This window comes from Balaenoptera physalus, assembly GCF_965194825.1.
Source record: "Balaenoptera physalus genome assembly, chromosome: X".
NCBI lineage: Eukaryota > Metazoa > Chordata > Mammalia > Artiodactyla > Balaenopteridae > Balaenoptera > Balaenoptera physalus.
In genome coordinates this window covers 99,084,192-99,156,280 of record NC_138903.1, presented here as the reverse complement: position 1 = coordinate 99,156,280, position 72,089 = coordinate 99,084,192, and the positions used below count along the sequence as shown (strand labels likewise).

The window sequence follows — 72,089 nt, the reverse complement described above, 5'->3', positions numbered from 1 at the left end:
CCCACCCCCATCTTTGTGGCAAATAATTAAGCTCGTAAGCACTGGGCAGTGTTAGCTAAAGCTGACTGAGATATTCAAAAACAACCCAAAACATTCTTCTTTCTGGTCTGCTGCCCTGGATTAGGAATGGCTTATGATTTGTTTTGTTCTGCTTTCTTGCTGCCTGTGATCTCTAATTTACCCTTGTGCTTTAACAATGAACCTGTTTCTCTTTAAATGGTAGAAGACAGTTCTAACTATGGCAGGTGGAGATGGAGGCAAATGTCCGAGCCCTACAGAGACTGAATCAAGATAAACAACCTAATGATTTAACTCTTTCCTCAGCTGCTGGCTGCCTCGCATTACCCAAGAGTACATGTGCTTAGTTCATTTGTCTTTCACTTGTCTTTGCAAGTGGACACTTGGTAACTTTGGTGTCGCTCTCCCCAACACAGCTGTGTGGGTGTGCACACGCTTAACAGTGCTGGAAAATTATCATGGAGATTGAGGGTAAAGAAAAAATCACACATCACAGCTGTCTGGTAAGGGGTACTAGATGAAGAGAATTGTGTCGCTTCCCTGAACACCAATGGTTTGCAGAACCCACACCACGGGGGATCTTATTAGAAATCCAGATTCCCGGGGGGCACCCCAGTGCTACACAATCAGAATCTCTGGGAGTGAGGCCAGAAGTCTGTGGGACTCAGTAACTCTGATGCCCACTCACTAATGTTTCAGCACCACTGCTTTACTGAATCCCTTCTGAAACTCTGCGTAAAAAGGCAAGAAGGCAGAGTAAAGGGAAAAGTGGCTTTGGTTTTAACAGAGGTTCTCAGCCTTGGATGCACATTAGAATCATCTGGAGAGCTCTAAAAATACTGATGGCTGGGCGCTGGCTGCAGAGGTTTGAACTCAGATGGTCTGATTTAGGGCCCAGGCAACATAATGTTTTAAAAGTTATCCAGATGATTCTAATGTGCAACCAGGGCTGAGAACCACCATTTACAGAAATATATGGTAGACTGTCATCTGGAGGACTTTCCCTTTTCAGTTATCTCCTGGTCAATGCCCTGGTTTGGAGCCAGGATGGCTCTGTGTAATGGGGATGTATTACCAGTTTGTAGGCAAGGAAGCTAACGCACATCGAGTGCTGTTATGCATCAAGCACTACAATAAGCATTAGGCCCACACAGCCCTGAGCAGGTAAATTTCCTGGGAGCAACCACCAGCAGACATCCAAGGGGAGGAATTAAGATAAAGAGATGATTAGTTCACAGGACCAGACAGAGAGGTGCTGATCATAATCATTCAAGGAATAAATGAACAAAAGAAGTAGGAGGCTCCAGGCATATATTTGGATTAGGTTAGGCTTAGATGCAGAGGGCTAGACTAAATGACCTCATATTTCTTCCAAACTTCTTCTACAATGCTCTGAAAAAGGATAAGGGCAGATATGATTTGGAAGTTGTTCCTGCACGTTCAAAATGATGGAGAAAACTGAGGTCTGATGTCCAAAACCATTCTCAACTAAAACTTTGAGATGACCCTTAGAGAGGAACGAAGTCAAGCATTATCATACCCATTTTATAGACTAGAACAGTGGTCCTCGATCAGTGGTCCCTAAAACTTATTAGAAATGTAATTCTAGTCCTAGTAAATGAGAAACTCTAGGGGTGGGGCCCTGCAATCTGTGTTTTAACAAGCTCTCCAGGTGCTTGCTCTGGTGCATGCTCAAGTTTGAGAAGCACAGCTCTAGTGAGTTCGTTCAACTGATCTCAAAGAAAGAGTCGACTTTTCCTTTTTTTCACATCAATAAGTATTCACCAAGGAGCCTGCCTATCTAGCCCTCGATCACCCCCTTCTCAGAACTGTGCTGGAAAATGCTGAGGTACAGGGCTGCGATGAGAGCTGGCATTGTGGCTGGGAGGATACACTGGAGATTGGGCCTCTAAACCCTGACGTGTGCTTGCAGTGTGACCCCACGGAAATCAACTAACATCTCTGACTCAAAATCTGGCACACAGCAGGTGCTCAATAAATATTTATCTGGGTACTTGTAAACCAAGGGTGATAGTGCTGTAGGAGGCAGGGTACTGTGAAGTCAGACGTATCTGAGTTTGTGTCCTGGCTCTGCCTTTAAACTAGCCTCTTGACCTGGAGCAAAGCACTTCCCACTTTAGCCTCGGATTTCTCAGCTATAAAATGGAGGCGAGGGATTCTGATTACAAGCTCTCCAAGGGCTCTGTTGACATCTAAAATATTTTGTTTAAAGATCTGCACTTCGATATTGAGTTTAGTGACCCAGACAGTTTCTGTAAAGATACAGCCATACAAACACAAACTCTCCTGTAGCGTCAGAATACAGAATTCTGTAGCCTCTATATACTGATCAATTTCCAGGACCCAGTAAATGACTACTTCTACTAACACTACCACTGCTACTATAGGAGGTGGTTTACTCAATATGGGGCAAGCAACCACCCAATTAAACATTACCCCAACCCACTTATCGCTTTCCATTGTCTGAGTAGTACACAGCGGTCTCTCTTTGTGGCAGGAAGCTGCTTGGAGTAGCTGGGAGACATGCGCAGATGACTGGGGAAGCCACTGAGCTCATTAGGCTTGCAGGGCTGGGTGAACCCCTCAATGGCCCTTAAACATTAGAAGGTGAAAAATATAACAAAGGGTCAAGGAAAACATCATCAGGAAGGAAGGAAAATAGTGAAAAGAGCTAGGGCAGTGGGAAGAGGCTGGCTGGCCGGGGATGCGAATCCCTGCTCCACAGTAGCTGTGTGAACTTAGGCCATTTAATATCTCTGAGCCACGGACTCATGTGTGAAAGGGAGACCATAACACCGGTTTCATAAGGTTGTTCTCCTCACTAAATACGACAATGCAATATAAAATAAAAAGTTTTTAAAAAATAGGACAATGAACCATGTAAAGCACCCGGTTTCGAACCCAACACAATCTTAAGTGCTCAGTCAATGAGAGGGGATATTATTGTCCTGATTTACCTTTGCATGTGAAATTCAAGGGAGTTGTGAGATCCTGGCAGCCTGCAACTTAATCAAACAAAATAACAGGTTTGACAAGTACCTGCTACATACAGAGCTCTGTACCAGGTACTGTGAGGCATAGCCAAGAAATGGCAGGCGGAATCATACAAAATTGCAACATTTGACCATTTAACCAATAAACACACCAAAGTTATATGATTCAACCTAATATACGAGCCTGTGCCTCATTTCATGGAAGGTCTGATACTGTGGAGAAATGACTGATTTGCACAGGAAAACAATAGCAATCCCCCAATGTTTAAGCAAGTGCTAAATTGAATATAATGTAAAATGAGCTTTTTCTGGCTGAGTGTGACCGACTGAGATCCCCATACTTTCTGAGTTGCTTTTTCAAAATACTACCTTCGTTTCTTTCAAAATACCACCCACCTGGCCCAGCTCCCTTCCTTCCAGCCAGCTCATGGATAGGAGGCCAGTGGCACACTCAACCCTCACTGGAGGAGCCTGGCATGCTGAGGGCTGGGTTGAGGAGCTCCCCTGCTCCAGTCAGGAGCTCAGCACAGCCAAAGGGAGGCCGACGTGCGGAACAGAATGCTCCTTGAGATTCCACGAGCCTCCAACCGACGGCAACGGGCTGTTTCATAGAGCTGATCTCTGCTGAGAAGAGGCAGCAGCAGCAGATGACTCTTTCCAAGTCCTCGCAGTCAGCATGCCGCCTGCAACCCTTTCATTATAACAATGTATGCATATCCCACAGAGCCCTACCACTTCCACCTTCCTTGAGTGGCTGCTGGGTTTTACACCCACCAGATTAGATACATTCTGACTTGTTCAGACACCGGTAGTTTAGGTGGTCCCGGAAGCCAAGGGGATTAAGGGCCGCTGAATCAAAGGAGAAATTGGAGGCACTTTCCCAGGTGGAGGTTTCCCAAAGGCAGCCGCACCTCAGCTGATGTTAGAACCAGACTCATCGTTTTCCCCCCACTGCCTCCTTAGACGGAGCCTGTCTTTTATCCTCGTCAAATTGGGGACGGTGGCACATCCCTGCTGTAGAGGACTGAGGCCACTCTGTTTCCAGCCTGGACACTCTTCATGCTCTCCCCTGAGGGAAGTGGCTGGCTGGCTGGCCCTCTCCCAGGTAGGAAGTTTGGCTGCCAGGCTTCTCTGGTTCCACATTTATTTCACAAACATTTATGTAACACTCACCATGTGGCAGGCGCTGTTCTAGGCGCTATGCACATAGTAACTCATCTATTATTCTCATAACAACCCTGTGCAATCTGTAGAGTTATTAAACCCATTTTACAGATGAGGAACCTGAGGCACAGAAAGATGATGTAACCCACCCAAGGTCACAGAGCTGGTAAGTGGGAGAGCTGAGATTCGACCAGGCAGTCTGGCTCCACAGCCTACTCCCTGAACTACTAGAATATCATGCCTCTGGAAGTAAGACTTTTCTAAGGGGTGAATTGGGGCAGAGGGAAGGTCAGAGGTCTTACTTAGAGGTACAGCCACTTGCAGTAAGGCTTGAATTGGGGGGCACTAAAGACATCTGCCCTAAAATGTCTCCCCTTGCCCTGCTGAGTCACAGTTCATACTCTGATCCCTCTTCTGAGGCATCCAAAGCCCTTCCTGAGTTGTAAATAAAACTTGGCAGGGGTAATATAGTCACCATTGGTCATGAACACCCAGGCCCAAAGCACGTTATCATAGTCTAAGCAGTGTCCTGAGACTTTGGCTCCCTAAACAGGCAAGTTGTGAAGATGAGGAAGGGAGTTTAGGGAATGTCTATGGCTGCCAGAGCCGCCCAGGAGAGACAGGCCTGAGAATGACCATGAGGAGGATCCCTAAGTAGCCAGGGATTTCATGTGAAAATACTGGCTACCCGGGGGCAGCAAGGCCCCACAAGAACAAACAGGACACACCCTAAGCACTCAGCGTCTATCATTATTAACATTAAGGTGAATCTCCCCTTTATCAAACATCTGATTTGTGCCAGACACTGTTATGGGTGTTTTACATGTATTAACTCATTTAATCTTCATAGTGACTTTATTATGTAGTTATTATTATGAAGAAAACTGAGACTCCGAGAAGTTAAGTAACTGCTTAAAGGTCACATAGCCCCTAAGTGGCAAATGGGGGACTTTCTGTTTGTCCCCAAAGCTATCTTCTCTGTATCTAAAATACAATGGGGTCCATGCAAAAGGAGGTGACTTTTGCATGTCCCCATCAATCTTTTATCTCTCATTTGGAAGTAGGTATAAAGGATTCTGAGTTACTTGGCGGGCCAAGGACCTAGCAGGTTGGGGATCACGGAGGAGGTGGGCCACTGCCACTCACATCATCACCAAGGCACCCATCTCCTCACTTATGTCCAACCCGGGCCCTCCTCACCAGGATAAACTCATACATGAGCATGTGTTTGGTGGGTTTCACCTTGGATGGAGTAGAGGGCCTACTTTCTTTGTAGGGTGCCATTTGCCAGACACTTCACGAACAGGAGACAGGCAGGGAATGAATAGTAGGACATAGAGTGGCTATTTGTTGAAACTCCTCTCCCCTTAGGTCTCCCTACCACCCAGATGGTTAGGCCATGTTGAGTGGACTCCTCCATTCTGGTTCTTTAATGTGGAGCTGCCCGAGCACTAGTCAACAAGTAAACCTGCCAGGCTACACTGAGACTGAGACCTCTCTCATTTCTGTGGATCCAGACTGTCCCTTGGTCAGAGTGACTTGGTTGGAGAGCAAGGCTACGTGCTATGGAACCATCCAAAGGCTTTCATTTGGGAGAAGGATCACCTAGAGTGCCTCTGTGTCCTAAGGGGCAGAGGAGGGGGAACAAGGCCAAGTAAATGCTGAGAACATAGGGGATGCTGTGGGCCAAGGTCACAAATCTTACACTGCCTCATCCCCTTGTACTTGGAATGACCTTCAGGATCCACACAGACTCTTAGGCATGGAAGGAGGGAGAAGTTCTGCTGTGTACCCTCTAACTCTAATCCATGTAGGAACTCCCTTTCTAGCCCCAAGAAAGCAGATTGGAGGAGAGTTTACTTTGCCCACTTCTAGCCCCCAGGAACAAACTTTAAATAAATCTCTCTCAGGAGGGAAGCAAAACATAGCTTCATGACTCAGCGAGACACCAAGTCCCTTAGAGGACAACATCTAGCGTGAATTAAGAACATTCATACTCACCTAAACACCAAGCATGCAGGTGGAACTGCGTAGGTTTCCAAAGCAAGTTTATCAATTTCTGTCTCAAATCAGCTCCTCTTCCTGATCCTTCCCTTCAGTCATCCAGACTTGATGTCAGAGTTGTCACTGAATATGGGGGGTGAGAGAGAGAGGACCATTCAGGAAATTGTGTTGCTTCTCCTTCCTAATGAGGCTTACACCCATTCTTTTCTTTCTATCCCCTCTACCACCACCCCAGTCTCTGACTTTATCCGTACCCTGCCCCCTCTGCTATGCACTACCTTCTGGACTATCTTTCCGTCTCCAGGGCTGGCCTCGTGAGCATGCTACCTGTGCGCTTTCATTTTGCAGTGGGCCTGCAAATTAAGTAGCCAGTCCTGTCTGTCTCTCCCCATCCAGACGCATCTTACACAGGATATTTATTGCCAGAGATTTTTTGCTAATATCAATAATAATGCCTTAATATCTCTAATGGCTCTCCAGTGTCTCTAGAATCAGACTCAAACTCCTCAGCCTGGCCTCCTGTTATCTGGCCTCTGTCTAAGCTTCCATACATCCCATACAAATTCCACCCATTCCAGAATTGGGGATGGTTTTACCATTAACTCACTGTAGCAGAATGGTTAACAGCTCACATTTTGGAGTCAGACAGACCTGGCTTAGGGTCCTGATTCTATACTTACTGGCTCTGTGACTTTGGGCAAATGTCTTAACCTCTCTGAACCTCAGTATCCTCATCTGTAAAGAGGGAATACCAACAGTGCCTGTCTCATAAGGTCGGTGTAAGAACTAAATGAGATAATAGAAACAAATCTCTAAGCACAGTGCCTGGCCTAAAGCTCTCAATACTAGCTACTAATATTGTTTGTTGTAATTATTACAGAGCTGAGTGGTTCTAAAAGTCACCATGCCTTTGTTCCAGTCTACTCAGCCATATTGCTGACTGGATTTCAGGTATCTCACAGTGACCTGCCGTGTTCTTCTTCCTCCCTCTTATGTACACTTCAACTACCCTCCTCTGGTTGTAGATCATCATAATTTGCATGCTGTTCAGTCACTAAACTCTGATGCTGCATTTTCTCATCTGTAATATACGAATCTCATAACACTTTGCAGGTTATCACAAAGAATGAAATAAAATAATGTATGTAAATCATAAACCTGGCATATATTAAGTGCTCAATAAATAGTTGCTATTACAAATATATTCAAACTTTACTATTAAATCTGGTGAGATCTTGCCCAATTATCCCCTCTACCACCCACCCCAGGCAGCCTTTGCATTCTAACAACAACCTTGTCAGAGAGGGTCTCTGGGGAAACCCTCCATTTTTTGCACTTCAACCAGAATAATCTTTTGTTTTTAAAGGGACTGACTTTCTCCTTTTTAATTCCAAGTGTATATCTGAATCAAATCTTCATGTCCTACCTTCAGTATTATTACAGTGATCCTTCTGGGCTTCCTTTGCTTTTTTTTTTTTTTAAATAGACTTTTTATTTTTTAAAGAAGTTTTAGGTTCACATCAAAATTGAGTGGAAGGTACGAAGATTTCCCATATGCCCCTGACTCATGTACAGCCTCCCCTATAACCAACATCCCCCGACTGATGACCCTACATTGACACATTATAACCACCCAAGTCCATAGTTTACATTAGGGTTCACTCTCGGTGTTGTACATTCTATAGATTTGGACAAATGTATAATAACGTGTATCTACCATTATATTATCATACAAAAAATCTTGTGTTCCGTTGAAACACTCCCCACTAACCTCTGGCAATCACTGATCTTTTTACTATCTCCACAGTTCTGTCTTTTCCAGAATGCCATATAGCTGGAATTATACCGGAGGTAGCCTTTTCAGATTGGCTTCTTTCACTTAGTAATATGCATTTACAGAATGATCTTTTCAGAATATAAATTGTATCACTTTCGTTTCTTCCTCTGCTTAAACTGTTTCCCATTGTTTTCCCCTGCCTGTAGGACAAAACCCTAAATCCTTAAATGATCGAGAAGGCCCTTCATTCAGCAGTTCTTAACTAGGAGGTGTTTGGAAGTTTAGGGAATTTGGGGTTGTCATAAATACCAAGGGGACAGTTTGGCATTTAGTAGGCAGAGACCAGGGAGGCTAAACTTCCAGCAACCTTGCATATGCAAACTAGCACCTCCCACCCCCATGTAGAATTGTGCTGCCCCAAAGCCAATGGCACCTCCATTGAGAAATACCCCCATCAAACTCTCCAGCTTCATCTCCCACCTCTCCCTTGCAGTCTGGACTGCAGCCACCTTGACCTCATTTCTAGTCCTCCACAGCACCTTGAGCCTGGTATTCTTTCTATTGGAATACAATTTTTTTCTGTCTCATTCATGCCGACTGACCCGTCAAATGTCAGTTTAAGCGCTATTTCTTCAAGGAGGCCTTCATTAACTCCCTGCTAGAGTGTACATTTCCTTAGAACTGTGTTTCTAGCCTTCAGAATATTTATCTCAGTTTATAATTATATACTCATTTATGTAATTATGTAATTAATGTCTATCTCACCCATGAGATCAGAAGCTCCAAGAAAGCAGGCCTCACATCTGTTTTTGCTCACCATTATATACCAGCACCTTGCCCAGTGCTTGCTTGACTGGTAGTAGGCACCCATACACTCTCTCTGAAATGAATGCCCACATAATTAGTCCCTAGTCTTACTCATGTCCTAAGGGAGACAGAGCAGCTATCAACATCCTCTGTTTGTAGGGGTCTTAGAACAACTGACTCCCACTGAAGTCTTTGAGGTAGAGGAATTATTCTGCTTGCATTCAAGCTGATTAGAATGGAGTCACAATGGTTCTATTTCCAATTTCTTCCTGCTTCCAAAATGCTACACATAGACACTCTGATTGACCGCTGGCTCCCAAACCTAATTATATTAAAACAAATGAAGGAGTGTTTAAAGCATGTTGTCTACTCACTTTTTGATGTTTTCAAGACATGCCGTGTACCTGTCCAATTTTGGGACAATTTGAAAAACACCCTGACAAGAGTCTAAGAGTCTTGAAACATGGTACTACAAGTAGTGGAGCCACATACACCTCAACTCTCCAGTGAGCTCTGTGTTGAAAATCAAAGCAACAGGCAGCTTCAAATCTAAGTGGTTTGGGTTGGTTTGTTTGTCTTTTTAACTCCATGGTCTAGGCAATCGGAAAGAAAGAGCAGGAGGTATATTTGGGTGTACAGTGGGAAAGGAGCTGCTGAGAAGAGCAGAAACACACTTTATAGGCACTGGGCCTAAGGAACAGTGGTGCCAATCAGTGGAGAAAATGGTGACACAAGGCACACTGACAGTCTTGCCGGATGCAGGGAAAGCTGTATCTGCGTTATGGGATGTCTACTACTCAAGGACATTTCCTGGACATCTAGGAAGTAGCATTCAGGTGAGGTCAGGTATAGAAAACAGTTGGCCCTATTTGCTTTCCCCATCCTCACGCCCAAGCCTGAGTTCTGGGCAGCCGCCTTGCCTCTCCTCCTCAGTAGTTACAATTTGGGTCAAAAGCAAAGAAGCTGAAGGCTCTGCCCTGAATTGTTCAGTCTGGCAGCTTAGCGCTGCTCCCTGACTGTTAGCCGCTGTGTGCAAAACCCCAGGAAGCGGCTCAGAGACTTCTGGTGGACTTGTGCTTTGTAAAAGCAAAGAGCTTCCCCCTTCTCCCCACAGCTCACTGTGACTCATCTGATTATATGGATTTAACATAGATGGGAAGACCAGAGACTTCCTAATTTTTAAGTCCCCTCCTCTCCAGAGCATAAATTCACAGCCCCAAGCAAAGATCTATGAATCAAACATTTTATGTGAAGCTGCAACAAACTTAAATAATCCAAAGCTTCAATAACCTTGCCAATAGCTTTTAGGTTTAACATTTTCCTGCCACTTGCCCACTATAGAGACTTTTTTTAAGTTAGAATGCCATCAATTTTTTAAAATACAATAGAAAGAGTTGTCATCAATTGTTATTTTCCAAGGTTTCACCCCCAAGGGAAAAAAAGTCAGAATAGAGAAGGCATTCTTGCTTAAAAAGCTAATTGTTGCTCTATGTAATTAATTATACAGAGTTATATAAATGCCTGCTTGTCCCTTCCCTTGCACCCATTCTCCTCTGCCAAAAAAAAAAAAAATACATTTTCCCAGAAAACACCGTTAACAGTTTGAGTCTTTTGAAAGATGTTATTTTATAAAAATAATGGAACAGACTCTTCAGAATGATTTTTAAATGCAGCCGAAGGGGGCTGACCCTCAGTACTCCTGGCCTCATGCCGGCAAGGTTTTAACTAGGCTCATAGTTCGGAAGAGTGATGCCACAATAGGATCATTGCCCCTCCAAATTTTCATCCCCAAGGCCTTTTGTTAATATTTCCTCCCCCCATGAACCCCATGTTTTCCTATATTTTGCCTGCCAAACTGATTTTATCAAGAAAAAATTTATTTTTCCCACTCTCCAGTAATCAAAGCCAAATATAGCTGGCCCTGGAATGAGGTTATATAGAATATAAACTGTTCCTTTTTTTTTTTAACATCTTTATTGGAGTATAATTGCTTTACAATGGTGTGTTAGTTTCTGCTTTATAACAAAGTGAATCAGTTATACATATACATATGTCCCCATATCTCTTCCCTCTTGCGTCTCCCTCCCTCCCACCCTCCCTATCCCACCCCTCTAGGTGGTCACAAAGCACCGAGCTGATCTCCCTGTGCTATGCGGCTGCTTCCCACTAGCTATCTATTTTACGTTTGGTAGTGTATATATGTCCATGCCACTCTCTCACTTTGTCACAGCTTACCATTCCCCCTCCCCATATCCTCAAGTCCATTCTCTAGTAGGTCTCTGTCTTTATTCCCATCTTGCCCCTAGGTTCTTTATGACTTTTTTTTTTCTTAGATTTCATATACATGTGTTAGCATACGGTATTTGTTTTTCTCTTTCTGACTTACTTCACTCTGTATGACAGACTCTAGGTCCATCCACCTCACTACAAATAACTCAATTTCGTTTCTTTTTATGGCTGAGTAATATTCCATTGTATATATGTGCCACATCTTCTTTATCCATTCATCTGTCCATGGACACTTAGGTTGCTTCCATGTCCTGCCTATTGTAAATAGAGCTGCAATGAACATTTTGGTACATGACTCTTTTTGAATTATGGTTTTCTCAGGGTATATGCCCAGCAGTGGGATTGCTGTGTCGTATGGTAGTTCAATTTTTAGTTTTTTAAGGAACCTCCATACTGTTCTCCATAGTGGCTGTATCAATTTACATTCCCACCAACAGTGCAAGAGTGTTCCCTTTTCTCCACACCCTCTCCAGCATTTATTGTTTCTGGATTTTTTGATGATGGCCATTCTGACCGGTGTGAGATGGTATCTCATTGTAGTTCTGATTTGCATTTCTCTAGTGATTAATGATGTTGAGCATTCTTTCATGTGTTTGTTGGCAATCTGTATATCTTCTTTGGAGAAGTGTCTATTTAGGTCTTCTGCCCATTTTTGGATTGGGTTGTTTGTTTTTTGATATTGATATAAACTCTTCCTTAGAGTAAGAAGACTCCAGTGAGAGGCATTACTTTTTAAAGACCATTTATCCATTCATTCAACAAATAATTATTGAAGAATCAAAATATTCCAAGCACTGTCCAGTCACTGGTGATGTAGCAGTGAACAAAACTGTCCAAGTACCTTCCATGTTAGAGATGACATTTTGATGAGGTGAGACAGACAATAACTAATCGACACATACTAAATATGTCAGGTGATGATAAATGCTATGGAGAAAACTAAATCAGAGTAAGGTAGTTATGGCATGCTAGGGATTGGGATGCTGTTTTATATAGAATGATCAGAAATGGTCTCTCTAGTGGCAATATTTAAGCAGAGAGCTGAAGGAAGTGAGGAACAAAACTAAGGGCATATCCTGGAGAAGAGCATTCCTGGCAGGAGAAACAGCAAGCACGAGGATGCTGAGGCAGGAGCATGTGCCTGATGTGTTACAGAAATTCTATTCTATTGCAATGTGGCTGGAATACAACAAGCAAAAGGGAAAGCAGTAGAAGATGAGATCAGAGAGGTAGGTAAGAGCAGACCAGGTAAAAATTTTGCCCTTTGCTGTGAATGAACTGGGAGTCATGGGAGGGTTTTGAGCAGAGGAGCAGCATGATCTTACATATGTTTAAAAAGGATCACTTTGAGTGCTGTTTGAAGACAAGATTCTGGGCAGGGAGCAAGGAGGCAGGTTTTGGTGGGTAAAGGAAAAAAATAGTGAATTAGAATGCTCTTAGAATTCCAGTTAGAATGCTGCTGTGATCATTCAAGTGAAAGGAGATGGAGGATATTAACCAGATGGTAGCAGAGAAGGCAGTGAAAACGGTCAAACTGTAGCTATATTTTGAAAGTAGAACTGATAGATTGAATATGAGGTGTGAAAGAAAGAAAGGAAGTAAAGATTTATTCATTTATTCAACAAATATTTACGGAGCACCTTCTATGTGCCAGGTGCTGTTCTGTGTGCTTGAGACAGAGCAGTGAACAAAGCAAAAAAAAAACCCCTACCTTCATGGAGGTTGCCTTCATTTTTTTTTTTTTTTGAATATTCGAATTTTATTTTATTTATTTTTTTGTACACCAGGTTCTTATTAGTCATCCATTTTATACACATCCATGTATACATGTCAATCCCAATCACCCAATTCATCACACCACCAGCCCCACCCCCCGCCACCTTCCCCCTTTGGTGTCCATACGTTTGTCCTCTACATCTGTGTCTCAATTTCCGTCTTGCAAACCATTTGATCTATACCATTTTTCTAGGTTCCACATGTATGCGTTAATATACGATATTTGTTTTTCTCTTTCTGACTTACTTCACTCTGTATGACAGACTCTAGATCCATCCACGTCTCTACAAATGACCCAATTTCGTTCCTTTTTTTGGCTGAGTAATATTCCATTGTATATATGTACCACATCTTCTTTATCCATTTGTCTGTTGATGGGCATTTAGGTTGCTTCCATGACCTGGCTATTGCAAATAGTGCTGCAATGAACATTGTGGTGCATGTATATTTTTGAATTATGGTTTTCTCTGGGTATATGCCCAGTAGTGGGATTGCTGGGTCATATGGTAATTCTATTTTTAGTTTTTTAAGGAACCTCTATACTGTTCTCCAGAGTGGCCGTATCAATTTACCACCAACAGTGCAAGAGGGTTCCCTTTTCTCCACACCCTCTCCAGCATTTATTGTTTGTACATTTTTTGATGATGGCCATTCTGACTGGTGTGAGGTGATACCTCATTGTAGTTTTGATTTGCATTTCTCTAATAATTAGTGATCTTGAGCAGCTTTTCATGTGCTTCTTGGCCATCTGTATGTCTTCTTTGGAGAAATGTCTATTTAGGTCTTCTGCCCATTTTTGGATTGGGTTGTTTGTTTCTTTAATAGTGAGCTGCATGAAATGTTTATATATTTTGGAGATTAATCCTTTGTCTGTTGATTCGTTTGCAAATATTTTCTCCCATTCTGAGGGTTGTCTTTTCATCTTGTTTATAGTTTCCTTTCCTGTGCAAAAGCTTTGAAGTTTCATTAGGTCCCATTTGTTTATTTTTGTTTTTATTTCCATTACTCTAGGAGGTGGATCAAAAAACATATTGCTGTGATTTATGTCAAAGAGTGTTCTTCCTATGTTTTCCTCTAAGAGTTTTATGGTGTCTGGTCTTATATTTAAGTCTCTAATCCATTTTGAGTTTATTTTTGTGTATGGTGTTAGGAAGTGTTCTAATTTCATTCTTTTACATGTACCTGTCCAGTTTCCCCAGCACCACTTATTGAAGAGACTGTCCTTTCTCCATTGTATATCCTTGCCTCCTTTGTCATAGATTAGTTGACCATAGGTGCGTGGGTTTATCTCTGTGCTTTCTATCTTGTTCCATTGATCTATATTTCTGTTTTTGTGCCAGTACCATATTGTCTTGATTACTGTAGCTTTGTAGTATAGTCTGAAGTCAGGGAGTCTGATTCCTCCAGCTCTGCTTTTTTCCCTCAAGACTGCTTTGGCTATTCGGGGTCTTTTGTGTCTCCATAAAAATTTTAAGATTTTTTGTTCTAGTTCTGGAAAAAATGCTATTGGTAATTTGATAGGGATTGCATTGAATCTGTAGATTGCTTTGGGTAGTATAGTCATTTTCACAATACTGATTCTTCCAATCCAAGAACATGGTATAGCTCCCCATCTGTTGGTATCATCTTTATTTTCTTTCATCAGTGTCTTATAGTTTTCTGCATACAGGTCTTTTGTCTCCCTAGGTAGGTTTATTCCTAGGTCTTTTATTCGTTTTGTTGCAGTGATAAAATGGGAGTGTTTCCTTAATTTCTCTTTCAAATTTTTCATCATTAGTATATAGGAATGTAAGAGACTTCTGTGCATTAATTTTGTATCCTGCTACTTTACCAAATTCATTGATTAGCTCTAGTAGTTTTCTGCTGGCATCTTTATGATTCTCTACGTATAGTATCATGTCATCTGCAAACAGTGACAGTTTTACTTCTTCTTTTCCGATTTGTATTCCTTCCATTTCTTTTTCTTCTCTGATTGCCATGGCTAGGACTTCCAAAACTACGTTGAATAATAGTGGTGAGAGTGGACATCCTTGTCTTGTTCCTGATCTTAGAGGAAATGCTTTCAGTTTTTCACCATTGAGAATGATGTTTGCTGTGGGTTTCCCATATATGGCCTTTATTGTGTTGAGGTAGGTTCCCTCTTTGCCCACTTTTTGGAGAGTTTTTATCATAAATGGGTGTTGAATTTTGTCAAAAGCTTTTTCTGCATCTATTGAGATGATCATGTGGTTTTGATTCTTCAATTTGTTAATATGGTGTGTCACATTGATTGATTTGCATATATTGAATAATCTTGCATCCCTGGGATAAATCCCACTTGATCATGGTATATGATTCTTTTAATGTGTTGTTGGATTCTCTTTGCTTGTATTTTGTTCAGGATTTTTGCATCTATATTCATCAGTGATATTGGTCTGTAATTTTCTTTTTTTGTAGAATTTTTGTCTGGTTTTGGTATCAGGGTGATGGTGGCCTCATAGAATGAGTTTGGGAGTGTTCCTTCCTCTGCAATTTTTTGGAAGAGTTTGAGAAGGATGGGTGTTAGCTCTTCTCTAAATGTTTGATAGAATTCACCTGTGAAACCATCTGGTCCTGGACTTTTGTTTGTTGGAAGATTTTTAATCACAGTTTCAATTTCATTACTTGTGATTTGTCTGTTCATATTTTCTATTTCTTCCTGGTTCAGTCCTGGAAGGTTATACCTTTCTAAGAATTTGTCCATTTCTTCCAGGTTGTCCATTTTATTGGCATAGAGTTGCTTGTAGTAGTCTCTTAGGATGCTTTGTATTTCTGCAATGTCTGTTGTAACTTCTCCTTTTCCATTTCTAATTTTATTGATTTGAGTCCTCTCCCTCTTTTTCTTGATCAGTCTGGCTAATGGTTTATCAATTTTGTTTATCTTCTCAAAGAACCAGCTTTTAGTTTTATTGATCTTTGCTATTGTTTTCTTTGTTTCTATTTCATTTATTTCCGCTCTGATCTTTATGATTTCTTTCCTTCGGCTAACTTTGGGTTTTATTTGTTCTTCCTTCTCTAGTTCCTTTAGGTGTAAGGTTAGATTGTTTATTTGAGATTTTTCTTGTTTCTTGAGGTAGGCTTGTATAGCTATAACCTTCCCTCTTAGAACAGCTTTTGCTGCATCCCATAGGTTTTGGACCATCGTGTTTTCACTGTCATTTGTCTCTAGGTATTTTTTGATTTTCTCTTTGACTTCCTCAGTGATTTCTTGGTTATTTAGTAACGTATTGTTTAGCCTCAATGTGTTTGTGTTTCTTACATTTTTTTCCCTGTAATTCATTTCTAATCTCATAGCGTTGTGGTCAGAAAAGATGTTTGATATGATTTCAGTTTTCTTAAATTTACTGAGGCTTGATTTGTGACCCATGATGTGATCTATCCTGGAGAATGTTCTGTGCGTACTTGAGAAGAAAGTGTAATGTGCTGTTTTTGGATGGAATGTCCTATAGATATCAATTAAATCTATCTGGTCGATTGTGTTATTTAAAGCTTGTGTTTCCTTATTAATTTTCTATTTGGATGACCTGTCTATTGGTGTAAGTGAGGTGTTAAAATTCCCCCACTCTTATTGTGTTACTGTCAAATTCTTCTTTTAGAGCTGTTAGCAGTTGCCTTATGTATCGAGGTGCTCCTATGTTGGGTGCATATATATTTATAATTGTTATATCTTCTTCTTGGATTGATCCCTTGATCATTATGTACTGTCCTTCCTTGTCTCTTGTAAAATTCTTTATCTTAAAGTCTATTTTATCTGATATGAGTATAGCTACTTCAGCTTTCTTTTGATTTCCATTTGCATGGAATATCTTTTTCCATCCCCTCACTTTCAGTCTGTATGTGTCCCTAGGTCTGAAGTGGGTCTCTTGTAGACCGCATATATATGGGCCTTGTTTTTGTATCCATTCAGCAAGCCTGTGTCTTTTGTTTGGAGTATTTAATCCATTTACGTTTAAGGTAATTATCGATATGTATGTTCCTATGACCATTTTCTTAATTGTTTTCGGTTCGTTTTTCTAGGTCCTTTTCTTCTCTTGTGTTTCCCACTTAGAGAAGTTCCTGTAGTATTTGTTGTAGAGCTGGTTTGGTGGTGCTGAATTCTCTTAGCTTTTGCTTGTCTGTAAAGCTTTTGATTTCTCCGTCGAATCTGAATGAGATCCTTGCCGGGTAGAGTAATCTTGCTTGTTGGTTCTTCCCTTTCATCACTTTAAGTATATCATGCCACTCCCTTCTGGCTTGTAGAGTTTCTGCTGAGAAATCAGCCGTTAACCTCATGGGAGTTCCCTTGTATGTTATTTGTCATTTTTCCCTTGCTGCTTTCAATAATTTTTCTTTGTCTTTAATTTTTACCAGTTTGATTACTATGTGTCTCGGCATGTTTCTCCTCGGGTTTATGCTGCCTGGGACTCTCTGCACATCCTGCACTTGAGTGACTATTTCCTTTCCCACGTTGGGGAAGTTTTCATCTATAATCTCTTCAAATATGTTCTCGGGTCCTTTCTCTCTCTTCTTCTTCTTCTGGGACCCCTATGATGCGATGTTGTTGCATTTAATGTTGTCCCAGAGGTCTCTTAGGCTGTCTTCATTTCCTTTCATTATTCTTCCTTTATTCTGTTCCGCGGCAGTGAATTCCAGTATTCTGTCTTCCAGGTCACTTATCCGTTCTTTTGCCTCAGTTATTCTGCTATTGATTCCTTCTAGTGTAGTTTTCATTTCAGTTATTGTATTATTCATCTCTGTTTGTTTGTTCTTTAATTCTTCTAGGCCTTTGTTAAACATTTCTTGCATCTTCTCAATCTTTGACTCTATATTTTTTCCGAGGTCCTGGATCATCTTCACTATCATTATTCTGAATTCTTTTTCTGGAAGGTTGCCTATCTCCGTTTCATTTAGTTGTTTTTCTTGGGTTTTATCTTGTTCCTTCATCTGGTACATAGCCCTCTGCGTTCATCTTGTCTATCTCTCTGTGAATGTGGTTTTTGTTCCACAGGCTGCAGGATTGTAGTTCTTCTTGCTTCTACTGTCTGCCCTCTGGTGGATGATGCTATCTAAAAGGCTTGTGCAAGTTTCCTGATGGGAGGGACTGGTGGTGGGTAGAGCTGACTGTTGCTCTCAAGGTTGCCTTCTAATGGATAAGAATAGCTAACATTTATGAAGCACTTCCTATGTTCTAAGCTGTTCACTTTCTGAACTCATTGATTCCTCACCACAACCCAATAAAGTATGTTTGTATGGTATTATCTCCATTCCGCAGATGAGGAAACAGAGAGGATAATTAAGTTCTTTGAAGCCTCACAGCTGTTAAGTAGCAAAGCTATATTTCAAACTCAGGAAGTTCTGCTCAAGAGTCTGAGTTTAAACTGCTCCACTCCACAGCCTCTCTACCAGGCCAGTATTCCAACACCAAGAGTCAAAGCTGGACCACATGCATGCAAAGCAGGAATCCTAACTGCTAGATGACTCAAAGATTTGGTCCAGAAAACCTGCAAGATTGCTCTTTCCATTTACTTGATACTGAACATAAATTGGTAGCCTGGTGCTATGGACGGAACTGTGCCCCCCCCCAAATTCATATATTGAAGCCCTAACCCCCACTGTGATGATATTTGGAGATCAGGCATTTAGGAGGTGATTAAGGTTAGATGAGGTCATGAAGGAGGAGGCCTCATGACAGGACTAGTGTCCTTATAAGAGAAGATACCGGAGAGCTTGCTTCCTCTCTCCATCATGTGAGGACCCAGTGAGAAGGTGGCTGCCTAGAAAATCAGGGAGAGGGTCATCACCAGGAAGTGAATCAGCCAGCATATTGATCTTGGACTTCCAGCCTCCAGAAATTTGAGAGAATAAATGTCTATTGTTTAAGCCACCCAGTCTATGGTATTTTGTTATGGCAGCCCAAGCTAATACACCCAGGCACAGCAAGATTTGGGGCAGTGAGTACTCTCTAAAACGTCCTGTATTGTTTGACACAAAGTATTGTGTTATAGCACCACGTAAGCGTTAGCTCTAATTACCCACTAGAATGGTTAAGCGGAATTCAAAAGGGCAGAAATCATCAGGACTGCTGAGAACCTGACACACTGCCAGGCAAATCAGGAGCGTTTTGGTTAGTGAAATTGCCCTAGGATTCTTCTATGGAAATCTTCCATCAATATGGTAGAAAGAAATGTGTGGGAACAAAAGCAAAAAAGAACCCTGAGATTTGGAGGTATAACGATAGAACTTGCTCACATTTTTGTTAAATGCTTACTATATTGTAAAAATGCACTACCTCATCTAATCTTTGGTACAATCTCATTCAAGCACATATCCCATCTCTCCCATTCATTGTATCAGCTCACTGAGGTCAGGGGGTCTGATTTGATTACCTTTTCACTTCCCAGCCGTTTCAGTTATGAGGATCTGCCCACAAGTGAGGATCTAATAAAAGTAGCTGATCGACTGCCATCAATAAACTGCTTTGGGAATCTGTTGGTGATTTTGTATGCTTTCACCCAAGACCAGATTAATATCACATTTACAGGTAAACTAACCATTGTCATTTCTTTAAGGCTTAATTAGTGCTCAATACTGTACTAAATGTTTTCCATGCATTATCTCATTTAATCCTTAAAGTATGAATTAAGTGCCCTCATTACAATCTGTATTTTTCAGATGGGAAACTGAGACTCAGAGAGGTTTAGAAAAACTCCCCAAAGTCACTCAGCTAATAAATGACAAAGCCACAGGTCTCTCCAACTCCAAAGCCAATTTTATTAACCATAGGGATTAAAGTGGAAATTATGCCCTATGAGAATTTGTCTCATTGAGTGAGCAATTTTTTAAAATTTATTATCATCAAATTATTTTTAACAGCTTTATTGAAGCATAATTGAAATACAGTAAATACCACATATTTAAAGTGTACAACTTGATTAGTTTTGACATATGTATGCACATGTGAAACCATCACCACTATGAAGATAATGAACATATCCATCACCCCCTAAAGCTTCCATGCCCTTTGTAAGCCTTCATCCCAACTCCTATCTGCCCTCTACCCCATCCCCAAGCACAAATTATTTTTTGAATGTTCAAGGCAGTAACTTAGGAAAGGCTGTCCTTGCCCAATGATCATACTGTCTCTGTCCCTAATATACTAGGTTCATTTGATTAGTGTCACAATTTGCTGACTTGTGACTTGGGATTCTCAATGCTCAGCTTCAACTTCAGGCTGACATCCAGGCTAACTAAACTAAGAACAGTGATGATAAATTCTCTGAGTTAGAAAGCTAATCTAAGAAATCAGCTGTATTGATTGATTTCTTCTTTTTTAGACCCAAAAGATGCAGGTTATTCATCAGATAGACCAAAACCCTAGGTATCCTTTTGGGCTTCTGTGTATTAGGAAAAATAAGTTTGGCATTTATAAGCTTTTGAAAAATCTCTAATTTACCCAGCAGAGACATTCCCAGGCTATGACAAAGGTAGCAGAGCCAGTCAGCAGCTAAATTCACTTTTTAAATAAAACCTACCCTACCTATTTATTTGATGAATGAATCTAGAAGTGATAGATTGCCACCAAGTTCTTAGAAAATGATGCATAGTAGCCCTAAAGGGGTTTTCTTTATCAACTCGATTTATCTATCAGCTTTGCTCATTTGCTCATGTGTGTCCTTCACCCATACGTTAACCTAACATTTTCACTCTAAATGGGGAGAAAATACTGGGAGTGTTGGAGGATTATGTGAACGTCTGGACCCTAATAGACCACTGCCTTTGTTCACTATCACCCATCCATCCAATTCCCAGCCCTATTGATGAAATGGGATGATGAGCAAAGAAGATTAATAAATATTGTTTAAGTGGTGAGATAATTCGAAACAGTGTAACATAAGGATTAACCTAAATGGTACAGCTGATATGCCATAGGAGTACAGGAAAGAGAGGTCACTGTGCACTGAGGTGGTCAGAAAAGGCTTTTTGAAGTAGTAACTGGGGATGGGCCCAGAGAAGGAAGAAGTATTCCAAATGCATCTAGTCTCTGGGATGACCACTGGGTTAGAGGCAGGAATGCGTGTAGCAAATTCAGTGGGTATACAGGAAAAGAGAGCATCCCCAGTGTTCAGGGTTGAAGGTATCTAATGGCCCTGCATTTCTGACCTAGAAGAGATAGAGACACAGGAAAGGAAAGAGGAAAGAGACAGACAACTGATGGGGGTGAGAGAGTAGTTGCCAATTAGTTCTTCTGTCTTTTTACCACAATAAGTGGCAATCAGATGTCTGGGTCTTCTAATTTCAGACAAGCCCTTGTCTACTCATCAAAGATAAAGAAATTCAGCTTAGAGCAGTTTCTATTAGCAGCAACAGTTAGTGTAAAAGAAAAAGTAAGCAAAGGAAGGAAATTGTGCAGGGAAAACATTTTCCCTTGACTTTCCTTTCAAAAGATAGAAGTATTCCATGGTGGGGAAATATCCAAGACAATTTGACCTCTCTGTAGCAGGACATCTGGTAGTCAAGCACTTCTGATCCTCAACTCCTACATTAAAGGCAGGACATAGTTTATGCAGGAGTCCAGAAAGCAATGAATCATTTAAGAGAGCTGAGTCCATCTTCACTTGTTTTCATAGATACTCAGTGTTGGAATAAATCTTAAAGGTGGTCTGTTCTGATCTCCCAGGGGAAATTTTAGTTAAAGTGAGGTCCTGGAGGTCATCTTGTTTATCTTCCTGTCTCAGGGTCATTTAAATATAAACCATTTATCCCAGAGAAAAGTGTGAAGCCCCATCCCATGAGAATTTTGAGAGTGTTGCGACCTTCCACTACTGAATTCCTCCTTTTATCTTACAGCCACAGAATTTAGAGCTTAAATGGACCTTAGGGACTACCTAGTCTAACCCTCTCCATTTAAAAAAAAAAAAGAATATTTTTATTTCAGAAAATTATTTAGCAAATATAAAAAATTAGTAATTAAAATTTTTTTAAATTTAGAGCAGAACATTACAGATAAAACTGATGACCTCCTCTCAATCTGGGACACCTCCTTGTGCCCTCCCTTTCCCCTCAAAGGAATGAACTATTACTAGTTTATGGATTTTCCTTTCAGACCATTTTTGATACTTCTACATACATAAAAACATGCAGTATTATTTTTGTGTGTTTTAACTTGTTTAAAAAGTATCATACAGTATGCATCTGACTTTCTTCATTCAGCATTGTTTTGAGATCTACATCATTCCTCTTAACTGCAGTTCAATATTCCATTGTGTGAAAGTACCTCATGTTTTTTATCTAATTCCCTCTTGATGAACATTTACAAGTCTTCTTTATACAGAGAGAACTGAGGGTCAGAGAAGTTACAGGATTGGCCGAATGTATGTTTTTGCGCAACTGGAACCAGAAGCCACGTCTTAGGTGAGGGGCAGATGAATTTCTCAACAGTTGGCTGTCCAGGCTCATTGATGACAGTCTTAGTTTGGATAGTTTTATTGCTGTGTATTCAAGTTAACTAATGTTTTCTTCTTCATAATCTAATCCCTTCTTCTTCACCATTTATCTCATTCAGTGTAGTACTCACCTGAGACACTGTACTTCTCATTGCTAGAAGTCCAATTTGTTTCGTTTTTATATCTTCAATATCTATACTTAACATATCTTAAAATAGCTTTACTGAGATATAATTCATATATGGTGTGCATACAAATTGCTCATTTAAAGTATTCAATTCACTGTTTTTTTTAATATATTCACGAATATGTACAACCATCACTACAGTAAATTTTAGAACATTTTCTTCACTTCAAAAAGCAACCACATACACTTTAGCTATCATCCGCCAAGTCCCCCATCTCTCTCAGCCCTAAGTAACCATTAATCTACTTTCTGGCTCTGTAGATTTGCCTCTTCGGAACATTTCATCAAAATGGAATCATATATTATGTGGTATTTTTTGACTGGGTTCTTTCGCTTGGCATAATGTTTCAAGGTTCATCCATGTTTTTGCATGTATCAGTACTTCATTCATTTTATGGCCGAATAATATTTTATAGTATAGCTATAACCATATTTTGTTTATCCACTCATTAGTTGATGGACATGTAGGTGGTTTCCACATTTCAGCTATGATGAGCAATGCAGCTATGAATGTTCGTGTACAAGTTTTTGTGTGAACATATGTTTTCATTTTTCTTGAGTATATACCTGGGAGTAAAATTGCTAGATCATATGGTAACTCTATTTTTAACCATTTGAGGAACTGTCAGACTGTTTTCCAAAGTGGCTGCTCCATTTTACATTCCCAACAGCAGTGTATGAAGATTCTGATTTTTCCACATCCTCATCAACACTTCTTATTATCTTACTTTTTGAGTATAGCCATCATAGTGGATGGGAAGTGGTATCTCATTGTTGTTTTTATTTGCATTTCCTGATGACTAATGATGTTGAGCATCTATTCATGTGCTTATTGGCCATTTGCATATCCTCTTTGGAGAAATGTCTATTTAAGTCTTTTGCCCATTTTTTAAATAGGTTATTTGTCTTTTTATTAGTGAGTTTTGTGGTCTATATATTTTAGATACAAATCCCTTACCAGACATATGATTTGCAAATATTTTCTCCCATTCTGTGGGTTATCTTTTCACTTTCTTGGTAGCAGCCTTTGAAGCATAGAAATTTTCAGCTTTGACAAAGTCTAACTTATTCATTTTTCCTGCTGTTGCTTGTTCTGCAATCCTTTGCCAAATTTGAGGCTATGTAGATTTACCCCTATTTTATGTTCTGTGAATTTTATGCTTTTAGCACTTACATTTAGGTCTTTGGTTCATTTTGAGTTTTTTTTTTTTTAATTTCCAGTTGTCCCAGAGTCATTTTATAAGACTATTCTATCCATATTGAATGGTCTTGACATATCTGTCAAAAATTAATTTACCAGAGACACATGGTTTATTTCTGGACTTACAACTCTATTCCCTTGATTTATATGTCCATCCTTTTGCTGGTACCACAATTATGGTAACAATAATTCTAATTATCGTTGCCTGGTAGTAAGGTTTGAAATAAAGAAGAGTGAGTCCTCAAACTTTGTTCTTCTTTTTCAAGATGTTTTTGGGTATTCTATGTCCCTTGCAATTCCACATAAACTTCAGGATGAGTTCATCGGTTTCTACAAAGAGCCAACTGGGATTGGATAGGCATTGCATTGAATCTGTTGATCATTTTGGGAAACATTGGCATCTTAATATAAAGTTTTCTTGTCTATGAACATGGGATATATTTCCTTTCATGTAGATCTTTAATTTATTTCAGAGGTGTTTTTTAGTGTACACTTCTTGAGGTTTCGTTAAATTTATTCCTAAGTATTTTATTCTTTTTGATGTTATTATAAATGAAATTGTGTTCTTAATTTCATTTTTCAAAATGTTCATTGCTAATGTATAGAAATACAATTGATTTTTTGTATTGATCTTATATCCTGCAGACTTGCAGGTTTTGCTTATTAGTTCTAATAATTTTGTGTGTGTGAGGATTCCTTATAAGTTTTTTTTATACAAGATCATGTCATCTATGAATATAGATAGTTTTACATTTTCCCTTACAATCTATTTTTTCTTTTTCTTGCTTAATTAATTGCCCTGGCTGGAACCTCCAGTATGATGTGGAATAGAAGTGAAAAAGAATCTTGTCTTTTTTCTGACCTTAGGGAGAAAGCATTCAGCGTTTCATCATTAAATGTGGTGTTAGCCATGGTTGGTTGGTTTGTTTTTGTAGACATCCAATCCAAGCTGAGTGCATTCTATTCTATTCCTAGTTTGTTGAGTGTTGTTATCATAAGAGTGTGTTGGATTTTGTCAAATGCTTTTTCTGCAACTAATGAGATGTTCATGTGGTTTTGATCTTCATTTTATTAATATGGTGTACTACATTTATTGATTTTTATATGTTAAACTAACCTTACATTCCTGGGATAAATCCCATTTGGTTATGGTATATAATCCTTTTTCTATGTTGCTGAATTCACTTTCTTAGTATTTTATATTCCTAAGGGATATTATTATGTAGTGTCCTTTCTTGTGATGTCTTTGTCTGGTGTTGGTATCAGGTTAATACTGACCTCATAAAATGAGTTGTGAAGTGTTCCCTCCTCTTCTATTTTTGTGACGAATTGGTGTTAATTATTCTTAAAATGTTTGGTTTGTCAATTTTGTTAAAGTTTTTGCAGAATCAACTTTTGGTTTTGTTTGTTTTCTCAATGGATTTTCCATTGTCTATTTATATCCACTCTAATATTTATTATTCTCTTCCTTCTGCTTCCTTTGTGTTTATTTCCTCTTATTTTTCTAGTTCCTTATGGTAGAAGTTTAGGTTATTGATTTGAGATCTTTCTTCTTTTATAATATTGTTGCTTATAGCAATGTTTCCTTTGAGTATTACATTAGCTGAATCCCATTTATCTCAGCATGTTGTATTTTCATTTTCATTCATTTCAAGATACTTCATTTCCCTTATGATTTATTCTTTGACCCATAGGTTACTTAGGAATGTGTTGTTAAGTATCAACATATTTGTGAATTTCCCAAATTTCCTTTTCTATTGATGTCTAATTGAATTCCGTTGTGCTTGGAGAACATAGTTTTTATGATTTCAATCCTTTTAAATCTATTGAGTCTTGTTTTATGGCCAAGTATATGGTCTGTCCTGGATAATGCTCCATATGCATTTGAGAAAATGTGCATTCTGCTGTTGTTGTTATGTTAGGTCTAGTTTGTTTTTAGTCTTATTCAAATGTTCTATTTCTCTGTTGATATTCTTCCTCCTTGACCTATTCATTATTGAAGGTGGGGTATAGTATTAATAACTCTATGATTGTTGAATTTTATATTTCTCTCTTCATTTCTGTCAGTTGTTGTTTCACGTATTTTGGTGCTCTGTTATTAGGCACATATATGTTTATAATTGCTATATCTTTATGACCCTTTCATTATAAAATGTCTCTCTTTCTCTCTAGTAACATGTTTTGTTTTAAAGCCTATTTTATCTAATATTAGTAAAACCATTTCAGCTTGTTTTTATAATTATTTGCAATGGTATATCTTTTTTAACCCTTTATTTTCCATCTATTTGTGTCTTTGAATCTAAAATGTCTCTTATAGACAGCATATAGTTGGATTTTTTCCATTCTTCCAATCACTGCCTTTTATTTGAAATGTTTAATGCACTTACATTTAATGTATTTACTGATAAAGTAGAGTTTATGTCTGTCATTTTTCTATTTGTTTTCTACATGTCATACCTTTTTTGTTCCTCTATTCCTCCAGTATTGCCCTTTCTGTGTTAAATAGATATTTTCTAGTCTACCACTTTAATTCTCTTTTGTTTCTTTTACTATATTTTTGAGTTATTTTATTGGTGGCTGCTATAAGGGATTTACATCTTAACTTTAAAAAATTAACGTGGATTAGTAGCAACTTAATTTCAACAGTAATACAAACTTTCTTCCAACATACTTCTGTTCCCTCCACTCTCCTTTTGGCTATTATTGTCAAACAAATTACATATGTATATGTTATTAGCCCATGGACACATTTTTAAATTATTGATTTATGAACTTATGTTATAAATCAAAAAGGAGAAGAAAAGAGTTACAACCAACATACATTTTTAGTATCTTTTTAATTTACCTATATAGTTCCTTTACTAGTGGTCTTTATTTTTTTCATAAGCATTCAAGTTATTGTGTAGTATCCTTTTATTTCAGCCTGAAGGAATCCCTTTATTACTTCTTTTAGGGCAAGTCTAGTCAGTCTTTGTTCATCTGGGAAAGTCTTCATATCTCCTTCATTTTTGAAGGATAGTTTTGCTGTATATAGCATTCTTTGTTGACAGTCTTTTTCTTTCAGCACCTTGAATATATCTCCCACTACCTTCTGACCTCAACTCTTTTTTTTTTTTGGCTGCGTTGGGTCTTTATTGCTGTGTGCAGGCTACTCTTTGTTGCGGTGCGTGGGCTTCTCATTGCGGTGGCTTCTCTTGTTGCAGCACGTGGGCTCTAGGGCACACAGGTTTCAGTAGTTGTGGCATGCAGGCTCAGTAGTTGTGGCTTGCCGGCTCTAGAGCACAGGCTCAGTAGTTGTGGCACACAGGCTTAGTTGCTCCACAGCATGTGGGATCTTCCTGGACCAGGGATTGAACCCACGTCCCCTGCATTGGCAGGCAGACTCTTAACCACTGCGCCAGCAGGGAAGTCCCTCAACTCTTTCTGATGAAACTTCAGTTGTTAATCCTATTGAGGAAACTTTATGTAATGGATTGCTTCTCTCTTGCAGCTTTCAAGATTCTCTCTTTGTTTTTTGATCTCTGACTGTGGTGTGTCTAGGTTCTTTCAGTTTATTCTATGTGAATTTTGTTGGGCTTCTTGGATATGTAGGTGATGTTTTCCCATAAAATTTCTGAAATTTTTGGTCATTATTTAAAAATATTTCTTCTGCCCCTTTCTCTCTCTTCTCTTTCTGAGACTATCATTATGTGTAAATTGGTGCACTTGATGGTGTCCCACAAGTCTCTGAGGCTCTGTTCACTTTTCCACGTTTTATTTTCTTTCTGTGCTCCATACTGGATAATTTCAATTGACCTATCCTTCAAGTTCACTGATTCTTCTTTGGTCAGCTCAAAATCTGCTGTTAAGCCCCTCTAGTGGACTTTTCATTTCAGTTACTATACTTTTCAGCTTCAAATTTTCTGTTTTTTTTTTTTAATTTCTATCTCATTATTGATATTCATTGTTTGGTAAGACAGTGTTATCATACTTTTCTTTAATTTTTAGACATGGTTTCCTTTAGTTTATTTAACATGTTTATAATAGCCAACTTAAGTCTGTGTCTAGGAATCCAATTATGGGGCTTCCTTTGGGACATTTTCTATTGACTAGTTTTTTTTCCTATATATGGGCCATACTGTCCTGTTCCTGTGTGTGTCTAGAAATGTTTGTTGAAAACAGGACATTTCAAATAATATTTTTCGGCAGCTGTGAAAATTATATTACTCCCCTATCCAGCGTCTGATGCTGTTTTTTGTTGTTTTTTTGTTGCTGCTGTTTGTTTATTTAGTGAATTTCCTGGACTAATTCTGTAAAGTTTGTATTCTATGTTGTATGTGTCCACTGAAGTCTATGCTCAGTTAGCTTAGTGGTCAGTTAATAATTAGACAGTGGTTTCCTTAAATGCTTTGAACTACTAATTCTCCCAGCTTTTGCCATAGGGCTCTGTGTGTGTTGGGGCAAGCCTTCAATGCCATGGGAGGCAGTTAATAATTATGCCTTAACCTTTACTTTAGTTGTGCAGGGCCTCAAGGTCAGTCTTATGTGAGAGGGTAGGCTTTTCTCATGTCTTTTCTGGGCATACACACAGCACTGAATGTGTATCACCTTTTAGGTTCCGAGAAAATTTTCAGAGATCTTCAAAGACCCTGATGGACATCTCATTCCCCATATTTTACGTTTGAGTTTTTGATCCGTCTTTTGTTTGCCCGAACTAACTCAGGGAAATATAGTGTTAAACAATCGCAGCTGATTTTTTTTTTTGACAGCCTGGGGATAGGGCTTTCCTCACTGAGAAAGCCCTAAAGTAAGGTCAGATAAAGACAAACCCTGAGAATGGAGCTTTTCCAGAGATTTACTAGGCAGAACAAATAGTGACTGTTCTCTGGGGATGGGCATTTGGTGAGCTCCAAACCCCTTCTGTCATCTGTAATGACTACTATGCTGCTGACTTTTTCAGTTACTGCAGTTCTGTGGTTGCAGGTTTTCAGGGCTACTGTAAATGTGGAGAATGGGCAATGGGACTAGAGCAAGTAAAATGCTCTCTGTTCCTATCGAGATTTAGCTGTTTTTCTGGAATAAATGCTCCTCAAATTGTTGCAAGCCTTTGATTAATTTCCAGAGCTCTGAGAATGTCACTTTTAACATTTTTTTTTTGCCAGTGTTCTCATTGATTTTATGGAGGATCATATTTTCAGAGGTTCTTACACCATCATGCCAGAAGTGCTTCTCCCATGCTAGGTATTATCATACTCCTATAAATATTCTTCAGCTTTGTTAGGGACACAGGTAGTATACACCGAAACAGAATGATCCTTTCCAGTCCTACTTTTGAAATTTGTTATATGGTACCAGAGACTTGTTTAGTCTAGGGCTAATTATTTCTCATTACCAAGGTAAGACCTTTCTCCCCAGTGCCCCATAATATATGAAAGTTTCCAGTCTGGCTAGTAGCAATAGGATCTATTCCCCTTTCTGTGTGAACACCAGGTAATGTTCCATCAACTTTTCTGGTGGTTCTTTCTCCAGCCTTGAATTGTCTTCTTATATACATGTACTGATCAGTGTTCTCCTTAATACCTATGGAGAACCCTATGCATATATTTGGAGTTCTCTTTTTCCGGAACTCTGTCTCTCTTGACCAGTACTCTATCCTGTGATCTCTAGCTGCCTTGCTTTCCCTGTACTCTCAGCTCTATCTCATCACAGGGAGTCTACCAGGCTCTGCCTCAGTTTCCTCTCCCTATACTATGGCCTGGAAACTCTCTGAAGGCAGTAATCTTGGACAATCATAGAATTCTCCTCACTTGTTTCTTATCTTCAGAGATAACTGTCCTTCATTGCTGATGCCCAGAGACCTGAAAACCATTGTGTCATATGTTTCATCTCATCTTTTGGTTGCTTCAAGTGCAAGATCAAATTCAGCCCCTGTTATTCCATTTTGGCCAGAAGTAGATGTCCCTGCATGACATACTTTTAAGTTTAATCTGCATTATTAACATTTTCTCCATCATTTCTTTTTTTTTCCAGTTTTTTGAAGTATAATTAGTCATCATTTAAGTTTAGACCATCAACAAAACAATAAATCTAGCCCTGATTTATAGCATTTTGCCAATTTGTGTGGTGGTGTAAATACTCTCACTATGGCCAATTTTAAGCTACTAACGTGTAATAGTTCCACCACTGAGATAAAATAGATATAAATATCCTCAAGAGTATAGATTACACTAAAATATAGTAAAGTAACTAAGAAGTGATGAGTTTTAAGTAATACTTTGTTTTAAAAATAATTTATTTAATTGTAAGTTGATATAATTTAACTTTTAATAATAGCTATATTTAAAAACCAGCTTTAAAAATTCCTGATAATTTAACAATCAGTTCTAGTGAGATAGTATGAGCCATCTGCAGTACACTACTGCCTCTATCACTATGAAAGAGACAGATTAGAATCACTATAAAAGCATCACTATAAAGCAGTGTGCAAGGAGCAGAATTCATCTACCTAGGGACAGGTATGCAAGCCCCCTGCTCACCAAGGGTGTTAGGCCACCCTAACAAATACTGTACATAAAGCAAACCTTTTCCTCTCAAGAACAAAAATAGCTATCCTCAAAATTACATCATTAAAAATTCATTAGTAGGGGTCTTGAAGTCTTTTCAATTTCTAAGAATCCCATTTTAAAATGGCAAGGTATTTCCTGTGAGTGGTAATACATTAAGCCTTTTAATCAGCTAACACCTTTATGGATGTCAGGCAGCTAAGTGAGAAAAAGGCTCTGTGACATTGGCCCATAGGCTCTGTGCTTAGCACAGGTAGTGGGGTTAGATTTGGGAGAGAAATAAAAAAGGGAAAGTACAAATACCCCCCCAAACTGCCTTTTTCAGTCTTTCAGAAAGTCAGTTCCAATATATCTGCATGTGGGACTTCATAAAAGACTAGCCAGTAACTTCTCCTATCTTGGACTGACTACCTACAATACTAGCAGAGAACACTATATGAGCTGCTGACCAGTCTGTATTGCCCACCCCCTAAAGAACATTCTTATATTAGGGAAAACAAATGAAAGAAGAAAATGACAACAAAACCATCCATAAACTTCAAAGGTTTAAAATACCTTTACAAAATAAAATGAAATACCCTTATAATAGTAGCCATGCCATAATATATCAAAGCTAGGAATGTCCAGTGGTTCATGTAAGTGAAGAAAAGAAATACTGTAATGGGAAGCCAGAGAAAAATGAGGAAGAATAATTTGCTATCAAAAACCAGGTTTGTCATGAAATTATCATTTTTTATTTCGGTTCAAAATAATATTTTTGCTCAGGATTATAAAACAAAATTATAAATTATTGATGTACAATAGCGCACTAATAAACATGTAGAATATATGCAGTCTTTTTAACACCTTTGAGGAGGAAGAGTACTAAGAGCAGAGGATCAATCAAGATGGCAGAGTAAGAGAATATGGAGCTCACCTCCCACCCCTGAACATGTAAAAAATATATCCACGTGTGGAACAATTCTCACTGAAAACTAACTGGAAACTGGCAAAAACACTCCTGTACAACCGAAGCTGTAAGAAACAATGCACATGTAATCAGGTAGGAAGGAAAGAAGAGCGATAAGATTAGGACCTGTGCCCTGGGAGAGGACTCAGAGGAAAAGGGAGAATTCATGGGAAGAGATCCACCCTGGGAAGAGAGCAGTGAAAGCCACAGATTGGGTCCCCCAGTCCTGGGGTCCTACACAGGGGAGACAAGCCCCCTTGACTGGTTGGAGGACCGTGGGGACTAATAGGAGGGCTGCAGGAAGCCTGGATTCTGCTCATGAGGAGTGCATGTGCTGGCTTGCCCCTGAGGCAAAGCAGAGAGGGTGGAGAGGGGACTGCTCTAGTGGCTGCTAGGTTTTCCACAGCCACCTCCGCACACACCCCAGCCTGAGCCAAGCAAACACTACAGCTCCACTTACTCCATGTCACAGAATTCTGATGGCTGCCCTCCTCCACAGCTCACACCCTGATATTCACCGAGAGTCTATGCAGGCCCCACCTGCCCTCCAGTGTGGCTCCACAACAGGACAGGGGCAGCAAAGGCTGAGGGCACTGATCAGCTATGAGGAACAAAGAGGACTTGCACCCGAGGCTGCATCTGAGCAGAACAAGGGAAGAAAGTGGGGGGTGCCTGCCCAGGCAGTGCATCAGAGACAGCTCGGATCTCTGTCTGCAGCCAACACGAGCCAAGAGCCCACACAGGCACTGCATGCTTCAGCATTCCTCCCTTCTAGGGCAAGGGTGCCAGTGCTAGGAGAGGGGGAAACACACACTTAAAGGGAACAGAGATAGCTCAGGCCTGACCCTCAGGGGTTCTGTTCCAGCAACTTGGTATCAGATCCTGCCCCCACCCCAATAGGGCAGTAACAACCACTGAACAGGGGGGAAGCCCTGCCTCACACCCCGCTCGAGCTCTAGCCCCTCCATCTCCAGCCCCACCACCTAACAAGGTGATAACTTCCAGCACACCCTGAGGAAAAATATGACTTGCGCCCCCATCAGATACAACTCTCCCACCAAAGGCACTGGGCACATGCAATGTGTATAGGGATGATCCCACATAGGACCACAATAGGTAACTGTTTTACCTAAATTCATAGAGGCAGAGAAACTTAAGCAAAATGAAAAGATAGAAGAACTGCTCTTAAATGAAAGAGCAAGAGAAAAACTCCCTGAAAATATAAATAATGAAACAGAAACAAACAATTTACCTGATAAAGAATTCAAAGCATTGGTAATATGAATGTTAACTGAATTAGGAAAAAGAATAGATGAACACAGTGAGAATTTTAACAAGAAACTAGGAAATATAAAAAAGAGCCATTCAGAAATGAAGAATTCAATAACTGAAAAAAAAACACATTAGAATGAATGAATAGCACACTAAGTGATACAGCAGAATGCATAAGTGATCTGGAAGACAGAATGATGGAAATCACCCAATCAGAACAGCAAAAAGAAAAACAAATCTTAAAAATGAAAACGGTTTAAGAAACCTCTGGGAAAAACTGAGCATACCAACATTCACCTTATAGGGGTCCCAAAAGAGAAGAGAGAGAGAAAGGGATTAAAATGTATTTGAGGAAATTATGTGTGAAGACTCCCCAAATCTGAAGAAGGAAACAGATATCCAGGTACAGGAATCACAGAGAGTCCCAAACAAGATGAACCCAAACAGACCCACACCAAGACATATCATAATTAAAATGGCAACGTTAAAGATAAAGAAAGGATTCTAAAGGCAGCAAGAGAAACACAGTCATATACAAGGGAACTCCCATAAGGTTATCAGCTGATTTTTCTACAGAAGCTTTGCAGGATGGAAGGGAGTGGCATGATATATTTAAAGTGTTGAAAGGGAAAAACCTGCAACTTGGGAATCTCTACCCAGCATGATTATAATTTAGAATTGAAAGAGAGATAAAGAACTTCTCAGAGAAACAAAAACTAAGAGTTAATATTAACCTACTCTAAAAGAAATGTTAGAGTCTTCACTACATGGAAAAGAAAAGGCTATGACAAGAAGTAAGAGACTATAGGGGCTTCCCTGGTGGCACAGTGGTTAAGAATCCGCCTGCCAATGCAGGGGACACGGGTTCGAGCCCTGGTCCGGGAAGATCCCACATGCCGTGGAGCAACTAAGCCCGTGTGCCACAACTACTGAGCCTGCACTCTAGAGCCCACGAGCCACAACTAGTGAAGCCCACGTGCCACAACTACTGAGCCCACATGCCTAGAGCCCCTGCTCCGCAACAAGAGAAGCCACTGCAATGAGAAGCCCACAAACCACAATGAAGAGTAGCCCCTGCTCGCCACAACTAGAGAAAGCTGGTGCGCAGCAACAAAGACCCAATGCAGCCAGAAATAAATAAATAAAATAAATAAATTTTAAAAAAAAAGAAGTAAGAGACTATAGGAAAGGAAAAATCCCACTCATAAAGACAAATATAAAGGCTGAGGATCAACTGCTTAAATATGGTAGTACAAAGACTAAAGGAAAAATTGTAAAGCATCTATAACTACAATAAAGAGTGAAGGAATAAACATGAAGATGTAAAATATGATACCAAAACTAGACCTGAAACCCTGAAACTCCTAGAGGAGAACATAGGCAGAACACTCTTTGACATAAATCGTAGCAATATTTTTTGAATCTGTCTCCTAAGGCAAAAGAAATAAAAGCAAAAATAAACAAATGGGGCTGAATTAAACTTAAAAGCTTTTGCACAGGAAAGAAGACCATCGACAAAATGAAAAGATGACCTAGGGAATGGAAGAAAATATTTGCAAATGATATGACCAAAAAGGGGTTAATATCCAAAATACATAAACAAGGGAGATGCAAGAGGGAGGAAATATGGGGATATATGTATAGCTGATTCACTTTGTTATAAAGCAGAAACTAACACACCATTGTAAAGCAATTATACTCCAATAAAGATGTTAAAAAAATACATAAACAGCTCACACAATTCAACATCAAGGAAACAAAACTACCCAATTTAAAAATGGGCAGAAAACCTGAACAGACATTTTTCAAAAGAACACATACATATGGCCAACATGTACATGAAAAGATGTTCAACATTGCCATTAATCAGAGAAATGCAAATTAAAATCACAATGAGATACCACCCCACACCTGTCAGAATGGCTATCATCAAAAAGACCACAAATAACAAATGTCAGTGAGGATGTGGAAAAAACAAAACCCTTGTACACTGTTGGTAGGAATGTAAAGTGGTGCAGCCAATGTGGAAAACAGTATGGAGTTCCTAAAAAAACTAAAAATAGAACTACCATATGATCCAGAAATTCCACTCCTGGGTATATATCCAAAGAAAACAAAAACATTAATTCAAAAAGATATATGTACCCCAATGTTCATAGCAGCACTATTTACAATAGCCAAGACATGGAAGCAACCCAAGTGCCCATCAACAGATGAATGGATAAAGAAGATGTGCTATATATATACAATGGAATATTACTCAGCCATAAAAAATAATGACATTCTACCATTTGCAGCAACATGGATGGACTTAGAGAATATTATGCTCAGTTAAATAAGTCAGACAGAGAAAGACAAATACTGTATGATATCACTTATATGTGGAATCTAAAAAATAAAACAAACAAATGTATATAGGAAACAGAAACAGACTCACAGGTATAGAAAACAAACTAGAGGTTACCATGAGGGAGAGGGAAAGGGAAAGGGGCAAGATAGGGGTATGGGATTAAGAGATACGCTACTATGTATAAGATAGATAAGCAACAAGGATATATTGTACAGCACAGGGAATTATAGCCATTATTTTGTTATAATAACTTTTAATGGAATATAATCTATAAAAATACTGAATCACTACGCTATATACCTGAAACTAATATAATATTGTAACTCAACTATACTTTAATTTTTAAAAAAAAGTGCTGAAAGCAAGATCAAGCCCCTCTCACTATAAATCAAAGCTATTAGGCCCATCCACCAAGCAGGCCTTGCAAATTCCCAGTCAGCTACATGGAGTTTCAAGAGACAGACAGTACTGACTCCCTCTCACAATAAAAAAAAATAAAGTATCACTCCCCCAAGTCGCCCAATAAAGCCTCCTCATTTCCTCCTAACCCCATACCCAGGGCAACTTGTCAATGCCTTCCATGAATGGAGTCTAGTATTAGATGTATGACTCCAGACAGAAATACGTAGAATCTACCTATCCCCATCTGCACAGCTATTGGAATGTGAATATCTTTTTCAGATTTTTAAATTTTTTCCAAGTTAAGAAGAAACCAAAGTGGACGTCTTAGCCAGCTCGGGCAGCCATAACAAAATACCACAGACTGGGTGACTTAAACAACAGAAATTTATTTCTCACAGCTTTGGAGGCTGAGAAGTCCAAGATCAAGGGGCTGGCCAGTTGGGTGTCTGGCAAAAGCTTTCTTTTTGGCTTGCAGGTGGTGCCTTCTCACTGTGTCCTGACAGTGGAGAGAGCAAGAGAACTCCCTGATGTCTCTTCTTATAAGGGCACCAATCCTATCAGGGTCCCACCCTCATGACCTCATTTAACCTGAACAACCTCCTTACTCCAAATACAGTCACCTTGGGGGTTAGGGCTTCAATATATGAATTTGGGGGAACATAATTCAGTCCATAGCAAAAAGGAAGGTTTCTGCCACTAAAAAGGATTATAAATATGGTCCAACTTGATAAAGGGCCCAAGGGCAGAATCCTCTCTGAAGCTCAACTGAAACATGGTGGCTCTGTTCTCAAAAACAATGTGAAGTACAGCCCTGGGATGGGTGAAGAGGTAAAATTCACATGAAGGGCCTTGCTTTAATCAATGTATTTCATAGAGTATTCCTTCATTTCTCCATTTTACACTGAATGGACCAAGAAGTGGGAAAAGCACGGAACATGGAATCAGAGGACTTGGGTTATAATCCTGACTCTGCCATTTACTAATTCTTGGGTTTTAGAGCAAATTATTAATTTCTGTGGTGTTGGAAAATATTCATCTAGTTAAAAAGGTAACAGCTCTGTGAAATAGGCAAGGGTAAGTGAAAGAATTGAATGAGATAATGTATGTTACAGAACTTTGTAATCATAAAACCTTAGATAGATGTCAGGGACCATTAAACTAAAGGGAGAGCTTAAAAGCCTCCTGACTCAGAGACACATTTCATCTCAGAGAGATAATGGCCAAGAGGGACCTTTTTAATCAGGATACTAGTATTAGAGGAAATTTGAGGATAAATAAAATTCCCACACTGCACAGTAAGTTGAAAATATAACTTACAGAACTGCTTAGTATAAGAAGTAGTATAGGATGACTAGTTACACAAATAACACTAAAAAAGTGTTCTGATCAACTGATATTCATCACACTATGGTTCCACAAATCACTGATGTTCTTTAGGTTGCACCAAGGTGTTATGCTACAAACATCAATCTGTGGCAGTCATTTATTGATTTGCAGAAACAATTTAATCCATGGGGAGAATTTTCTCCATTTCAGGTTTTTCAGTGACAAATTCCTCTTAATCCTTTAGTGACTGCTGGCAGACAGCATAACAAATTAACCTGTAGCAAAAGAACACCTAGGAAAAGCATATCAGGTGTCATCAATGGCTTGCTTTTATCCATTTGTGCTCATATACTTAGGTCTGCACTTTAAACTGCTAGCAAAAATTCCCTGTAGTCATATGATGGTATGAAGCACACTGTCTCAATCCCACCTGTAAAAGCCACTTTCCCACTATGGAAATTGGTGGGGGAAAGGGCAGGAGATGCAAGACAGGGCAATTGTAACCTGAGGCAGTCTTGAAGGCAGAAAATTCTGAAAAGAAGTTGGCAGCCAAAAAGAACACAGGTCACATTAGCATTTAATCCAGAGAGCAAGGTGTGGATAGAATGGGTAGCTGGGAGAACAGACAGCACGAGAGAACAGGGCTTGAGCTGAGTAAAGAGATGAAAGATTTGCTGAGCAGAGCTTTTGAATGTGTTAGCATGTTCCTCTATTTACATGGTGCTCAGCGCATCTTGAGGTAATGGATGCAAATTCTTAAAGAAGTTAGATTAAATTTATGGCAATATTTTATAGGGTTCACGGAGAGCATCCTAATTTCCAGGTGATCTGCTATCCAGATCTGAGGAGCACTAAGGTTAAGTTGTAAATGACAAAGCCATAGGGGATCATTAATAGGCAATAGAGATACTCTGGCAATAGTCTTAATTCTTGGAAGGGGCACAATGGAGGAAAACCCTCTTCTAACAACACAGTCTTTGGAATCTCTATTAGAAGAAAGGTCTTGGGCTGGTTCCCCTTATGATGGAAACCACGAGGACTCGTTAAGATGGCTCTCAGTAGTATAACTGTTATTTCTGGGAATCAGCCCTCAAGAGGCTGTGGGCACAGACCTCAGAAAATCAGAGGAGCCCCATCTTTGGGTCCTATTCTATTCTACCTTAGGCATACAGACATATAGTATTGGGCTGACCCGAATGTCAAAGGAAGAGGTGATTCAATCTGGATTATCTAGTTTATTTCATCTATAAAAACAGCCCAAACCAGTAATTTTCTCAAACTTCCTTTCTTTTAGCCTGAATCATCCTCTTGTCCTATCTTTATGGAGTAAACACATGGCTAACTGATAAATGTGCCCCTCACTTGATGCTGTATCTAACCCAGTGGTCTCTTAAGTATCATAAATGTGGCTAATACTATGTAAACATTTATTGTTTTAATACATAGTTGATTTTAGGGCTGGCATGGATCTTAGCAATCACTTTTTTTGTCTTCCTCATTTCACAGAAAAGGAAACAGACACAAAGAAGAGGAAATGTGACTTGTTCAAGTTCATACTTCAAATTAGTAGAAGAGCTGAGGTTAGAATCCAGGTCTCCTAATTCCCAGGACACTACTCTTTAAACGGCACCATTTTACACATAGAGGTATGTACCATTATTTCCAGGTAAGTCCCCTGACAATTTTTATCTTTTGTTTTGAAATTGTACTCTTGTAACATTTCAAGTCCTAATCTTACATGCTGGGACAAGCAGGGAGGTGGAGAACTAATCAACTTTTCAGGAAATAGATCCTTGTACAAAAGTAAAACCCTCTCAGTAACAACAAGGGAGACCTGGTTTTATAGATCCCAATATGCAAAAGGAGAAAGTTACGAAACAGTCACACTGAAGGAGATTGCATTATAAGGGGATACTCAGCAGAACTTCTTGAGTGCATTTACGCACTTAAGATCATTACTTGGCAAAACCTTCTGGGACAGAGAAACAAAGTTAAAATAAGAGCCAGTGCCAGATGAAGACAAAGAAGAAGGCAAAATAAGCATCTTTGAAGTAAAATGGAAGTCATGAAGAAATAGGATATGTTTGACAGAAACTCAGTTTACCATGAAAATATCATGGCCCTAGTAACCAGCCTAGTGAAGAGCCTTCCTCAATCACATGGATGGTAGCACTGCCGCTTTTCTAGTCACTAGGGCTTAAACTTGGATATCATCTTGAGGTTCTTTCTATACCTCACCTCCTAAAGTCTATCCATTACCAAGTCCTGTTTTTCCTTCCTTTGAAATAACTCTAAAATTCTTCTCTTCTTCTCCATTTGACTGCCAGCAATCTATTGATACATGGGACTCCATTATCTTATAGAAATAGTCCCATTCTCTCCTACTCTAATTTACCATTTGTACAGCCATAGGAGTCACCTTATAACATACAGCTTTCTTGATCACATTCTGTTTAAGAACCTAGACTGACTCCCCAATGCCCATAAGATCAAGTCCTAGCTTCTCAACCATATGTTCATATCCGCCAACAAACGAGTCCAGTTTACCTATTCCTACATACTTCTTTCTCCTCCCAAATACTGCCATACCCAAGACAGTGCCAATTCCCACCCTTGGCTTCTATCCCCACCCGATATATAACAGAGGTATTCTCCCAACTCCCACATCTGCCTGTCTAAATCCCACCCAGCCTTTAAGATTCAGCTCAGGTTCTACCTCTTCTGCATATCTTTCCTAACCACCTCACAATAATTCCAGCTAATCTTGATCTTTACAATTTTAATTAGTGCCAGCTATACTCAAGGCACTGATCTCCTCGCTTCTTTAGAAATGAAAAAAAACTAAAAGGTAAAATTTGGACCCATTTAATAAAGTCCTGCTCTGAAACAGAGAGATGGACAAATGTTCATATAGCCTTTGATGTCTGTTACTATGGAGAATGCCAAACCATCAGTTGAAGGGTTCCCTAAACTTTCTTCCTCCCAAGATGAAAGTAACATCTATTGGAACATCCAAACTGCACTTCATTCATGCCACATTACCCATTTGTTACACTATGTGAGAATTTTAGAATATGTGAGAGGTAAGAGACTTTGGATCATCAATTATACATTATACATGAGAAATCTGAGGTCCATTTCTATTTCTTGTGCTTTCTGATGTTTTCTTTCCCTTTAGAAACCCACTGATGATAAATTACTAAAACAATTTTAGAAAGAAGTTCAGCAGTATGTATCTTTAAAAATGCTCCTGGCTTTTGACCCAGTAATTTGACTTCTGAGAAGTTGAGCAAATGACCTTGAATATATATAAAAAAATCTTTATGTACAAAAGTATCTATCACTACTTTATTTATAAGAGTAGAGATAAATGGAAGAAAGCCTAAGTATCCCCAACTGGAGACTATGGTATACCTGATCTGACCCAATGAAATATTATGTAGCCATTTAACATGATATTTTAACATATGATGGCATGAAACATACTGTGTCAGTGTCACCTAGCAGAGCCACTTCCCCACGAGGGAAATTGGTGGTGGGAAGGGCAGGAGTTTTAAAAAGTGTTATTACAGATAATGATGTATGGGAAATTCTTACAAAATATTAACTGAAGAAAACTGGATAGAAAAGGTACATAAAAGATGAACTCATTTAAAATGCATGAGGGGGGAAGACTGGAAATTTTTCCTTATCTTAAGCCACATTGTTTGATTTTTTTATGAGAATTCATGATTTGCTGGTTTAAGTAAATTTTTTGGAATTTTTATTTTAAAATAATTTCAGACACATAGAAAAGTTGTATGAACAGTACAATGAACTCCTGTGTACTCTTCACCTATATTCCCTAATTGTTAGCACAAAAAACTTGTAAAGAAGTCCCTCTGCCCCATTTTATGAGGATTTGGTCAATAAGCTCCTATGTGAACATTGCCACTTTAGATTCCAAAGTGCAGGGGTAACAGAAAGGGGACAAATACTCATTTCTCATAGCCTATGGGATCTGGGCTGAAAGCCAACCCCAAGACTAATAATCAGATGCAAGACTTTTAACCAATTACACTGCATATTATTTGCTGTAATCAGTGTCATCCCATTCTGCCTTTCCCTTGACTACTTCAAGGAACATCATGCAGACAATGTGATAGAGTGTTGAGCAACAGATTTAAACTCCCCCATGCAGCTGAGTGACTTGAGGGAGACAAATATATATTTTTCGCTTGTGTCTTCACTCTAGAGAAAATGAAAAGCATTGATTTAATCCAGCTGCCAGCGGATCTACATAACTTGCCTGGACTTCGAAGAGAAGTGAAAAAGAGTTGAAGACCTTACAAAAATAAAAACACCATGTGTCCATAGCCATCAAAATGCATTATGCAAATGAAAGTACCCATATTTTAACATAGATACTGTATATTTCTACCTGGAATTTGGAAGAATTCTCTGTATTACAGACATTTTAGAGGTGGAAGAGACATTTGGGTCATCCAGCACTGTCCAATAGAACTTCCTGTAATGATGAAAATGTTCTATATCTGTGCTGTCCAATATGGTAGCCATGAGTCACCTCTGATTATTAAGTGATCGAAATGTACCTGATGCAACTACAGAACTGAATTTTTATTTTATTTCATTTTAATTCATCTAAATTTAAAGAGCCACATGTAGCTAGTGACTACTGTACTGGACAGTGGAGATCTAGACCCTTTATCACTCTAAGTAGTTCCCCTCATCTTTCTGCACTTTCCCTGATAATCACATCCACTCCTAACAGCTCCAGTTACCACTTATAATGACGGTACTCAATCTTGGCTGCATGTTGCATTCACCTGGGGATCTGTTTTAAATGTCAGTGTGCCTGTGGGGAGAGGTGGGGGGTATTGTGACCCAAGCATGAGTGGTTTTTAAAAGCTCCTCAAGTGATTCTAATGTGCAGCCAGTGTGGAGAACCTTTGATCAATATGCTGATGACTCCCAATTCTATATCACCAGATCCCAATGCTGTGCTCCACATGCTGACTGGATCTGTCCTTCCTGATGTCCAGAAAAATAAAAAAACACCTCAAACACCAACATATCAAAATAGGACATCATTATGTCCATTGCCCTCACCCAAATCCTTCAAACTATAATTACTGGACTTATTTCTGCCATTTTGCTATTTGTTTTCCATACGTCTTATATATAGTTTTTGTTCCTCAATTCATTATGGCCTTCTTTTGTGTCTGATTTTTTGTAGTGTATCATTTTGATTCACTTCTCATTTCTTATTCTATAAATGTTTTTAGTTATTTTCTTAGTGGCTACCCTGGGGATTACAATTAACATCTTCAGTTTATAGCAAGCTAGGTTGAATTAATAATAACTTAGCTTCAATAATATAAAAAATTCTTTTCCTATGCAGCTCCATCCCTCCTCCTCTATGTTGTTATTGTCACAACTTACATCTCTATATATTATGTGCCCATTAACATGGAATTATAATTTTTGTTCTATGCATTTGTATTCTAAACCATAAAGAAAAAAAAGAAAACTTCCAAATCAAAAGTACAATGATAGTGGCTTTTATACTTAGCTATGTAGTTACCTCTACCCGTGTTCTTCATTTCTTCATATGACTTTGAATTACTATCTAGCCTGAAGGACTCCATTTAGGATTTCTTATAAGGCAGGTTTACTGGCAATGAACTTCCTCAGCTTTTGTTTATCTGGGAATGTCTTAAGTTCACCTTAATTTTTAATGGGTAGTTTTGCAGGATATCAAATTTTGGTTGAGAGGTTTTTATCTTTTTCTTTCAACACTTTAAATGTATCAACCCACTGCCTCCTGGCCTCCATGGTCTCTGAAGAGAAATTGGCTGTTAATTTTTATTAGGATCCCTTGTCTGTGACCAGTTGCTTCTCTCTCTGCTTTCCTGATTCCCTCTTTATCTTTGTCATTTGACAGTTTGATTATGTGTCTTGGTGTGGAATCTCTTTGAGTTTAACCTTCTTGGAATTTGTTCACTTTCTTTGAGATGTAGATTCATGTATTTCCTCAAATTTTGGAAGTATTTGGCCATTATTTCCTCAAATATACTTTCTGCCACTTTCTCTTTCTCCTCTCCTTCTAGGACTCCCATTATGCATCTGTTGGTATACTTGATAGTGTCTCACATACTTATGATGTCCTATTCATTTCTCTTCATTCTTTTTTATTTTCTGATCCTCAGACTAGAAAATTTCAATGTATATATCTTCAGTTTCATTAATTCTTTCTTCTACTTTCTCAAGTCTGCTGTTCTGCATTTGGCTAACACTGCTGGGGAGGCTACTCCAACTCTGAGAAAATTCCAAGAGGTGTAAAAAAAAAAGGCAATCCTCTGAGCTGATTCCTCTTTTTCCACGAAGAAATTCAATACCTATGTACTGACCAGTCAAAACATACAATCACAATTCTTTGAGAACAAAATCCATATTTTCCCCCTCCCAGCACCAGCAAGCCACACTAGGAATATGAGCCACTGCCCCCATGGCTATCTCCAAGCTAAGGAGTGGGGGATGGTAAGCAGTTCAGTAAAAATGCCACAAAACTCTCTTACCAAAATTTAGTAGCTTCTTTCTTCATTAAGCACTACATATTATAAGTTTTTATTAGATTCCAGAGTTCAGAAAAGGTTGATTTGAACTGATGGGTTTTGCTAGGTTAATCATTGCATTAGTGGAGAGATGGGTTTTTGAAGTTCCCTACTCTGCCAATTTTTATCATGTCCTTTTTTCCTTAATCAAAATTTTTGTAGAATTTTTTATACATTTATCCTTTCATTTAACTTTAATTTTTTCCCAAGTGCATATAAAACCCAAATGGGATAGTTTTTATAATTTATCTCTTAATTTGGGAAGAAGTTATACTTTTATTAGGTTGAGTCCTTCTATTCAGCAACATAGTGTGCTTCCCTATTCTCTCCTTCATTAACTTCTTTTACGTGAATCCTGTTCCTTTCTAGGTAAATCTATTCCTGGATGTCTTAAGATGTTGTCACTACTCTGCACTGAAACTTTCCTTTTTAATTTCTGAGTGATGATGATTATTACTGATATAAAATTTTAAAGCTATTGATATTTTTATTTTTTTCTTGCATTATGTCACCTCACCAAAGTCTCTTCTTAGTTTTAACAGGTTTTTGTAAACTTTCTTGGGTGTTGTATTATACAATTATATTATCTGCATATAAAGGTAATTTTGTCTCCTGTGTTAAATATTTATAATATTTTCACGTCCTTCTCTTATTACATTAGTCGTAACCTTAAAACTGAATAATAGAGCTGATAATGGCATTCTTGATTTTAATGGCAGTGGGTCCAGTATTTCACAATTTATTATGATATTTATTATTGATTTGAGGTAAATAGTCTTTTGTGTATAGGTAGTTTACTTCTGTTCCAATTTTGCTTAGTTTTTTAAATAAATAGGTGCTGAATTATATCAGTTTTTTTCATTTACTGATATAATCATGTTTTCTTTCCTTTAAGTGGTTGTCTTATTTACTAACTGTATTGAAAATTTTCTCATACTGAACCCTGCTTGCACTCTTAAGATATGTTCCACTTGGTCATAATGTATTATTCTTCAATTCACTTCTGATTTTCATTTGCTAATATTTTATTTAGAATTTTTAGAATTATTTTCATGGCTGAAATTGGTCTATAGTTTTCATTTTGGAGTATCATTATCACGTTTTGGCATTAAGATTATGCTAGCTCTGTAGAATTAATTGAGGAGTTTTATTCCTTTTTCTATAATCTGAATATAGTTTTAATATCAAGATAACCATCTACATTTTTTAAGTTCTATATACAATTGTGAAACCACTTGAGGTGAATGACTTTTAAGTAATTTTTTTAATTTATTTTTTTATACAGCAGGTTCTCATTAGTCATCCATTATATACACATCAGTGTATACACGTCAATCCCAATCTCCCAATTCATCACACAACCACCCCCCACCGCCGCCGCTTTCCCCCCTTGGTATCCATAAGCTTTTTCTCTACTTCTGTGTCTCAATTTCTGCTCTGCAACCCAGTTCATCTGTACCATTTTCTAGGTTCCACATATATGTGTTAATATACGGTATTTGTTTTTCTCTTTCTGACTTACTTCACTCTGTATGACAGACTCTAGATCCATCCACGTCTCTACAAATGACCCAATTTCGTTCCTTTTTATGGCTGAGTAATATTCCATTGTATATATGTACCACATCTTCTTTATCCATTTGTCTGATGATGGGTATAAGTTCCTTCCATAACCTGGCTATTGGAAATAGTGCTGCAAAGAACATTGGGGTGCATGTATCTTTTTGAATTATGGTTTTCTCTGGGAATATGCCCAGGAGTGGGATTGCTGGGTCATATGGTAATTCTCTTTTAAGTTTTTTACGGAACCTCAATACTGTTCTCCATAGTGGCTGTATCAATTTACATTCCCACCAACAGTGCAAGAGGGTTCCCTTTTCTCCACACCCTCTCCAGCATTTGTTGTTTGTAGATTTTCTGATGATACCCATTCTAACTGGTGTGAGGTGATACCTCATTGTAGTTTTGATTTGCATTTCTCTAATGATTAGTGATGTTGAGCAGCTTTTCATGTGCTTCTTGGCCATCTGTATGTCTTCTTTGGAGAAACGTCTATTTAGGTCTTCTGCCCGTTTTTGGATTGGGTTGTTTGTTTCTTTAATATTGAGCTGCATGAGCTGTTTATATATTTTGAAGATTAATCATTTGCCCGTTGATTCGTTTGCAAATATTTTCTCCCATTCTGAGGGTTGTCTTTTCCTCTTGTTTATGTTTTCCTTTGCTGTACAAAAACTTTGAAGTTTCATTAGGTCCCATTTGTTTATTTTTGTTTTTACTTCCATTACTCTAGGAGGTGGATCAAAAAAGATCTTGCCGTGACTTATGTCAAAGAGTGTTCTTCCTATGTTTTCCTCTAAGAGTTTTATAGTGCCCAGTCTTACATTTAGGTCTCGAATCCATTTTGAGTTTATTTTTGTGTATGGTGTTAGGGAGTGTTCTAATTTCATTCTTTTACATGTAGCTGTCCAGTTTTCCCAGCACCGCTTATTGAAGAGACTGTCTTTTCTCCATTGTATATCCTTGCCTCCTTTGTCATAGATTAGTTGACCATAGGTGCATGGGTTTATCTCTGGGCTTTCTATACTGTTCCATTGATCTATATTTCTGTTTTTGTGCCAGTACCATATTGTCTTGATTACTGTAGCTTTGTAGTAGAGTCTGAAGTCAGGGAGTCTGATTCCTCCAGCTCCATTTTTTTCCCTCAAGACTGCTTTGGCTATTCGGGGTCTTTTGTGTCTCCATACACATTTTAAGATTTTTTGTTCTATTTCTGTAAAAAATGCCATTGGTAATTTGATAAGGATTGCATTGAATCTGTAGAGTGCTTTGGGTAGTATAGTCATTTTCACAATACTGATTCTTCCAATCCAAGAACATGGTATATCTCTCCATCTGTTTGTATCATCTTTAATTTCTTTCATCAGTGTCTTATAGTTTTCTGCATACAGGTCTTTTGTCTCCCTAGGTAGGTTTATTCCTAGGTATTTTATTCTCTTTGTTGAAATGGTAAATGGGAGTGTTTCCTTAATTTCTCTTTCAGATTTTTCATCATTAGTGTATAGAAATGCAAGAGATTTCTGTGCATTAATTTTGTATCCTGCAACCTTACCAGATTCATTGATTAGCTCTAGTAGTTTTCTGGTGGCATCTTTAGGATTCTCTATGTGTAGTATCATGTCATCTGCAAACAGTGACAGTTTTACTTCTTCTTTTCCGATTTGTATTCCTTTCATTTCTTTTTCTTCTCTGATTGCCATGGCTAGGACTTCCAAAACTATGTTGAATAATAGTGGTGAGAGTGGACATCCTTGTCTTGTTCCTGATCGTAGAGGAAATGTTTTCAGTTTTTCACCATTGAGAATGATGTTTGCTGTGGGTTTGTCATATATGGCCTTTATGATGTTGAGGTAGGTTCCCTCTATGCCCACTATCTGGAGAGTTTTTATCATAAATGGGTGTTGAATTTTGTCAAAAGCTTTTTCTGCATCTATTGAGATGATCATATGGTTCTGATCCTTCAATTTGTTAATATGGTGCATCACATTGATTAATTTGCATATATTGAAGAATCCTTGCAACCCTGGGATAAACCCACTTGATCATGTTGTATGATCCTTTTAATGTGTTGTTGGATTCTGTTTGCTAGTATTTTGTTGAGGATTTTTGCATCTATATTCATCCGTGATATTGGTCTGTAATATTCTTTTTCTGTAGTATCTTTGTCTGGTTTTGGTATCAGGGTGATGATGGCCTCATAGAATGAGTTTGGGAGTGCTCCTTCCTCTGCAATTTTTTGGAAGGGTTTGAGAAGGACGGGTGTTAGCTCTTCTCTAAATGTTGGATAGAATTCACCTGTGAAGCCATCTGGTCCTGGAGTTTTATTTGTTGGAAGATTTTTTTTTTTAATTTATTTATGGCTGTGTTGGGTCTTCGTTTCTGTGCGAGGGCTTTCTCCAGTTGCGGCAAGCGGGGGCCACTCTTCATCGCGGTGCGCGGGCCTCTCACTATCGCGGCCTCTCTTGTTGCGGAGCACAGGCTCCAGACGCGCAGGCTCAGTAATTGTGGCTCACGGGCCCAGTTGCTCCGTGGCATGTGGGATCTTCCCAGACCAGGGCTCGAACCCGTGTCCCCTGCATTGGCAGGCAGATTCTCAACCACTGCGCCACCAGGGAAGTTCTGTTGGAAGATTTTTAATCACAGTTTCAATTTCATTACTTGTGATTTGTCTGTTCATATTTTCTATTTCTTCCTGCTTCAGTCTTGGAAGGTTATACCTTTCTAAGAATTTGTTCATTTCTTCCAGGTTGTCCATTTTATTGGCATAGAGTTGCTTGTAGTAGTCTCTTAGGATGCTTTGTATTTCTGCAGTGTCTGTGGTAACGTCTCCTTTTTCATTTCTAATTTTATTGATTTGAGTCCTCTCCCTCTTTTTCTTGATCAGTCTGGCTAATGGTTTATCAATTTTGTTTATCTTCTCAAAGAACCAGATTTTAGTTTTATTGATCTTTGCTATTGTTTTCTTTGTTTCTATTTCATTTATTTCTGCTCAGATCTGGATGATTTCTTTCCTTCTACTAACTTTGGGTTTTGTTTGTTCTTCTTTCTCTAGTTCCTTTAGGTGTAATGTTAGATTGTTTACTTGAGATTTTTCCTGTTTCTTCAGGTAGGCTTATATGGCTATAACCTTCCCTCTTAGAACTGCTTTTGCTGCATCCCATAGGTTTTGGGTCGTGGTGTTTTCACTGTCATTTGTCTCTAGGTATTTTTTGATTTCCTCTTTGATTTCCTCAGTGATCTCTTGGTTATTTAGTAACGTATTGTTTAGCTTCAATGTGTTTGTGTTTTCTACGTTCTTTTTCCCTGTAATTCATTTCTAATCTCATAGCGTTGTGGTCAGAAAAGATGCTTGATATGATTTCAATTTTCTTAAAATTACTGAGGCTTGATTCGTGACCCAAGATATGATCTATCCTGTTGAAAGTTCCATGCACACTTGAGAAGAAAGTGTAATCTGATGTTTTTGGATGGAATGTCCCATAAATATCAATTAAATCTATCTGGTCTATTGTGTCATTTAAAGCTTGTGTTTCCTTATTAACTTTCTGTTTGGGTGATCTGTCCATTGGTGTAAGTGAGATGTTAAAATCCCCCACTCTTACTGTGTTACTGTCAAATTCTTCTTTTATAGCTGTTAGCAGTTGCCTTATGTATTGAGGTGCTCCTATGTTGGGTGCATATATATTTGTAATTGTTATATCTTCTTCTTGGATTGATCCCTTGATCATTATGTAGTGTCCTTCCTTGTCTCTTGTAACATTCTTTATTTTAAAGTCTATTTTATCTGATATGAGTATTGCTACTCCAGCTTTCTTTTGATTTCCATTTGCATGGAATATCTTTTTCCATCCCCTCACTTTCAGTCTGTATGTGTCCCTAGGTCTGAAGTGGGTGTTTTGTAGACAGCATATATATGGGCCTTGTTTTTGTATCCATTCAGCAAGCCTGTGTCTTTTGGTTGGAGCATTCAATCCATTCACATTTAAGGTAATTATCAATATGTATGTTCCTATGACCATTTTCTTAATTGTTTTGGGTTTGTTTTTGTAGGTCTTTTCTTCTCTTGTGTTTCCCACTTAGAGAAGTTCCTTTAGCATTTGTTGTAGAGCTGGTTTGGTGGTGCTGAATTCTCTTAGCTTTTGCTTGTTTGTAAAGCTTTTGTTTTCTCCATCGAATCTGAATGAGATCCTTGCTGGGTAGAGTAATCTTGGTTGTAGGTTCTTCCCTTTCATCACTTTAAGTATATCATGCCACTCCCTTCTGGCTTGTAGAGTTTCTGCTGAGAAATCAGCTGTTAACCTTATGGGAGTTCCCTTATATGTTATTTGTTGTTTTTCCCTTGCTGCTTTCAATAATTTTCCTTTGCCTTTAATTTTTGCCAATTTGATTACTGTGTGTCTCAGCATGTTTCTCCTTGGGTTTATCCTGTATGGGACTCTCTGCGCTTCCTGGACTTGGGTGGCTATTTCCTTTCCCATGTTAGGGAAGTTTTCGACTATAATCTCTTCAAATATTTTCTCGGGTCCTTTCTCTCTCTCTTCTCCTTCTGGGACCCCTATAGTGTGAATGTTGTTGCGTTTAATGTTGTCCCAGAGGTCTCTTAGGCTGTCTTCATTCTTTTCATTCTTTTTTCTTTATTCTGTTCCATGGCAGTGAATTCCACCATTCTGTCTTCCTGATCACTTATCTGTTATTCTGCCTCAGTTATTCTGCTATTGATTCCTTCTAGTGTAGTTTCATTTCAGTTATTGTATTGTTCATCTGTGTTTGTTTGTTCTTTAATTTTTCTAGATCTTTGTTAAACATTTCTTGCATCTTCTCAATCTTTGCCTCCATTCTTTTTCCGAGGTCCTGGATCATCTTCACTATCATTATTCTAAATTCTCTTTCTGGAAGATTGCCTATCTCCGTTTCATTTAGTTGTTTTTCTGGGGTTTTATCTTGTTCCTTCATCTGATACATAGCCCTCTGCTTTTTCATCTTGTCTATCTTTCTGTGAATGTGGTTTTTGTTCCACAGGCTGCAGGATTGTAGTTCTTCTTGCTTCTTCTGTCTGCCCTCTGGTGGATGAGGCTATCCAAGAGGCTTGTGGAAGTTTCCTGATGGGAGGGACTGGTGGTGGGTAGAGCTAGCTGTTGCTCTGGTGGGCAGAGCTCAGTAAAACTTTAATCCACTTGTCTGTTGATGGGTGGGGCTGGGTTCCCTCCCTGTTGGTTGTTTGGCCTGAGGTAACCCAGCACTGGAGCCTACCCGGCTCTTTGGTGGAGCTAATGGTGGACTCTGGGAGGGCTCACGCCAAGGAGTACTTCATAGAACTTCTGCTGCCAGTGTCCTTGTCCTCACGGCAAGGTACAGCCACCCTCCGCCTCTGCTGGAGACCCTCCAACACTAGCAGGTAGGTCTGGTTCAGTCTCCTATGGGGTCACTGCTCCTTCCCCTGGGTCCCAATGCACACACTACTTTGTGTGTGCCCTCCAAGAGTGGAGTCTCTGTTTCCCCCAGTCCTGTTGAAGTCCTGCAATCAAATCCCACTAGCCTTCAAAGTCTGATTCTCTAGGAATTTCTCCTCCCGTAGCCAGACCCCCAGGCTCGGAAGCCTGACGTTGGGCTCAGAACCTTCACTCCAGTGGGTGGACTTCTGTGGTATAAGTGTTCTCCAGTTTCTGAGTCACCCACCCAGCAGTTATGGGATTTGATTTTATTGTGATTACACCCCTCCTACCGTCTCATTGCAGCCTCTCCTTTGTCTTTGCATGTGGGGTATCTTTTTTGGTGAGTTCCAGTGTCTTCCTGTCGATGATTGTTCAGCAGTTAGTTGTGATTCCGGTGTTCTTGAAAGAAGGAGTGAGAGCATGTCCTTCTACTCCGCCATCTTGAACCAATCTCCAGTCATTAGTCCACATGTCCTACATTTGCTCACTCTTCTCAAGGCTTAAGGTCTCATCTCTTCAGTATCTTTTATTGCAATATTCACTTTACTGTGGAAGCCTGGAACCAAACCCACAGTATCTCCAAAGTATGCATGAATGAGAAGTCCACAGGCTGACTGACTTCGGGTGAAGCTTGATCCTACAACACAATATGTCATCAAGGACCCGTTTATTTCCTTCCCTCTGCTGTGCTTTCCTTGGTGTCTCTTGAGGTGAATGACTTTTAATTGGTAGATATTTCAAACTATTTTAATATCCTCTATGATTAGTAATATGCTCTGGTTTTCTATTTGTTTGTGGTTTAATTTTGGTAATTTTCCAGAAAATGCTATCACTTAGGTTGTGTTCAGCTTCTTGTAACAGAAAAGCATGCCTAAAAGTGGGTTAACAAAAAGGGAGCTTTTAGCTCACACAACTAGAAGTCTAGAGGTTGAGCAGCTCCCGGATTGGTTAATTCAATGGCTCGAAGACATCACAAAGGACCCAATTTATGCCATTCTCAATGTGGAGGCTGCATCTTTTAGGTTGGCGCTCTTCATAGTCCCAAGATGGCTACCAAAGTCTTTGGTGTCACATGCAAATGACAACATTCAGAGGCAAAAAGGGGAAATATTTCTTTTTTTTACATCTCTTTTTTAGAACAAAGTAACTTTTCCCAGAAACCCTCTAGTACATCTCATTGGGCAGAATTGTACCAACTGCTCAAATCTAGGTCAATCACTGCCCAAAGAAATGGAATTACCAATATTGACTTAGTCTTAGACTAATTAAGACTCTTTCCTTGAGGTGAAAGGGTGGCTTCTTGCCTAAGCACTTGGCTACATGGAGGGGAGGAGTTTAAACATACAAGAAAAAGTAGAGCTTGGGACTTCTCTGGTAGTCCAGTGGTTAAGACTTCATGCTTCCAACGCAGGGGGTACGGGTTCAGTCCCTGGTCAGGGAACTAAGATCCCACATGCCGTGCAGTGTGGCAAAAAAAAAAAAACAGAAAAGAAAAAGCAGAGCTCTACTGACAGAGCATTCCCCCATCTCTATCCTTACCACTATTTCATGTAGTAATTTAATATGTATCTATTGAGAGCCTACTACGTGCCAGGTTTTGTATATAGAGTAGTAAACATGACAGATAAGGTTCTTGCTACTATGGAGTTTACATTTTGTTTGGGGGAGCTAGATGTTAAAACAATAAACAAAAATGTGAGTATTTCAAATAGTAATAAGTTCTTCAAGAAAATCAAGTCTGTATAATGAGAAGAGGGTGACATGAAGGGACTTGCTCCATTAGAAATGTGTTCTTGGGAGGCTTACTGAAAAGATGACATTTGATCTGAAATCTACATGATAAGAAGGAAACTGAAGGTCTAGTAGAAGAGGATTATAGGCAGTGAACCACATGCGCTAAGGTCCCAAGGTGATCACGTGCTTGAGAGTTTTGAAGAATAGAAAGACAGCCAATGTTCTCTTAAAATGAGGTGGATGGACCTAGAGACTGTCATACAGAGTGAAGTAAGTCAGAAAGAGAAAAACAAATACCGTATGCCAACACATATATATGGAATCTAAAAAAAAAAAAAAGAAATGGTTCTGAAGAACCTAGGGGCAGGACAGGAATAAAGACACAGACGTAGAGAATGGACTTGAGGACACGGGGAAGGGGAAGGGGAAGCTGGGACGAAGTGAGAGAGTGGCATGGACATATATATACTACCAAATGTAAAATAGATAGCTAGTGGGAAGCAGCCACATAGCACAGGGAGATCAACTTGGTGCTTTGTGTCCACCTAGAGGGGTGGGATAGGGAGGGTGGGAGGGAGACGCAAGAGGGAGGAGATATGGGGATATATGTTTATGTATAGCTGATTCACTTTGTTATACAGCAGAAACTAACACACCATTGTAAAGCAATTATACTCCAATTAAAAAAAAATACCATTGTGTTTTATATACCCACACCTGAGCACCTGCTGTGTCCGTCATCTAGAATGACCATCCTTACGTTGCTGTCTAGCAAACTCTTACCAACCCTTTAAGACATAGCTCAAATATTTCTCTTCAATTTTCTCCCCAGGTAGAGTTGAACACTTCCTCCTACTACATAGTGTCCGTACTATATTTTAGACTCCATATCAGACCATAGTACATTTAACTTATTTTCATGTTATCCCTCTCTCTGTACTTGGAAATGTTTGAAGACAAGGGCTATGTCATTTATATGTGTATATTTGTATTCCCTACCACCAAGTGTTCTGGGCATGACAAATACTAGTTGCATAACAAGTATTAAACTGAAACATCGAGTATCTACTATTCCTGGCACTATTATAGGCATTATGGAGCATACAAAAGAATCTACCTTCATTGAAGTAGTTCAGAATGTAGACTCTAGCGTCAGAAGCTTGGCTCTTATCCCCTTCCCACCACTTACTAACTATGTGAACTTAAGCAACTTACTTAACCTCTCTGTGCCTCAGGTTCCTTATCTGTGAGGTGGGAGATAATAATGGTAACTGTCTGAAAGTGAGGAATAAATTAAATAATGTATGTGAAGTATTTAGCACACACAGTATCTGGCACATGATAAATGCTTCATGTTAATTTATTATTTATAAATTAATGAAATTATTGGATTGATAAGATTTATACAAATGAAAAGCATAATACTACAAACACACCACTACGCAGGATGGTCTAAAGTGCCTTTTGAAACAAGATATTATGGTGTCTTGATCTTGCTGAACGAGAAATGAAGAAAAAAACAGCCACAGTGTAACCTGTCTTGGCCTGACCATGCTAGAGAACTGTGCTCACTTCTGAGCAGCATACTTTAAGAAAACACAAAGTATAGTATAATTAGAATCAGACCACTAGGATGCTCATAATTCTAGAGAAGGGGAGACTCCTGGGGGCAGAGAGGAACCTGAGAGCTGAAATCAAGCACGCGAAGGATTGTTATGTAGAAGAAAGGAGAGCTTTGCTCGATACTGCTCTAGAGAGCAGAACTAGGGCCATGGAAGAGAAGCTGTAGGCAGGTGATTTCAGCAGGACATCAACGAGCATTTGCTGAATGTCAGCACTCACCATGAAGGTGAGAAAGTGGTGAGTGTCTCATCAGTGGAGGTGCTCATTAAATGAACAATCACTTAACAAGGATATTGCCAAGGGGATTTTTTCACTGGACAGGGGATTATTCTAGATGACCTTTGAGGTCCCTTGCAGGAGGCTCAAGATCTGGACCTTTCTGGGAAAGATTAGTGTTACTACATTAAAATTAGGAAGTTCTAAAAGTGGTATTCTTAAAGGAGTCAAAATGCTCTCGAAATCAATGCACACACACACACACACACACACAGGTACATACACACAAGCTTCCTCTGACCAGCCCACCCCTGTGGCTATGTGCATGAAGTTTCCACTTTAGTCACTCATTGGATTGGGCATTCAAGGTTCTTGTTCAAATGTAATTTTTTACTAGATGAGGTATGGCTTTAAGTGACTTAGCTGTTATCTTCATCTTCTATCACAGTGCCTGGTACATATTCATTGAATGTTTATTATTCACTTGAGATTGTACAAGTTTATCAAATTAAACTGACTTTCCTTAAAGGACTCTGAAGAGACGGACAAGTAGACAGATAAGCTTGGATAAGAGCAAGACGTCACAAGGGTTTCACCATTCAAACTCAATCCTCATGGCACAGGGGGCAAGCCACACACAGATCCCATGTCCTTCCAAAGGCACCATTTTTTTCGTTAGATGAAAAGCCAGGCTTTCCTCCTCACAGACAAAGTCCTGAGCTGGGCAACGATCTGGGCTGGGATTTGGTGAGAATACTTTGCATCCTGGCCTTCTGCCCAGCCCATTGATGTAGCTCTTTAAATCGCATCATTTAAACCCACAAATGTCACAGATCCCATTAGACAAACTCCTCTGGCTAGCAGCACAGAAAAGAAGGAACATGATAAGCCCCCTGAGGCAGCCTGATTGACCATTCCTAATCTTTCATGCTTGGGGGACTACACTGGGAGTAGGGTTCACTCATAGAATGGCATGAAGTGCTGGCTGGTTTCATTTCATTCAGTTAAGGATACACCTCAAGGCCAGTGCATAATGATGGGAAAGCCAGCCTCACCTCCTGGCTTAGGTTAATGGCAGATGAGTGCAGTCTGCCAAGTATAAAGGTAAAGGGTGATGGAAAGGAACCTCCCCTATAATCCATCTTCAAGAGATGCCAGAAATTCCATCATTAGTTACTTATTCCCGGAATAATGACAGAGTAGGACTAACAGCAAGCCTATGGAGAAAGAATTAGCCTCAGAGCTTGGAGCAAGGCTGAGGCTAAAGCTGTAAGTGAGGGTCAAATGGCGCCAGCTTTGGGGATTGGCAGAGGGCAGGAAACTAGGCAAAGTCATTAGACATCTAAAGAAGCCTGCATGTAGACAAACAATATAGGGAACCCATTTCTACATCACTCTCAGCGTGTAGTGTAGAGGTGGGCATGAAACCATAAAAGAGATTTCCAGGCCTCTCCTTCCCCTCCATCACATCTTTCATGTCCTTCTAAACATACATCTCTTTACTCCCAAGGCCACAGCAACTTTCCTAATCAAGGAATCCACATTAAGGTGTTATTAGCTATTGGCCACATGATTTATTATTCCTTCCAGGGGTAGTTTTAGAGATGTAGTGCCTTAAAGCAAAGGAGTGACTCTCTAATAGTACATCTCAGGCAAACTTCTGGAGGAAAGATTTTTTTTCTCTACAGAGGAATACCATGAGGCTTCTCATAACACAGCCCACTGGAAACGCAATAGACCAGATTAATTTCAAATGCAAGAGGTGAAAAGTAACACTAGACTCTGAATTGACTATATATCATCCAATCATACTCACTTCAAGTCATAAATTTACCGTGATTTTACTGTCCTCTCTCTTTGCTACTGTAACCCATACATCTGGCATAGAGTGAGAGTTCAATTAATGGTACTTTTTGTTGCTTTCATTATTATTACTATTAGAAGCAGTAGTAGTATTAGTGCTGCCCCAGTACCTGGCACAGTGCCTGGGACATATTAATTATTCAACTATAATAATTATTTTATTGCACTGGCTCCTGGCATAGTGCTTGGCACACAATAGGGCACCGATTGAGTTAGTTCCCTTTGTTCTCACCTTTCCCTCGGATACATTTGTCTTCGGTTTCCCCCCAAGCTGCACCTTGCTAAAGTGGGCACAGACCTTCCTGTAGCAATAATGCTTAGCCCAGCACCACAAGTGACACCATATGAGAAGACATCTAGCCTTCTCTTCCATGTTAGCCCCTTAAGTGGCAAATGGGCAACAAGTGTCTAAGATCATTTTTTTTATATGGGGAAAGTGAGGTTTTGAGCTATTGCCTTGTAATTTTAGTTTACCTCTAGTCCCTGTATCCTATTATAGCCTTAAAAATATGCCCCCACCACTATCTCCCAACTAGGCTATGATCAATCTCACCACCTTTGTTCGTGTGGTACCTGAACTACCCTCATGTTTTTACACTAAATTCATCCTCCAAGGACTGGGTAACAGCTACCTTCTCCATGAAACCTTCTCTGAGACTTCCAGCCTCACAGAGCCCTTTCTGAAATCCCAAAGCATCAAATCAGTAGCACACAATTTAGCCCTTCGTTCTGTGGCTGCACCAACCTCCTTAGCTAGATTGTATTTGCTCATTAAACATCCATCTGTTGAGCACCCATCATGTTCCAGAGCCTGTGTAAGTGGTAGGAAGGCAGGAATCAAGGTACTCCTACCCGAATGGCAGGAAGACAAACACGCAGTTGAGTGACATTGGAGAAATGTGATCTGAGTGCCAGTGGGGAACTCAGAGGGAGATTGGCTAGCTTTCTGAGGGTCTTGGGGGAAGGCTTCACAGAGAAGGGGACCTATGAGCAAGGTGCTGAAGTAGAGAGAAGTTAGTTAAGTGGAGAAGGTGGGATGAAGCCACATGCAAACGCATGGTCATGAAAGGGCAACTCAGAGAACATGACTCAGCATGGCTAGAACTTGGGGAGAGATGGAGAGAGATGAGAGAATATCATGGAAGGTTTACTCATTCATTCATCAAATATGTATCAAGCATCCAGGGTGTGAAAAACAGGACAGATGCAACTGCACTTGAGCTTTAAAGCAAATTGGACTGAACAGACGATTACCCAGGAAGACAAAGAAATATGTCTGTGTAACTAGAAATTCTGATTAGTATCAAGAAGGAAGAGAAAAGGCTACAATGGAGAGAAGAATATGAAGGAACTACTTTATAATACAGGGTAGTTAATTAGGGCTTCTCTGAAGAGGTGGCATTTTGTTGAGGCTTGAAAGATGAAAGGAGCTGGAGAAGAGTATTCCAGGAGGTGATTCAAGGTCTTGAGGTGGGAGAAAGCTTGGCATGTTGGAAGAATCAAAAGAAGCTCCACAGGGCTAAAGAATAGTGGATAAGAGTGAAAGAGTGGCTTAAGATGACATTGGAGAGGTAAACACAAGCCAAGACCTAGTAGATCTCAGAAAGGAGTGTTGATTTCATCACAAGAGCAGTGGGATACTCACCAAGGAGAGTGAAATGGGATCAGATTTGTGGTTCACAGGATAACTTGGGGGTGGTGTGGAAGATGATCTGGAGGGGGAGAGAATGGAGTCAGGATAACTAAGTATAAGGAGGTGGAATGGTCCAGGTGAGAGATGACGAAGGCAGGGACCTTTTCTTTCTTCTGTTCCAAAAGTGACTAGCTCAGTGCTAGGCATATGGAAGGCTTCCACTGTGTTCATATTGATTAATTAAATAAATATAAACTGAATTGGGTTGTTGAGTCTCTTTTCAGGAGGTCACACTGTCTCTTCTTTCTCCTCCCTTTTTTCTTTATAACAGAGACAAGGAGGCATTCTACAATAAGTATTATTAAAGTAATTTACTGTTTAGTGACAAATGCTTCCTCTAAATGCCACTTTCCTTTAGTCATTGCTGAGTTACTTCAAAGTAGCACAAGAAAATATCAGTGCTTCTCAAGACAGCCAAGCAGCACTCTTCTCTCCTGAGAGTTGGATGTAGAGAGAAATTTGTCATTTGGGCCTGTTCAGGGCAAGAGGCAACACTAACCTTCAAATACCAACTTCCCAGAAGATCACAAGCACATGAATTGCAAATGCCACTTGGTATAATATATGCCTCTCACTCTGCCAAAGCAGAGATATAATTACCTGGAAGAGTAAGGCAAATGTTTGTGGAAGCTGCGTGTCTTCATCTTCTCTTACATCCAGGAGATGAGACAAGAGGCCCTTTATCATATTTCCGTTTCTTTTTGCTGGCAAAACAGTTCGGTAATGAAAGACACTTAAATGGGTTCATCCAGACCCAGCCTCCAGAGGGTTCTGGAGGTCCCAAGGATGGTAGGGAAAGGGGAGTCAATCACCTAATGGGTCTGAGCCTCATCTTCTCCCATGGGGAGGATAATCATTCCCATCTTATAGGGCTAGTACAAGGAGTCAATGAGGAATGTGCATGAATTTAATCTGCAAACTACAAGGCAAGAGCTCTATACTGTGATTCATTCTATGCAATTAATGGCAAAGTCTGTCTTTTATTCTTGGTCTCCCAGAGAAAGTTAAACATATTGTAGGAACTCAATAATAGGTTTTTGCTTTGAAATCACTTCTGTTAAAATCTGGCTTTAGATGTGGTACATGTAAAACAGGCCATTCACTTCTCAGAATTGAATCAGACAGATTCTCATATCTGTCAGCTGCTTGGTTTGGAATCATGGAGGAGAAAAATCATGAGTGGGCAGAGGGGGTAGTGGCTTAATCTGTTGGAGTCAATACCCCTTCCCCAGTGAGCAGCAATAAGAAGAATGTTTCAGTTAGCACTACAGTAGGGTTTCAATCCAGGATCTGCATCTGGGGCAGCTGCAAATGTAATCCTACAAACTAGCACAGGCCCACAGGCCCAGGGTCCAAAGGAAATTGGCCAAAGATGAGGTCCAACTTTGCATCACCAGTCAGAAGTATTATCACAAGTATTTTCAGACAGCAGAAGGGAAGGAAGAAACTAACTTGTGCCATGTCTCAGGAGGTTTCCTCTGGGCCAGTTGCTTTAATCAGCCATTGTCTCATTTAACTCCCACAGTAGCCTTATGAGGTGGGAATTAGTGTTTAGTGTGGAGCCTGGCACAATTAATGTTATTAATATCGATAAGCTTAATAATAATAAACTGAAGCACCGTGAGCTTGAGTAACTTACCTAAGGTCGCAGACCTGGTAAAGCCAGGATTTGAACCCATGTCTTTCTGACCCAGAAACCAGGGCTTTTTCTGCTATGCTCCTTTGCAAGAGGAGAAGGATAGTGGCTTTAAAACAGGTGAGGATTTTCCAAGTCATTAGCAAGGCTGCCTCCATAACTGGCCACTTGAGACCTGCAGGTATCTAAGAATATCTTTGGTCTCCCTCTCTCTCCTCATTCAGGTTTCTAAATTGCTATGAACCATGGCCCAGCTGTACTACAAAAGGGTCAACTACTCACCCTACAGAGACCGGATCCCCCTGCAAATTGTGAGGGCTGAGACGGAGCTCTCTGCAGAGGAGAAGGCCTTCCTCAGTGCCGTGGAGAAGGGGGACTACGCCACCGTGAAGCAGGCCCTCCAGGAGGCCGAGATCTACTACAATGTCAACATCAACTGCATGGACCCACTGGGCCGCAGCGCCCTGCTCATCGCCATTGAGAACGAGAATCTGGAGATCATGGAGCTACTGCTGAACCACAGCGTGTACGTCGGTGACGCACTGCTCTACGCCATCCGCAAGGAGGTGGTGGGCGCTGTAGAGCTTCTGCTCAGCTACAGGCGGCCCAGTGGAGAGAAGCAGGTAAGAAGCCCCTACAGCCGGGGAGGTAGCCAGGGACAACAGAGCACCGCAGGGTCAGAAGCCTTGAAACTAAGGAGGGTTATAGGCGGGCTGCAGTTGAGAAGCTCTATCATGGCAGCCCTCTGCCCTCAGGAATAGCATCAGTGATCTCAGGTGGGGTCTTAGAGCTACCCCGCATGGCCCACACTGAGTTTTTACTCATTTGCTTTCTCCTAATTGGTACTTGCCCCTATACCTTCAACACTTGACCTAAAAGCGTCTTCTCTGTTTCCAGAACAGTCAGGCTCCTTCTACCCTCCCTACCCCCTGCTCCATATCTTCATTTCCTTCCTCACTGAAAGGGGGGACAAGGAGAAACCAAACACAGACCTGAGCTTTCCCCTTCTCACCCGCTCTCTCCTGAAGAAGGACAGGAGGCCTTTCAACTTGAGTGCCGCGGCACAGATGCAAATGGATACAGGGGCTTACACACCTCTCCAGTTCCATGCATGTGAATGCATTCCACCCCTAGATGTTCAGGGGTTTGCCTCTGTGATTCTCCTACCCTCTGAGGCACCTGCGTTTAACACTCTGGAGTCATCTTCGAGTCCTTCCTCTCCCTTGTCTCCAGGCTCCATCCCCAAGCCCTGTGAGTTCTTCCTTCCCAATATCTTGCATTGATACATACTTTCTTTCCTCTCTAGCCCAGCTCCCACCACTGCACCTCTCCTTCTCATCATCTCTCTCCTAGATGAGTGATTCTCAAAGTGTGGTTCTTAGACCAGCAGCATTAACATCACCAGGGGAACTTGTTAGAAAATGCAAAAGTCTCCGGCCCCACCACAGACTGGCTGAATCAGACACTCTGGGAGTGGGGCCCGGCAAGCTGTGTCTTAGCAAGCCCTCCAGGGGTCTGGGATGCCCACTCGGGTTTGAGAACCCCTGTCCTAGACTAACGTGAAAACTTCTCTCTGGACTCCCTGCCTCTAGCCTCTTTCTTTCTCTCAAGCCATCCTGAACAATGATACTGGCTTATTCTTTCCCAAATTGCATAACAATCCTGTAATTCCTGTCCATCCCTTCAGTGACTCCAATGTCTCTTCATTAGAAGAGAAACCAGCCCATGAAGCCTAGCACTCAATACCCTTCATTAATGGTCTTTTCTAGTCCTGTCTCCCCCTTAGTCCCTTCTAAACCCCTCAAGTTAGACAGGTCCCCGCTGTCTCTCTTCCTTTGGAGCATAGTAGGCACAGGTAGTAGGAACAAAGAAAATACAGTCATCCAACGTGGAATACCACAATACATTAAAAAGTATAACTAGTACAAACCAAACCCAAATTGCAAAGTGCTTAAAAAATACTGATAATGAAAACACTCAACATCAAATCTTATGGGACATGACCAAAGCTGGGTTTAAAGGGAATTCATAGCTTTAATACTTGCCTAGTTAAACAAAACGGAATGAAAATAAGCTAACTGATAACTCGCAGACTAGGAATTGGAATTGATAGAGCAGAAAGCAAGGTACTAGATTAAAAGTTCCTTGGGTAAAGGGCCTGAATCAACATTTAACACAGTGCCAAGAGAGAAGAGACCTTATCTCTCTTCTTCACTGCTGTATCCCAGCACTGGGAAAGTGCCTGAAATATCAAAGGCACTCAGTAAATATTTATTTTATGAATGAATAGTGTGCATCCGCACTGTGCTAAGCATTTTACACGATTTAATCCTCTCAGCTACTGTTAGGCAGGCACTACTATTACTGTCCCCATGATACTGATGAGACAGATTGAGCCAACGGATGGTTAAGTCAGTTATTCAAGGTCACAATAAATGTCAGAGCCAAAATTCAAACCCAGGCAGCCTAGCTCCTAACCCCACCCGCTTAACCACTAGGCTATCCTGCCCTCCTGGCAGTCTGAGTTAAGTCTGAGAACTCCCAGCACAGGAGTTCTGAGACAGGTTAGATGAGTGGAGGACGGATGACCTCTCTGGAAAGGACAGGCCTATAGGATTTGGATATACAGCTAGCAGAGAGGTGTAAGCATGGTCCCTACCCAGTCCACGTCCCCATCCCCATCACAGCTGATTTGTTCTGGGCCCCTTTTCCCTAGAGCCCTGCTAAGTGTCTGAGTGATTTAATGTGCTAATCTGAACTAAGGCTTACCCAGCTACTCTGCTCCATGATCTTGTCCACCTCTGAGATTATGTAGCCATTGGCTCTACCCTTCACTTGACACCAATCACACACTAATACGTACTACTGGCCAGCCTTCCTTGTATAAATGTCTAGTCTCTGTAACTAGATTGTTTCTTAAATGTGAAACATACTCTAATGCCCAACTGTTTCCATGCATCCCCCATCAGCACCTGACCCAGTGCCTAGTATATAATGGGTGATAGATAAATTCTTGCTGATGAACAAGAAGGAGTCAAGTGTATCTCCCAGAAAAGCACATAGCTAGCTGCTTGAACAAGACATCCTGGACTTTCATATTCAATCCCATTTAGCTTCATAACTGTTTTGAAAGAGGGGAGAGCACAGAGGAAATTTCCAAAGAGGGGACTAGCAATGGCAGCCCTATCTGAGTTTTGAAAGTAGGCCAAGTCCTTATTTGATGGCCAACCCTTTCTCCCATCTTTCCCCATTGCTCTGGCAAACCCCGAGGAAGAAAGGCGCCAGGTAAAGTCACTCGAAAGTGCAATCTAAGGCATGACCTCCCCTGGATAGAAGCAGTGCTTAACTCACAGGAATGAAGCACCACTGGTAGAATGTCAGGCATATGAAACCTGGGTGCAGCTATTGGGGACAGGCTGTTTTTCACCAAGGGCCTTCCAGACTCACTGCCAATATAAGACCTCCTTTGTCCACCGTACATCGTACTGTATATACAAACCCACAGAGCTATCAGCTCCTTCCCCCAGTCTCTTCAGCAGCCTTCTCCTCCCTTTCTCCTCTCTCTCCTAAACCCCACCACCGGCCGCTACTAAATTGCATTTTCTTCCATTGCTCTGACAATTGCTGTGGTAAGTCATATATCAGTAACTATAACAACAGGCTGCCACAGTGCTGGAGCCCTGCCTCTCTGGGAGATAGAAACAAGATTTGTTTACCTGGGAGCAGTCAGGGATGTGAGCAAACACAGGACTCCTGAAGGACCTTGGGTCCAGCTGGGCAGGCTACTCTCAGGAAGGCACTCTTCGCACACATAGAATCCAAACACCTGTCCCTTTTCATGGGGGCCCTCCCCCAGCTCTCCAAAGGATCGGGCACAGCTGACCTCCATCAATCTTGGGTGGATAAACTAGTCCCCTCTTTGGCTTTATTGAGCAAGGAGTTTGGCTTCAGGTTGGCAGCAAGACCCCCTCTGCTGCACCCTTACCCCAGCCCATCATGCTCTTCTTCCTCTTCTAGCCTATCAAAACTGCTCTCAGATAAAGGCTGGAGGCTGGGTGTACATGGCTGACCCTGGCTTCAAGTATCATCACTCACAGGGACACCTGCATTTTTAATAGGTACCAAATCTTAAAGTAAAAAGGGTGATGCTCTATCAGATAGAATTTCCTGCACCAGACAACAAGTAGAAGACTCCGTGCGTGTGTGTGCATGTGTGTTATTCTGTGGTCTTCTTGCTACTCCAGAAAACCGACCCTCTTGGAAGCATCCACTCCCTAACCACTACAGCCTGTTTCCTTAGGGTTAGATTTTGGCCACCTGTGGGATTTGTGATTCCTTGGGGAAAACACTCTTAAATAGTTCTCATTATTCTCTGTAGTCTCTCAAAAAATGTTGGACTACAGAAGGTTTAATACCAGCCTATTTCTTGTCTATGAAACCTACCGCCTTTGGCCCACTGACTCTTGGAACCACTAGAGCAGCATCGTCAGCAGGGGGCGCAAATCCAGCTCCAATCCAGAGAGGAGTCTTGTGTCTGTCTATGGTCAAAACTAGCTCAAAGATGAAGCTTTGTGCATATGGAGAACTTGTCAAAATGCAGATTCCTGAGCCCCATTGCATACCTACAGAATTAGAATCTTGGGGTTTGGGCCTGGAATCAGCATGTTAATAAGCCCACCCCCAACCCGTTTCTAGGTAAGAGGTCTATGTGACTCTGTATTCATTTCCTAGGGCTGCCATAGCAAAGTACGGCGAACTGGGTAGCTTAAAAGAAATGTATTCTCTCACAGTTCAAGAGGCCAGAAGTCCGAAATGCAGGTGTTGACAGGCCTGGTTCCTTCTGGAGGCTCTAAGAATCTGTTCCATGCCTTGGCTTGTAGCTGCGTCACTGCATTCTCTGCCTCCGTCATTATATGGGGTTCTCCTCTGTGCCTTTCGTCTGTGTGCTTGTGTCCAAATCTCCCTCTCCTATCTCTTATAAAGACACCAGCCGTTTGATTTAGGGCCCACCCTAATCCAGGACTACCTCATTTCAACTTGATTACATCTGCAAAGACCCTTTTTCCATATAAGGTCACATTCACAGGTACCAGGTGTTAAGACTTGAACATATCTTTTGAGGGGATACAGTTCAACCCACTACACTCTCGAAATACTAGCCTAGACAAGTAGTTTTCAAACATTTTCAGTAGTGGAGTCTTTCATTAAATGAAATCCTACAGAGACGTAAAACAAACAGACCCAAGCAGAGCTGCCCTAGTTTAAGTGCAGGTCAGGGCCAAAAGTCCCACTTCTTCACACACACACACACACACACACACACACACACACACACACACACACACCCATAACTCCTTGGCCCTGAGGAGCAAGCATAACTGGAAAACCACTGGTCTAGAAGACAGAATGACAGACTCTAATTTGGAGTTTGAGGTGCTAGCCAGCTTGTAGCTAACAGGGTGACCTTGGGCAAGTCATAAGGTCTTTTACAAGCGTCCAGTTATAGAATCACCCTACAACTCAATTTCCTCATCTATAAAATGAAGCTCACAATAACCACCCCTACCTAATATAGAGGGCTGTTGTGAGGAAGAAATAAGATAAAGCTATATTAAAGTCTTCCGAAACAAGTTAATGCTAGACAGAGTTCAATGACTATTATTTTCAGCTTCACTCCATCAGTTTGACTGAGCCTGTCATATTGTGTGGAGAGACCAGCTGGCAAGTGGTGCCCACCACAAGGTACCGCCAGTACGGTGAGAGGGAGAGCCTCTTCTGCTGCCATGACCTCCCATTCATCCCTCCTTGTTCACTGGAGTCTAAGGATTTGAGCAACAGGGAGGTAGAGCTGCTGGCCTCTGCATCAACAGCCCACCCAAGGAATTTTCTTTCTTGGTCACTTGCGTCAACACAGGCAGGTGACAAGAGGCTAAGCCAACCTTCTCCCCATGGCCCGCCCCTCTGGGCTCTGCCATAATTACTCATTTGTCTGTGGCAGATGGCTCCAAATTAAAATTGGTCTCACAGATGAGCTAGTGAGATTAAGTCTCAACAACACCGATAAGTGTTTGTGTTGAGATTGTAGAAAATCAGCAACAAAGCCCTCCGCTTACCCCTTCTCCTATCTGATCCTTGGTCCCAGGGAGAGATGGCACAGTGTAGAGGGGACACTGAGGGCCTAGGAAAAGGTGACTGGTGCAAAAAAAGGGGCCGACAGTGTCTAGCCTATAAATCTCAAGTACTCAACAGGAGAGCAGAAAGTAAAGAACAGAACTGCAAAAGTCACTCTATTTACAGGCAGCCTGGAGTAGCAGAAAGAGCAGAGACTTTGGAGTCTTAGCAGTTTTAGTAGATGTGCTTCCTTGCACAAGTCACTTAAGCTCTCCAAACCTCAGTTTCTTCATTTGTAAATGTCAGCAATAATGGAGCCTACCTCATAGAGTTCTAGTGAAAATTAAATGAAATAATCTATGTATATTACTTAGAACGGTGCCTGACATAGTGAATACTCAATACATGGGAGGCAGTACTGTTCCTCTTCCTACTAGCTGAAGCCATGCTGATAACTCCTGCTGGCTAATCTCATTTATTCATTTTTAAATATGTATTAAGCACCCACTAGCACATAGTGGCTAAGAGTTCAGACTGCCTGACCTTAGGAAAGTTGTTTGCCCTGATTGAGCATCAGTTTCCTTATCTGTATAATGGGGTTAATATTACCTACATCATAAGTGGTTGTGAGGTGTAAATGAGAATTATTTTTTAACTTTTGGCATAATTTGTGGCACATAGCATTCAATTATGATACTCATATCATTAGAATTAATACAAAATATTATTAAGTCTTTGTTACCTGAATTGCCCAATATAACAATAGGTATTTATCGCTATAATAATGAGTCACAGCTTTGATTCTATGAGTTTCGTTCCAAAGTCAAAGTTCTAGGCCAAAAACATGCGTTGTGTCAATCAAGTCAAGAAAATAAATCAGCCACTTCATTGGAAGAAAATGTCAGAATGACCACACGGCATCATATTGGCCAAACTGATAAAGTGAATTCTCTCCTCTCCTGTATCTGGGCTGACTTTTTGTAGACACGGCCTACTTCACTCACAGAGCAGAATCATAGGGTTTAGAGATCATTTGGTCTGAAATGACATGTCCAGGGTCGCTCAGCTGAGCTCCAACTGGCACAAATGCTTCCTGTCTCCCGAGCCACTATTTCTACCACCCCACACTGCCTCTGAGGAGTCATCAGAAGCAGTAACGCTTACAACAAAGCAGAAAATCAACAAAGCAGCTACAAGTAGTGTCTATCTAAAACAACTCATTCATAACAAAGTTCCAGCGAATGATTCATTCTGTTTAGTTCTTTTCAATTTTCTAAGTGTGTGTGAGTACTAATCATATGCCTCATGATAAAAATGAAAGATACAGTGAGTGCGCTCAAGACATTTATAGTCTCATGGGGAGAAAAGACACACACAGGCTGTCTAGCCAGTCCACCCCTCTCAGTGGGCCTGGCCTCCTGTGTTCCAAGGGACACAAAAGACCTAAGCTAGTGATGCTTACCTTTCAGAAAGAAAAATATAATTATTTAAACTTGATCCCAAGTAGACCAAGGGAGCTAGCTGCATAATACTTCACAAGGAAGAGACTATGAAATAATCTCAAAAGCAAGTCACTAAATAAAAACACATGAGGTTTTTTAGCCATGACTGACCCCCCCTCCCCCTTCAGGGTTCCCACCAGCACAGGGCTTCCTTTCTGTAGCCTCACGCTCATGGCTGTATATGGCCCTGACCCACATACACATGTCCAATTAGGGAGTTTCCTGTTCTCCTCTCCTCTGGGTAGGTGGATCTCAGCTGTGTATAACAGCCCCCCTCCTCCTTCACCTCGCATGCGCAGTTATCTAGAGGACAGCCATCTTCTGTCTCCTTTTCACCCCAGGCTCCTCATCATATTGGTTTTTTTCAACTTATGGTTCTTGTTGCCAACTCCGTTCAAGTGTGAAATCTCAGTGCAAAACTCAGCACTCTCCTCCCATCTCTCCTTCCAGCTGTCCTATCCCAGAGCACCGAATGTTGCCTTGTACTGATTCCTTTCCATATGCCAACAACAAACGTGGGACAGAAATAGAAAGGTGCAAGGAAATATGTGTCACATTATCCAAAACGTGTGATGTGGACAATATAGAAGGCCACTCTGGTTACAAATAGACAAAGAGCTTTCAGGGGAGGAACATTTGAGAAAAGAAATAAACTTTGAGCTGGAAAGGAAGAAAGAAGGGGACGGGACATTTGTCAGATGGAAGTGAATGAGCAATGACGTGGGTAGTGGGAATGATGGTGGCCTGTTCACGGTAGGTGCTGGAGTGAAGGGCTGGTGGTGAAAGCAATGCCTGGGACTCTTGTTACCCTCATGAGGTTAACCTCATGGAGGAAGGCCCCAGATACCTCACTCAGAGTCAGGACGCTGGGTCAGGTGGGCCCTGAGTCTTATCAGAAACAGTAGTTCTTGGGCTCCTGTGCTCATCTGCCCTCCCTCTTTATCCTCTGATCCCAGCTGTAGTAAAGGAGAATGAGCGTATGGCCACTGGCTGAGCAGCTCCTTAGGTGGGACCTTGGTGAACGCCCTCCACTATCCCAGGTGGTTGCTACTGGTCCTCTGATTGGCAGTTGGGGCAGAGAGGACTGATGTGGGATGAAAGAAAGAAGCTGGACCCACTGATCACCCAGGGGCCTTTTGGACAGGTCTGACCCTCAAAAAATATTTGTGAGGAGCTGACCATATTGATCTTTGACTCTCTCTCCTTTTATCTATCTTCTTCCCCAAATGGCACTCTCTCCCTCCTCTCTTCCAACCCCTCCCCGTACTCACAGGTACAATGCCTGTGTCCCATTTTAATCTCGTTGGTTGACAACTCTCTTGGTTTCCAGGGTATCAAGCCTACCTGGTTCCTCCTCCCTCTCTGCCTCTTAGTCTCTTTTACAAAATCCTTATCTTTTCTCTTGCTTCAATATCGATGCTGTCCAGAGTTCTGTGACTTTTCCTTTTCTAGCCCACTATCTATCAGAAGATCCATAATTTATTTTCAAAATTTCAGAATACATTTTAAATGTACCTCAACCATTGAAATTCCCTGTGTCAAACACTAACAAACACTAAGTTAGCACTTACTATGTGCCAGGCACCACTCTAAGTACATAAACCTATATTAATTTATTCAATATTCACAACCATCCTGTGACGCAGGATATTACATTGGCCAAACAGTTCTTTCAGGTTTTTCTGTACCATCTTATGGACAAACTTGAACGAAATTTTTGGCCAACCCAATACTATTATCCATTCTTACAAATGGGGACATCAAGGCACAAAGAGGTTAAATGACTTTCCCAAGCTCATACAGCTAGTAAGTGGACAAACTGGGATTCAAACCTAGGCAGTCTGGCAGCAGAGTCTGTGTTGTTAATCCTCGTGCCAGCCTCATTTTGCCCTCCAAATCCTCTTCCTCATCCGGTGTATCCTTTCTCAGGTGATGGCACCTTTACCCTTCCATTTATCCTTTCAATTATCTAGATTTGAAACCTTGCAGATGTCTTCATCTTCACTCTCTCCTTCAGCCACCCACACCCAGTTGGATACCAAGTCCCTTTGAATAACTTAATTGAAGTGAGGAGGCAAACATACAATGAGTCGAAGTGTAATGCTGTGAGAGATAAGAAAGTGCTGTATATGTGGGTGCATAGGTATCTGATCACGTCACTCACACGACCACAGTTGCTCCTTATTTCCTATAGAATAGAGTTCAAAATACAGGCACAGGGTTGATAGTTTGAGGAAAGAGTGTTGGTTATTGACCCCTCAAACCACGCTGAATTTTCACTGATAAATCAAGCCTAGGCTTGGAAGGATAGTGAAGCCACCAGACAAGACAGGATGAAGGAGGTGTTTTTTTGTATCTGCAGAAAGTCTCTGGAGTCAGAAGGAAGGCCACCTTAGTGAGGGCCATCCCAGATTCAGGGACCTACCGATAAGTGCACACTGTGTTACCTCTGTCAGGATTAAGTGACCCCAATCCAGCAGCTAGTCTCTATTCTAAGAAGTATGTCAGCCCTCTGAAGTCCTCGGTAGAGGGAAGGTAATCAGCACATGACTACCAGGGGCTTGAAGGAGGGAAATTTTCCTGGTTCACCTTGCTATCAAGTGGATTGCTATTGCCTGTCCATTAGTAAAGGAGGGCTGCGAGCCAGATATTAAAAAGGCATTGAAAGAACCTTCCAAAGAAATCCAAATCAGAGAAGGAAAAGAAGCCGGCCCCATGACAAATCTCTCGTGAGTCTACCACCTTTGCCTCCTCCCCAAGAAAAGGGGGATGATGACCCATAACAAATACCTCTGAAGCTGGACAGTGTAATTTCCAAATACCCCTCTGCTCTCCAAGGGCAACCTGGAGTGATTTGATGTTTGTGGCATCATCAGCTCCATTATCTGTATCAGAATAGCGGATAGAACTTTGGGGCTAAAAATGACCTCTAGAAATCCTCCAATCCATATTGTTGTCATCAAATAGGCTGATAGTTGCCTCCCCACCTTCTAGTGGGCCTGCAGAGGGAAGGCCTCTATCCCCACTGAGACACCTGGTGTTTAAGACAGTTTGGGCTTTGTCTACCCAACCAAAATGAATATTTGTCATATTTACTTTCTCCCCTCCCTTATTTCTTAACTCTTAAACTGAGGTATGAAATTATTCAAGTATCAGGGTCCAAGGTCACCACCACCCTTCTCCACATCCATTTGCTTATTTTGGAGTTTTTTCTATAAAAGTAATACTATAAGAATTAAAAGAGTATAAAAGCATGTGAAGAAAAACATCCCATTTCCACTCTCACAAGCCATCACTATTAATGATATAGGTATGTCCTCCTAGGTATTTTCTATGCACATTTAAGCAGAAACAAGTATACACAAACACACACACACACAGACATCTCTTCACAAATGTTCTGCAACTTGTTTTATTTTCCTTAGCAATACACTGTGGACATCGTTCCCTGTGAGGATATTTATCTTTATTGTATTCTTTTTAATGACAATACTGTATTATATCATATAAATGTGCCTTATTTATTTAACCCGTCCTCTATTAATGAACATTTAAATTGCTTCAAGGATATTTAGGTCTTGGTTTTTGTTCTTCTAAACAATGCTGTGATTAATATCCTTGTATACATGTCTTTGAACACTTGCGTGATTATTATCTGTAAATTCCTAGTAATAAGATTATGGAATCACAGAGTATGTGCATTATTTATTTATTTTTTTTTAAATTTTATTTATTTATTTATTTATTTATGGCTGTCTTGGGTCTTCGTTTCTATGCGAGGGCTTTCTCTAGTTGCAGCAAGCGGGGGCCACTCTTCATCGCAGTGCGCGGGCCCCTCACTATCGCGGCCTCTCTTGTTGCAGAGCACAGGCTCCAGACGCGCAGGCTCGGTAATTGTGGCTCACGGGCCCAGTTGCTCCGCGGCATGTGGGATCTTCCCAGACCAGGGCTCGAACCCGTGTCCCCTGCATCGGCAGGCAGATTCTCAACCACTGCGCCACCAGGGAAGCCCCCTTTAATTTTGATATATATTGCCAAACTGCTCTCCTACCAACAGTATGTGAAAGTGCCTGTTTCTCACATACTTGCAATCACAGACTGCAAAAAAAATCAATTTTAAAACACCTTTGTCAATCTGACAGGTAAAAAATACTATCTCATTATTGTTTTACATTTGAATTTCTTTTATTATAAGTGGTATTTCACATCTTTTCATATGATAAGTAATTTGTTTTATTTTTCTGTGAATCAACTGTTAATTTTTTAATTAATTTTTATTGGAGTATAGTTGCTTTACAATGTTCTGTTAGTTTCTGGTGTATAGCAAAGTGAGTCAGCTATACGTATACATGTATCCCCTCTTTTTTGGATATCCTTCCTATTTAGGTCACCACAGAGCACTGACTAGAGTTCCCTGTGCTATACAGTAGGTTCTCATTAGTTATCTATTGTATACATAGTGGTGTATATATGTCAATCCCAATCTCCCAATTCATCCCACCACTCACTTCCCCCCTTGGTATCCATACATTTGTTCTCTACGTCTGTGTCTCTACTTCTGCTTTGCAAATAAGTTCATCTGTATCATTTTTCTAGATTCCACATATAAACAATATTATACGATATTTGTTTTCCTCTTTCTGGCTTACTTCACTATGTATGACAGCCTCTAGGTCCATCCACATCTCTGCAAATGGCACAATTTCGTTCCTTTTTATGGCTGAGTAATATTCCATTGTACATATGTACCACATCTTCTTTATCCATTCCACTGTTGATGGACATTTAGGTTGCTTCCATATCCTGGCTATTGTAAATAGTGCTGCAATGAACATTGGGGTGCATGCATCTTTTTGAATTATGGTTTTCTCAGGGTATATGCCCAGTAGTGGGATTGCTGGCTCGTATGGTAGTTCTATTTTTAGTTTTTTAAGGAAACCTCCATATTTTTTTTTCCATAGTGGCTGTATCAATTTACATTCCCAGCAACAGTGCAAGAGGGTTCCCTTTTCTCCACACCCTCTCCAGCATTTATTGTTTGGAGATTTTTTGATGATGGCCATTCTGACTGGTGTGAGGTGATACCTCACTGCAGTTTGGATTTGCATTTCTCTAATGATTAGTGATGTTGAGCATCCTTTCATGTGTTTGTTGGCAATCTGTATATCTTCTTTGGAGAAAGGTCTATTTAAGTCTTCTGCCCATTTTTGGATTGGGTTATTTGTTTTTTTGATATTTAGGTGCATGAGCTGCTTGTAAATTTTGGAGATTAATCCTTTGTCAGTTGCTTCATTTGCAAATATTTTCTCCCATTCTGAGGGTTGTCTTTTGGTCTTGTTTATGTTTTCCTTTGCTGTGCAAAAGCTTTGAAGTTTTATTAGATCCCATTTGTTTATTTCTGTTTTTATTTCCATTTCTCTAGGAGGTGGGTCAAAAAGGATCTTGCTGTGATTTCTGTCATAGAGCGTTCTGCCTATGTTTTCCTCTAAGAGTTTTATAGTGTCCGGTCTTACATTTAGGTCTTTAATCCATTTTGAGTTTATTTTTGTGTATGGTGTTAGGGAGTGTTCTAATTTCATTCTTTTCCATG

At 40.3% G+C, this 72,089-nt stretch overlaps 1 pseudogene across 1 annotated transcript; it reads left to right on the top strand.

Annotated features, from left to right (window-relative positions):
• The first annotated feature begins 35,140 nt into the window (after nucleotides 1-35,140).
• LOC309653243 (short transient receptor potential channel 5 pseudogene) lies at nucleotides 35,141-69,618 on the top strand (annotated as a pseudogene). The gene is made up of 2 exons (XR_014268783.1): nucleotides 35,141-38,164; nucleotides 59,111-69,618. The product of XR_014268783.1 is annotated as a short transient receptor potential channel 5 pseudogene (transcript).
• The last annotated feature ends 2,471 nt before the right edge of the window (nucleotides 69,619-72,089 follow it).